The 72,089-nt window shown below is 38.8% G+C and overlaps 3 protein-coding genes across 5 annotated transcripts in view; 1 reads left to right on the top strand and 2 right to left on the bottom strand.

Annotated features, from left to right (window-relative positions):
• Positions 1 to 26,868: 26,868 nt before the first annotated feature.
• On the top strand, positions 26,869 to 54,042 carry LOC111223082 (myocyte-specific enhancer factor 2D homolog). 3 transcript variants are annotated; one of them, XM_022747104.1, is made up of 13 exons: positions 26,869 to 27,040; positions 35,127 to 35,515; positions 37,808 to 38,011; positions 38,816 to 38,953; positions 39,848 to 40,064; positions 41,155 to 41,211; positions 41,947 to 42,128; positions 43,661 to 43,690; positions 45,888 to 46,017; positions 46,220 to 46,451; positions 47,307 to 47,375; positions 48,699 to 48,749; positions 49,255 to 54,042. In XM_022747104.1, exons 2-13 carry the CDS (start codon positions 35,462 to 35,464, stop codon positions 49,736 to 49,738), a joined length of 1,848 nt encoding a protein of 615 aa, XP_022602825.1. In that variant the 5' UTR covers positions 26,869 to 27,040; positions 35,127 to 35,461; the 3' UTR covers positions 49,739 to 54,042. The 3 variants fall into 3 exon arrangements, with proteins under 3 accessions (XP_022602825.1, XP_022602827.1, XP_022602826.1); XM_022747106.1 differs by lacking the exon at positions 48,699 to 48,749; XM_022747105.1 differs by lacking the exon at positions 43,661 to 43,690.
• A 1,896-nt stretch (positions 54,043 to 55,938) lies between these two features.
• Positions 55,939 to 63,227, bottom strand: LOC111223084 (transmembrane protein 79-like). The gene is made up of 5 exons (XM_022747108.1): positions 63,117 to 63,227; positions 60,976 to 61,789; positions 59,158 to 59,352; positions 58,829 to 59,051; positions 55,939 to 57,002 (listed from the first exon to the last, which is right to left on the bottom strand). The coding sequence occupies exons 2-5, from the start codon at positions 61,679 to 61,681 to the stop codon at positions 56,807 to 56,809; spliced, it is 1,320 nt and encodes a 439-aa protein (XP_022602829.1). The 5' UTR covers positions 61,682 to 61,789; positions 63,117 to 63,227; the 3' UTR covers positions 55,939 to 56,806.
• Positions 63,228 to 64,950: 1,723 nt separating this feature from the next.
• Positions 64,951 to 72,089, bottom strand: part of LOC111223083 (origin recognition complex subunit 4-like) — an 8,232-nt gene continuing 1,093 nt past the window's right edge. The window contains exon 2 of the mRNA XM_022747107.1: positions 64,951 to 68,877. Coding sequence (XP_022602828.1) covers positions 67,340 to 68,824 — 1,485 coding nt within the window. The 5' untranslated portion in view covers positions 68,825 to 68,877 and the 3' untranslated portion in view covers positions 64,951 to 67,339. The remainder of the gene's footprint in view (positions 68,878 to 72,089) is intronic.

Raw genomic sequence — 72,089 nt, forward strand, 5'->3', positions numbered from 1 at the left:
CTTCTCTAAAGACAAGACTCTTCTCAGACATGACAGCCTTTCAGAACCAAATGATTGTTGTCAAAATTGATGGAGATACAAGGGATTCATTCAGTAGCAGCAAAACAAGATGAGAGGTAATGGTATTTTTTTAGATTATCAAAGTGTTGTTTCCAGTTAAATCTTAAATTTTAGATGTCACAATTCATGAGTCAGTGAAAGTTAATGACAATGTGTCAAATTTCTCATACGGCAACACATTTTCTTTTAAAAGCCAAATAGAGAGTGTACTGCACATGCGAGAAAACCGACTGGGTGATAACAAGTGGAGATTTATGAAGACCACAGTGTTGCTAATTATGGCTCCTTGTGGATGTCAGGGAGCATGTAGGTGTTTTTTTTTCTTTCTCCCACATCATCAAACAAAGCTGTCTGCACATGCATGCGTGGATGCTCCACATGCAGAAATCATGCCAGTCGTGCGTTCAAATTGTAGCTCTTTGGAATTAAAACCCTTAGAATAATCTAATTAATGTCGCAGAAATAACGCAATCGAAACAGTTTTCTGAACGTCTTGGAAATCCACAAAATGGTCGATCGTCAGCGTCTGCAGTGTGACGACGGGCACAACGAAAGCGATGCAGGAACCGCAGCTGCCCTTAAAAATGCCAGCTTGTCGGCACTCAAAAGCCACTGGCTTCACGGTTTCCTCCTATCTCATCCCTTCCTGCATGTCTCTTGGGGCGATCTCTGCAATTAACACACTGGCAGTAATTAACACTGTCTTGAGGCAACCAATGGCGCGGAAAGGATCGGGGCCAACGTGAAGTGGGGGAAGGTGCAGCGCTGGCTATCCACGTTCCCCTTTTTCAGCTGCCATTTTGTGCCAGTCTTAACACCTAAGATGGTGGCAGGACTGTGACTTGCCGAGTGGGAGAGGAGGACAAACTGGCAAGGGAGGGGTCGGAGAAGAGGAGGATTATGGGATTGAGGAGGGAGTCTCTTATTTTCATTCTTCTAGTCGGTGCATTGCTGAACGGTTACCAAGACAGGGGAAAGAGAGGCGGAGAGATGGAAAGAGGCATGATCGTCAGATTGCTGCCCTATATGCACCACACATAGAGGAGGAACTCTCCCACACATGAACACAAAAAGACCCACATACGCTCAAATACACACTGACATGTTTATACAGTGTGGGTGCAAAACACAACACCCTGTGATGGTCTGTTTGTGTAAAAAAAAAAAAATAATAAAAAAATTGTAATTTACATGTGCTTAATATACGCTGCACACATATGAACCCACACATGTGCCCATGGATAAACACACACACACACACACACACACACACACACACACACACACACACACACACAAACAACCAACACAGCCGTTCTCATGGTATGGTCTGCCCCTGAGCATGCAAATGACATTCATTATGCAAATGCATACAAATCAGAACCAACCATCTGAGAATCCAAGCTGGGAAAAAAAGAAAAGAATAAAATTAGATGAATGAGGGGGAAAGCATAGAAAGGAAAGAAGAAGCATGTGCGTTGAGAAAGTACAGTGTCACTTTTAGGTGCAGAAAGCACGTGTGTACACGTGTGGTCAACAATAAATAGCTTATAACTTGCTTCTTGCTTTAGACACAGATATCAGAAATATAAAGATATTAGAAATATAAGAAGCTGCATAGATAGTAGTAATAAAGTAATATATACAGATATTAATGAATCAGTCAATTCAGTAAAAAAAAAATCGTCCAGCCATATCTACATTCACTGATGTCGAGGTTTTTCCGGATGAATACACAATGTGCCACAGTTCTTTGTTAGCGTCCTGTTCATGCGATCTTAGATTAAAAGGTTTGAGAAGACGTTTTGAGGTTCATTTTTAAAGATTTTTAGTTGTATCAACATAGTTATACTAAAGATCGGAGATGGGATGACACGCTATTACTCACAGCCTCGCTGTGCCCCACTGATGCCACACTTTTGCCTTGTTTGAGACCATTGAGTTCTTTAGTAGGAAAGGCAGAAAATCAACTGCAGAAGAGCATCAACTGGAGTGGAGATGCTCCAAATGATGGCAAAGGGCTGCTAATTGCCTCTCGAGGTGTTCTTTGTTTTGTTTCACCTCTCTCACCACCACTGCCTCTGTAGGAGTTGCTCTCTAAAACCCCAGAAGAGCTGCATGACATTATCGGCCTTCATTAAACGCAGCATCCAAACTCTGAAACCCGCCAAGAATAGAGGAGGTGGTCGTCTGTTTTTGCTTTGTGTAAAAAGAAGCCGAACACTGATGAGTCTGGATATCTCAGCTGGACATTAATTTATGTATTCATGTTCAAAAAATACATGCAAAATATGTGAAATAGCCTGAATGTATAGGGCTCGAGCTCCATGTCTCAACCTCGTGTTGTTCACACCTCATCTAACAGCTACAACAAAAACAGATTTCCCTCCTAAAAAAGAGAGAAAAATGGTAAAACCAAAATTTTGCCAATTATCTGGCATCGCAGAAATGGCAAAAGAAAAGAAAACAGACTAATTAGAAACAGATTGAGGCCAAATTCTTACCCAAATTAAAATTTAATTAAACAAAGTAATTCATGTGTGTATGTGTGTACGTGTGTATGTGTGTATGTATGTGTGTGTGTGTGTGTGTGTGTGTGTGTGATGTGGTGTGTGAGTGAGAGAGAGACTGATAAAGAGAGGCTTACAGTATGAGTAAAGTAAAAGGTGAAAGTCTATCTGAAAATCAAAATGGTGCTTTATTTAAGAACAGGGAACAGAGACATTTATTTTATCGTCTTTTTTAAGCCCTTTGAAACAGTGGCTTATGTTAGAAATTTGCTTCATTCTTCACTGATTTGTACTGGACAAATATTTCAGATGAAGACTTTGTGAATGTTCTGACTGGAAACCTGATTTGGTTTGATTTGTGATCAGTCGGAGAGGCCTCTAAATTAAAAAACACAGACAAAGTGTGACCAGGTGCCATAAATATTTGACACACACTGAGTAAACCTCTTCTACTGAGTGTAAAATACTATAGTACATGGAAATAATTTCACTTCTCTTCCTATAGATGTATGGTCATAAGAAAGTGGGGAAAATTTTGCCAATTACAGAATCTGTTATGTATGTTTTTTATATTAAACACTCTGAAATGTCTAAACTGGGCAGCACAGTTTGGTGTAATCTGGTACAATGAGCAGATTAAAACCCCTGAGAACTAAGTTGAAAATCAGGCTTGTCCTTGTGTGTGTGTGTGTGTGTGTGTGTGTGTGTGTGTGTGTGTGTGTGTGTGTGTGTGTGTGTGGTGTTGTGTGTGTGTCTCAGCTGTTTGGGTTCAAGTAAAAGTCAGAAATGCTTGAACTTGGCACCTTAACCAAGCCCTATGAAAAGACATCAGTCCTGCATGGTCAGTCACTACCGAGACTTAAAGACTTAACTCACAGATTAAAAAAGAAAAAAAAAAAAGAAAGATTCAAAGTCAGTGTGAAATGAATTTTCATACCTTTGCACTTTTTAAATTTGTAGCTGAATGTTTGGACACAATAGGAAAGGATTAATTCCGAACTAATAAACCAATGCAGTCAATAACAGAGGACGAAGGGGTGAAGATTTACTGTTGGTTGGCATTTTTCTTGTTGAACAACAAGATGTGAAACATACATTTTGGATATGAAAATGCCAGATTGTTTTGCTCCAGCCGGAGTAGGTGTACATACTTATTAACAGCTTTGTCTGTCTTTTTCATTTCAGTGTCACCTTAACTGCATATTTGGGACAGACAAAAACGTGAGTGTTAAACTAATCTTTTCCCTCCCTGTCAACCCCTTCAGTGACGTGTGTGCTATACCAGTGACTTGAAATGAAATACTCACACATACACACACACACACACACACACGTTACGCAATCATGCTGTCAAGCCAGCCCACTGTACAAAAATCATCACGGAAACAGAGCCTAGATGCCACCTTCACTGTTACTGTGGTTTGTATGAACAACAAGCAGATTTGATGTATTTTGTGCTTTCTGTAATTATAATTCAGATATTGATTGTCTCTGTTACCTTCAATGCATATTAGCTCATCTGTGAGAGAAACAACACCCTCGTCCCCTCCCCTTAAAACTGCCCCTTATGTAACACGGCATCATACCTTCACGTCATCGGTTAATAGCATCCGTCGTCCGAGTCACTTCCTCTCTGCTGGTTCTTTTTGTGTCTTTTTTAATGTCGTTTACTTCATCCATGCAGGCGTGTAATGGGATTCTTGTTACTTTCGGTTATCTAGCTTTATGAAGAATGTACGTCACTCATACAGCTAGATAACCAAAGATAACAGACAACCCCTCAGGCCTGCGAACGCAGCTCCCTGCCACCAACACACAAACAACCTCTGATACACCTGTGAGGACAAACAATGACAGGAAATGCTTAAAGAGCTAATTCAACAAAACAAAGCTGATTTACTGTATCTACTGTTTTTCACATAATCCAGAGGTGGAAATAATGTATTATAATAGTCATATATCTGGAGTGTTAATGCGGATGATTTATCACATGGTCTTACAGACGCCTCAGTGAAATGAGATGAAAAACAAGCATGACTAAAGATTCACAGGGGATACTGCTGGGAAAACACATTTTCCAAGCTATTAAGTGTTTTTATATGACTGAAATGTGAATGGGCTCTTACAAGAATTCAAAACAAAGCATTACAGCCGACTATCCAGTGAACGAAAGACAACGACAGTAAAGATTTTTATGAGGGCATCAGACACTGGACAAGAAATAGCACTGATGGGAATAATTTACACAAATATTCCTGTAAAGAAAAAATAATAGCAGAATGTAAAAGGGAAATCCTGAGAAAATAACACATGCACTCATTTTACAGTAGATAAATACTCAATTACTATATAAAGGTATCTAAGGACATCCAAGAACCTTTAAAGTCCTATCTGGAATTATTGTAACTGTACAGCAAGCCAGATACATTCATGTGTATAATTCTTACACTTGCACATTTTTGCAATATCCTCTGTCCCTTCACACTTAATATTACAGCTCTGTTTTTCATCCCTATTATTCGGATATTATTAACATAAACTCTCACATCTTTAAAATATTCACTGTTCACATACTGTTTGAAAGCAGTGAAAAATATCTCATATCCAGCATTCTAGTTTAAAAAAAGCTAGTGTATTAGAAGATGTGTAACTTACAGAGGCTTTACAACAGACTCTTATTCTCACCTAACTGCAAAAAAACTGATTGAATTAGAAATGTATAAAATAAATCAATAAATTTGTGGCATTTATTGTGGTTGATTAATTTAATTTACATTATGAGCCACCCCGACATTTATTACATGTAAGAACTTTTAGTTTATTTTGTCTTAAGTAGGCTACTCTGTCCACATAGGCCTATTTTTATACATAAGAATATGTTCAGACATAATTCCCATAATACACAATTATGTGAAAAGAATGAAATGCTTAGACACTTAGCCAGATGCATCATTGTGTGTCTCATTCTTAAATGATATGTAAATATATTTTTATATTTATATAAGCTATATAAAAAAGCTTTCCTCCATTTTTTGCATAAACTGCTGAGAGTGACGTCACAGGCATCGCTGGCTTTCAATTACTGCATTAGCAGCTAAATGTAATAACTAATTAACACACACGCACACACACACGTCTCAAACATGCCAGAGTGGAGAGGGTGTTATTTCTTGCAACATCGTGAAAACAGGCCACTGCTTCTGTCCACATAGAGTCAGTAAAACACACAGCGGGCGAAGTTGTTGCTGCAGGTTGTTTGCAGAAAAGCGTTTAAAAACGCCGAAAATAGGCCCACAGATAAAGATACTATAGCCTGCATATAATTGCATGTTTTACATTTTATTTTTACAACTGCTCTCTGGAAGGCTCTCCCGTGAAGCACACAAGGGTGAATTATTCGCAGGCTCTGGATTTTTGCCAACAAACATCCATTAGTGGAGATCACTTTGCTGTTGTGCGTTTGCAGGCCGTGACACACTCGTTTTAACACGAGCTCACAGCTGTAATGTTCATATTTTACATCCACTGACGACTTCAGTGGCCATACAGCCAGCATTTCGCATTTGTTAATGTATTTATTACCAGTTCTACATATAGTTTTAAACTAATCGCCTTTTAACGTTTTTAATGAAAAGATGAACTGTTTTTCTTATCTGTGTGTTTGTCTGTTGATCTCGGTGTCGAGCAGCTGCATACAGTAACACTAAATGAAGTTGAATTATGTGCCCACAGAATTTTGCCTCTTAAAGTGTGTGTGTTTTTTAAAAAGTTTTTAAAATCCTACATTTCGACTTTTCATTTTGAATTGCAAGAAAATGTGTCTGTAGCTGCTACAATGGACAAAATAATAGTTCCGTAAAATCGATAAATTGCAATGGAGTTCGCTTTATATTATGACTGTGTATAGTTCTCTCTCTAAACTTCATAATAATTATATCATTGCAACAGTTTATTTTTGTTGTTTGCTTTGTGTTAATCGGATCTCTGCCAGGTGCTCATTTTAGATTTTCACAAAGCATTCGTCAGTTAAAGCAGCTTTAACACTGATCATCGCTGACTGTAAATGAGATGAGACGACTTGTCCGAAATACTTTAAATATATATATATATATATATATATAGTCAGGTGCTCATTTTAGATTTTCACAAAGCATTCGTCAGTTAAAGCAGCTTTAACACTGATCATCGCTGACTGTAAATGAGATGAGACGACTTGTCCGAAATACTTTAAATATATATATATATATATATAGTTTTAATTTATACAGGATATCTGGTGCATTTCCCTGATGCAGGTATGTAGAGAGCCGTAAAGCACAGAAAGCGGTGACACAGAATGGAGGCGCTATTAAAAAACCTATAGTCTAATATAATACATTAAAATGATAAACAAAGACATCATTCACGTCCAAACTGACTATAGGTAGGCTACCACTGTCCCTCATGCCCTGTAGGGAAATTACAGTGAAGTTTTTGTTCGAGGTAACTTGGCAGCAGTACAGTGAGAAATGTTCTACTTTAATAGATTGTCAGGACCATAAAAGGCTGCTGTAAATGCTGCAAAATTTAAGCGGAACAGCGTTTAGGCGTTCACAAAAAGGATCCCGAAAGGATTTAAAAATGATTTCCAGGAGTAATCAATTAGTTCCACACAGCGTGCTGGTCGCTTGATTTTGTGTGTGTGTGTGTGTGTGTGTGTGTGTGTGTGTGTGTGTGTGTGTGTGTGTGTGAGAGAGAGAGAAAGATGTTGTAGTATATGGATGTTCCTAATTTTGTTGAGGTGCTGTGAGAGCTGCAATCCAGTTTAAGCCACACACATCAGTGTCGATACTAATTCATGAATCTGTGACAACCCAAAAGTGAGATCATTGATATTCACCTGGTTGTTGGATGAAGTCTCGATCTTCATATCTGGTGCTTTTGGGTGTAAGGTCCTAGGGGGAAAAAATGAAAAAAAAAATGACTTGGGTAGACCCATAACAAAAATTTACTAGATTTAAAATGAGTCTGAAATAGTAGCACATGAACTCCGCATTTCATCTACGAGAATGAAATCTCTCCTCCCTCTCTCTGGAAACTCCCTGGAAAACACCCTACCTGGGAAATCTGCCCACTAGGTCACTGATAGCCCCAATCTAGTCCAGTTTGCGTTGGTCAGCAGGGTCGTTCAGTCGCAGTTTTGCACCTGCAGCTTCACTGACTCTGCACCAGTGAGGCTCCAGAGGTGCTGCTGCAGACTCACAGCGGTCCCTTTTCAAATTACAGCATCTTATTGACTAGTGCCTCACAGCGCAGTCTCAGCTGTCTTAACGTGTCTTCTAACTTTCCACATGTAATCATCCCCGTCTCTCACTCATGGTTTTAGGGGAATTTAATGGATGAGATTAATTCACAGTGGGGTAGTTTGCTTTTTTTTTTTCTTTTTTTTTTTTTCAACCTGGATTCACCTGTTAAGACTCAGGAATTGCTGAGTGCGGGGTCATTTCCCCTTCATATAATGTTGAGCCTTTCATGGCTTTTTGAGGTAGGACTCGACTAATTCGCGCTGTGTATCATGCGACCTGGAACCCTTACCCTGAGTTATATTGATCAGGGCTTCAGTGATGACGCAAAATACAAAAAGTAGTCCATTACGTGAGTGAAATCTTTGCTTCTGCATCAGTTTTATTATAGAGAAAGTCCAAAAATAGCTTATGGTGAATAACCTGTAAAACTTCTCTAGGGCTTTCCTACTGACAGCTACAGCATGGCGCAGCAATCATGATACCTTGACTGTAATTATAAACTCAATATTATGAATTAATAATTATAACAGAAATAAAGAAATATGCACACATGAGATGGAGGTCTGATTCCCTCTCTTACAGATTAAACTGGCCTTATGTAAGAGCCCCCCGTGCAGAGCGCTATGCTGGCACCATACTGTATAATCCCAGGAAGCCGTGTTAGAGCCGTACGCTGCTGGGTTCATGTAGAGTAATCACCTTTGCTTTTTTTTTTTTTTTCATGCTTTCCCCCCTGCTTAGCCTTTTCAGCGCGTAATCTGTTGACAGCGAACAGGCCCAACACAACACAACACTGTGCAGTGAAAGGTTGCAACGCCCGAGGCCACTTTGACACCAGCACCACCACCACCACCACCAAAGGCCGGCGTCAGATACCCTGTGCAGCATTGTAATCACAGTTCATAAAACCGACAATGAGACGCCTTGTAGAAGAAGAGGCAGTGTATATTAATATCCCTCCAGTTTGTGAACTAAACTCGTGGTACTGGTGCAACATGAACTTATGTAATACTTGGAACAACAGAGCATATGACTGATCCGGGGTCAGCACCCCAGAAAAAGATTAAAATTCAAAATTGAATTCCACATTGCTTTATTGGCATCCAAGAAAGCAAAGCTACATTGCAAAAGCCGTAGCCTATTTAAAGTAAAGAATCCCCGCTCATTAGTGTGGTATTTTCTAGGAGTCATCTATTTGTAAAATGTAGGTTAAATGGCCTGAGGGACTAGAGAGAGAGAGAGACACAGAGAGAGAGAGAGAAGGGGGAGATAAAGGGATTTAACAGGAAAAAAGTAGATCCCTATTCTTCGTATGATGTTGTTCTCAACATTAATATCAATAAAGCTGATTGTAAACTAATCAAAGGGCCTTGTGGGAGACTCGAGATCACCTGTGACCAACCAATGACAAGTTAAAGGGAAGGCCACTGAAGTACACAGTGAATCTGGTGACTGGCTTCACACCATCATGGTCAGATTTCAACAAACTCCCTTGAACACACGTCTAGTGGCAAACAAAAGTGGTTGCAGCCACAAGTGAAACTAAGCGTCTGTGCTGCTGCTGCTGCTGTCCACAGATGATGTTGAGCCTTTTATCTGAGATGCTGCTGCTGCTGCTTCGCACCATTCATGCGTCTTTAGCTGGTCAGAAAACAGAGCAAGGCTCATTGGAATAAGACGTAGATTTAGTCTGAAAACAACGACTCGGCCTCTAAATGCTCACTTATTTCACAATAGGGTTAAACACACAATACAGCATGTTATAGCCTAAACGCGCCCAAGCTCGCCATAAACCCTCTCATGCGCCGCTCCTGCAGGTTTTTGTCTAAACTCAGACTCCTTTGAAACAAAATCACTCATAATAAAAAAAAATAAAAAAAACACGTTTCTTACGGTTTCCTCCTCAGATGCAGCAGGGCGGGTTGCACCGGGGTTGGATGAGCTCCTGGTAACCAGCAGTCCCTCCGGACGTGCAGCATGCTGGGAGCCAAATGAGCGCGTTCATGAGCGGCGTATTGAGCTTTGTGGCGACGGCGCATCGTGACGTCTCACCGGCCCCGTCCATTTTTTTAATCTAACGGCTCCTCTTGTTTTTTTTGTTTTTTCTCCTCGCATATCGTCACATGGCTGTCCTCCACCTCCACAGCCCCGATCCTCCCCTCACCAAGCAGGGGAGTTGGGGCTGTCCGCCCGGATGGCTACATCTCCACCACCGTTGTCTCCAAATGGTTTAACATCTCATTTGTCCAAAATCATATACGCCGTCCAAGTCCCACCCCTTCGTGAGTCAGTGAGGTAACACTGTTCCCACCCTCTGAGATTTTTGATATTATGCAAGACGGCCGATGTAATTATAATATGGACCTATGGCAGCGCCTCTCACGCCCCCCAACAGACACATGCAGAAGTGCATGGTGGCACCATCACTCATCCATCACCAAACATCGTTCTAATTTCAATAGGGGCTTTCAGTCAGTCTGTGTTTCAACATGCATGACTGTATCACGCTGGTTGAATGTTATCCCTGAAATATCTTCATAGGCTGTCCTTCCAAGATGTGGATAATTGCTAAGATTCTAATAAAGAGATGTTATAGGCCTATTTAAATTATATCACTGTATTTATAATACTCCAAGGAGCACAGCATCTTTGTGTTTATGGTTCTAAAGTACAAATATTGTTTATGTACCTACCACAGGCTACTCCTGGGATATTTGAGCCTATAATTTTTACTGTCATATCTGTAGGCCTTATGTATGTTGTATAGTTGACTATATATAGGCCCATGGGGGCACTTATTCAGTGCTATAGAGCAGCCTACACCATAACAGAGGGACATTCCCTATCATTTTCATGGTTAAATTTTGAAAGTCAGGTATTTGAATTTGGCTTCTTACCCAGTATTAAACTATCTCAAAGATGTTGGTGTCTGCAGCTAAAACTTGTAGAGACAGACTTGAGAGGCGCTCCGGCTTGACTAATTATCATGATAATCACACCAGAAATCCTTTGAATGCACTGAAAGACGAATCCTCTCAAACGTTATTGTGTAGGGTCTCAGTCTGTCTGTATGCACAGCCTAGACGTGCTCATCATTTGCATTAAATAAAGTTAACTCAGTCATGTTGATCTGTCTAGACCACATCAATGTCTGGAAATGCCTTCACACGCAGGCCACACTGTTGCATGTCTTTTGCCCACACACTGCAAGAATATATAAATGGCCAGCAGTTAGGCTTAGTCTGTCTATAGTAGGCATTTTATAATAAGACATCTTTTATAAAGATGTAAATTGTAACTAATGGTTGTATGAATCGTTAATAGATAACTTACTAATGTTTTATAAACCATTAATAAGAATACATTTTGGGCTGCTGTGAAAAATTGACTGGCTGGACCATTTACCTTCCAGAAAAGGATTGGCCCAAATCCATTTACTAATAATTTATGAAGTATTTATTAATGGATGACCTACATTAAAGCAGCATTTAATTAAGTACAACAATATAAAAGTAGCTACTCCATTACAAATAAAAGTCCTGCACTCAAAATCGGACATCAAGTACCAGAAGTATTATCAGCAAAGTGTAATTTAAGTATCAAAAGTAAAAATACTCATTATGCAGAGGAGTGGCCCTTGTCAGTGTGCATGGATATATATCATTACATATTATTCAACATTTTAATGCTGTGGAGAACGGGCACATTTTAACAAATTATATATATATTTGGGTAGTTTAATCTGTAACAATGCATGATATTTTGTAAATAGGCCAAAGGATCTTATGTAGAAATCTTTCCTCATGCAGAAAAGTTCCACCACCGCACTCATGCAAGGGATATTTCACAAACTGGCAACCCAAAATTTGTTCTTATTGATGGTATAAAACTGATCTATAAACGTTTAGTAACTAATTTCATCATCATTAATAAAGCCATTAGTTACAAGCCATTAGTTATAAGCCTTTATAAATGAGGTCTTGTTAGAAAGTGTTACCATGATGTTTAAAAGTTCTAAAAAATAATTTCACCCTTTTTCATTGTAGGACTTAATAGCCCACCAGTAAATTCTTGAATGAAGAAATATTCCTTTAATCTGTTTTTAAGGTGTTGTGGCACATCTTGACACAAGTTACCTTCATCAGAATCAAGTGGAATCTAATGTGAGTTTGCATTTGACACATTTATCACTCGTGTAAAGAACATTGAGAATTTGAAGTTTCCACACTGCGACTCAAGGACTGCTGGACAACTCCCTATGCTGTACGCATGGCAGCCAGCTCCAGACACGTTTACTGAGCTGTGAGGAGATAACTCAAGTTCATTACCAACAGAGACCCTCCACCACCAAGCTTCACAGCACACACAGACATGTTCACAGTGAGACTTTCACATACCTCGTTGCCAGGAAACTGCTAGGCCATTACACTAGAGTCTGAAAAGTGGACAACAAATTCCTGACTTTGATTTAAGCTACTTTAAGCCATTAGAAGTCATTATTATTCCAGTGTATGAAGGCTGTATAGTATACATTCTATAGTTAGCTAAATATTCAGTAGGCCTAAAGATTTAAACTGCTGCAACAGTCTGCAGACCAGGGCATCCTTAACCAACCAAATGTAAATTTAACCTACACTTAAAGTCAAGTCCTAAATCCCATGTTAGTCTGGTGGGCTACCCTATAGGGAGGATATCTCTCTGCTGCAACCTAAGGAGGTTCAAAGCTACATGGAGCCTACATAGATAAAAGTAGATCCTCATTTGGACAGACGTCATTTTCTGTTCAGGGGATCAAGATGTGAAACTTCTTACACATAGAACTCAAAATGGATCATCAATGGGATCATTTTAGGATCAGATTGAAACAATTGTTAAAGAGGATTCATTCTTGTAGTCATTAATGCTCCGATCATTGTCAATTTATGGAACTTTTATTGTATCATTGTTGGTAATGCTTTCTGATTGTGAATTGTTTGTCATGTGCTGTTTCGTATGTATTTTATTGTTGAGATTGATGTATTATAAAGGCCCAGCAAGGGACAGGCATTGCAAACTAGCTAAGGCCATAAATGCTGTGGTATATGGCACTGGTCCATGCCTATAGAATATACAGTATATAAGCTACAGTGTACAGTAAGTTAGAGAGTTTCCATCATGTAGTCAAGTGGGAGAAGATGAATCCAGATGCTTATCTTTGCTAAAAAGTAATACCACAGTCAAAATACTCCTTAATATAGAAGTCATGCTTTTTGTTTTTGGGGAAGTGTTAGGTAGGCCTATCTGAAAAATGTAGCTTGGCCTATTTAAGTAAAAGTGGTCATTATGCAGGCCTGTGGCATCCTGTGAGTGTGATAGGCCATTTGGATTTATGTAATGCATTAGCTCATGTGGAAGCAGCATTTACTATTGATCAAGATGGAGCTCATAGGTATATTACTAGTTCAGTCTGTGAGAACACAAATTTCTTTTTCTGAGTATGTAATATATTTATCATCAGAGTAACTAGGCCTAACTTAAGTTTGGATTAAAAGGTACAGTATTTACCTCTGGAAATGTAGTGGAGTGTGAAGTGCCATACGTTGGAAATACTCAAGTAAAGAACAGGTTTACTTCAAGTACAACACTCAGTCAAATGTAGTTGATTTCCGTCGCGGCCAAACAGCTACCAGCTGATAAACTGCACGACAGTTTTGTTAACTTTCTCTTGATAGCATCACTCAGACGTTGAGGAGAGAATTCATGGTTGAATCGTCGTCTTTAGCGACCTCCATGAAGAGCAGCCCGGTGTGCGCCAACGTCTGTTTAAAATATTGTGACTGATTGTCCCAAACTAGTTCAGTGTGGGTGACTTTGTGACACAGACATTTAGAGGTGGTTTTACCGTAGATTATTAGTTTGGTAACGACAGCTGAATCCTTGTGTCGCCGTGGAGTTTATTGGTGGCAAACGTGCTAACAGCCAGCTGCCCTGATACTTATTGTAACGCGTTACACAGGCCGTGAGAAGCAGACAGTCTTTTGGCTGGTGGGTCACAGTCAGTCTCAGACCTTTACGACAGCAGTAAACCACCCTCGGCATCACCCCATTGTTTTACTGCTGCCAGCCCAGACACCATATAGCGCTTCACTGAACAGAGAGGCGGCGTACGCAGCGACGAAACCAGGTTTTACGCACGCTGACTAGCAATGTACCAGTACAGCTGATATGTACAAAGCCTCACCTGTTATCACTGTAAATATGAGTTGTTGTAATTCTTTTAGCTGCCCACAAGGATTCAGAGTGTGTGCCCATGATGCATGCATGCACTCAGACCTGGCACCCTCTCACCCCCATGTCGCGCCAATATTCAAATTGGGATCCTCTGATTTGAATAAGAGCTTAATGAGACATGGTGGTGTATAATAAATGAAAGTGGGGCTACCTCGTGAGAATGAAGGCATGCTGCAGAATTACTGGAGTTATTTCAGAAAATGAGCAAATCGGTTTTTGTTTTTGTTTTTTAAATCAAAGGGTTTTTGCACGATTTTTGGAAAAAAAAAGAAAAGCGTTTTCTGCAAGCCAAATGTAAAAAGATAAATATACTAGAAATAGGCTATATGGAAGTATGTGAGATTAGTTAGTAACTTGCTGAAACTTGCAACCTTAACAGCACCAACTGGTTGATTTGATGTGCACAAGATAAATCCAGCATTTAAAAAAAAAAAAAAAATCATTTTTAGTGTAAATGGAGTTGGGATTTCATTGCTGGTAGATCAGGATGAAGATCCCAGATATAGCCCAGTATCATCTTCTGAGAGAACTGCACAAAATCAATTGGTGCTTTATCAAGAAGACCACAAGCAAGCTCTCATCATGGGGTGTTGTCATGTGAAATATGCCACAGAGCATTTATATAATGTCCTTGTGCTGCAGCACCGTTTAGTCAAGTGAACATATGATCACTCTTGTAAGCAAGAAAGTGGAGGAGTGGCTCTTGAGTTTGAAATTTTACTGGGATGTCAAGCCTGACACCTGACTTCATTTATTTTTTTTATTTTTTTGTATTCAAATGAAATTTTAAATTCTGCTTATTGTTGGGGCTTCTAGAAATGTCAGCACCAATACGGTGTATTGTGCAGCCTCTCTTTCCACGTCCCAGTGATATGATGAACTCAAGGTTTTATTTTTTCACTGATTTCGTATTTAAGGGAAGAGTAATGCATTTTCACAAGTAATGACTGTGTCAGCTGTCCTGCATCCCAGTAGCTGTGCAGATGTCCAAGTCCAACCAGAGGCTGTAAATGTTTGGATTTATTTGTCTTTGCACACGCGTGTGTTTTTCAAGTAGCTGAATCAAAACGAGTCCTTGTCTCCTCTGCCAGTGAAATTTAAAGCATATCGGTATGGACAGTGAAACAGATTTTGCTTGCTGTAATCATTCCTCCTGTTTACACTGGCCGTTAAGAGATCCCTCCCTAATGTGTTTAACTGATGGGGCACAAAACTCAGCGTTCAGGAGGAATGATTGCAGCAAGAAAAAGAGTTTTATTGACACACACAGGACAAAGCAGACCCAGGCCAGTATCGTCACAGTGTTGGTCCGAGCTGATCCTGTGGTTGACATGGATGCCCCAGAGATTATAGGAAGTCCATGACTAGACAGAAAGATGGATAGATGGATAGGCCTAATATATAAAATTTAATCATCATCTATATAGTTCAAGCATGATTTATCTTCAATATAAGACATGATCTTGATTGTGATTTCAATTCACATATTAACCAAATTAAATAAAAGCAGGAAATGATGTCAGAGTTTTAGTCTGTTATAGATCCATCCAATCTCATATTCTTAGCATTTAAGGCAATAGTGTTAGGATTTGAACCTGCAGGTTATGAAAACGTTTACACTTTGAAACAGACCAGTAGGACTTTCAGCTCAACACACTTCTCCTCTACAAGAAAGACAGGAAAAAAATTGATATTTCATAGCCAGGAAGATTTTTGATTTGAAGAAAAAAAGATTTCTGTTATTATTGATTTGTATTTTGTGTCAATACTTGTGAATGTTTTTTAGCAAATACAACTGCCCTATATATTTTTTAATCAAAGTGTTTTTATTCTTAATTTAGTAAATCTGAAAATACAATGGAAATAATATTTCTTACTCTTACTCAGTCTGGGAATTGTCAAACATGCAGTTTTTTCAGCTTTGCCTTTATGACAACAAATTGAACAAATACAGATATCAACGCAGCAAAGTAACATTTGATGATGGAAAGTGTGTTGGTCAGGAAGGGTAATTGATGGGTGACTAAGTAGAATAAAAAATTAGGTTTTTCAAGCAGTCTGTCTTTCTGCGCAGAGGATTTGAAACAGACCACTTTATGGACACAAACTTATCAGGATAACGGAGTGACACGCATTTTAATTGGTGAGGTTATCTCAGCATTTGAACTTTCAAAAATCGCCCCGAACAAAGATAAATATGACAAATAAGTCGCTGTTATTAACAGGCGACATATGAATTTTTCGCATGCATTAAAGCACATGGAAGCAGCACATGAATGAACTTCACTGAATTCACTTAGTATTTAACAGAAGATCACGATCAAACTAATCTTGACTTGCAGCATGGAAAAAAATCTTCAAATTAAAATTTGGGGTTTTTCTGAAACGACGAATTTCTGAATTAATTGTCCTACTTTTATTTTTGATTTTATTTGGATTATTTTGCTCATCATCGGACATTCATGAAGTCACAACAGAAAAGGCCCAAAACTCAAAATAACATTTTTAATCTGCATCTATATCGCACCACTGTCAAAAACCGCGTCCTTTCGTTGAAATCTTTTTTTCTGTATGGACTGTGAATTGTATGATTATAGCTAGTTAATACTCTAACTAGCATCTGCTCAGTGGTTTGGCTGAATAAAAGTTAGAAACTTATGTTTGTGGCGTAAATTGTTTAGGACGCTCAACAGACTCAGTGAGATGCTTCCAGTCAAACTGCTCATTTTGTTTTGCAGTTTTTGTTGAAAGGAGAAAAAACAACAAACCATTTTTTTTTTTTAAATGTTTTGAGCAGTTGCAGACTGTAAAAATGAATGTTCCGATTATGATCTTGTGCACAAGATGCCATCGGGTATTAGGATCATATTCAAAGCCTCACAAATTAAAACGGAACTAAAAACAAACGGATTCGATCATGACTTAGAATTTCAGCCCTACATTTAAAACATAATTAGTCTAACAGGCACTGTCAGGACTATGGAGAAGGCCACAGATGAGAAGAACACTCCCCAATAATTTCCACCTTGTATAATTCAAATCCACCTGGAGCATGCTGTAAAACAAATCTAAGCTCTGCGAATCTTACATTTTCTATGCAGATTTTCGTGTACAGTAGCCTATATTCTGGGTGGAACCATAACAGCCTACAGGTTGTATCAGTAGAGTTAGTTATTTCATAGCAAATCAAACAGGTCTGAGGACCGGCTGTCACATTGGTAGCGGTGTACTGATCTCTCACAGCTCTCTGCCAGAGAATGTGATGTGTTTACTCAATATCTGGTGGTTTAATGCGCATTTACTGACCGAACACTAATAAAAAAAAAAAAAGGATGTCAGTGAGATATTTGGCCTCATGGTTGCATTAGGGAAGCACCTGGCGAGTAGTTCCTAAATCAGTTAGATGAAATCAGGCCCCGAAAAAGCAGACCATCACAGTCATATGCATTTTTCTCTATTCTACTGATGCCATCGTGTGGACATTTTGTGCATTACACCCAGAGCACCGTGGATTATTGAACTCTAACTATCTGCTGCCTCACATGGCCAAACAGTGTACAGTCAGGGCTTCTTTGATCAGCTCCCGATATACACGCACCAATAACAATAATCAGATCAGATCATTTGCCCTGACAGATAGGGTTATTATGTGTTTATGATAAGGGCTGAGGAAGTGCTGACATTATGTAATCACAAAAAATTACATATTACAAATATTAAAATTACAAAACTATATTTCCAGAAAATATATATGAAGTAATATATATACATATATATATATATATATATATAATATAATAATGTTTTTTTGGTGACCTGTTTTTAAGTTGGGTTAGGGTTGAAATGGAGGAATTTAGATACAACCTCAGTAATTCCTCAAGATGTCGTGACCGCCACCAACCGAAGATGCAGAACACCAGTGCCTCATCTCTTTTCATTATCTGCAAATCCATCACCACCAATTTATGGAAGTTAGCCATGACTGTCTGCATTTATATCCAAGCTGTGCGACAGCTTTTACAGGAGGGTGTTTGTAAACCTTTGAAACAAACACTTCCTAGAGACTACAGTCAAAATTACAGCTCTCTTCCTAAACCTTCTCTCCTGTTCTTATTCAGAGAACAACATCATGTGGTATATTTGTGGCAATATTTGAAAACACATTCAGTTTAAATGTGGTAGATGTATGATTTTATTATGTTATATTGTGTCTATATTATACTGTAAACATTACATCTGCCATGTAATCTTTTCTAATGTTTCAAAGCCTTCTGTGCATAGCCACACCATTTAAAAAAGAAGTCTAATTAAGAATATTTAGTCTAAAAATACCTTACAAAATTAGCCTTTAAGAAGGACATGTGTGTTTTTGTAGAATGTAAACTACTCCTCAAGTTGTTAAAACACCCAAATTCCCAAAAGCATGACAGATACATTATCAGCTTTGTCCACAGACATGGATGGAGAATATTAAATTAAATTATTTACTAATAAGTCAAGAATTCTGTCACTGTTTGTAATCTGAAGCCCCCTGTCCAAATAACAGCCATTCAGAACAAAGACTTAGTAATAAGTTCTTGATCTTGATGTAAACAGGAAGCATTGAGTGTTTAGTAGCAAGGATCTGTAATCAGGCTTTTAAAACTGACAAAGCCCTCAGTGATAATTTTTTCATTCTTAAATATGGAAGAGGAAACATAATGATCAAAAGAGTGAAGAAATGTTCCTCTTAAGTTTTAGTCTAGAGTTGATTTTGCTCGTGAAGTTGTTGTACTGTCTGTTCTGCCGGTGGGGTTAGCTGAGATTTAGTGCTTGCAGTTCACACAAAGTTCCAGCAAAGAGGTCAGTGAGGTCAGACCGACCTGATCACGCTCACAAACATTTTGTTACTTTTTTTTATGTTCCTTCAGCTTTTTCTTGCCCTCAGGTTAGAGGTCATGGTCAGGCCCGGAACAGCTGGCGGCAAGTCAGTGTTTTACTAGTGGACCTAGGAGTAGACTCTTCTTCACACATTTACAGATGAGTAGTGCAGCTTCTTCAGAGACTCTTACAAATCATCTGCCTGTTTCAATTGTCTTGGTATTTCATGCTGTTACATACTAATACAGCTCCTCAAGAAAACATAAAAAAAATCTTTGTTTGCAGTTCACATCTGATTCACACAACGGGGAGATAATAGCTGATCATTACAGGGGCTAAAATCCTGAAACTAATGTTCTGTAATTGTGATTTATCACATAACAGGCCAACTCTTGATGATCGTATTGGATCATATCTTCCTCCAGCGGTTGTATGACAGGACATTCCCACAGTGCGTGGAGCAGCTGGCAACACATCTTACTTTGTGTCAGGCACATCTGATATATTTTAATGGGTGTAGAGTAGAACTTTATAAAGGATACCTTTTCACTTACTTTTCTTATATTCATCCCATTATTTGATATACAATAACACCCCAGCTTCACAGTTCAAATAAAATGTCCTTACATTTCTTAGGACACTGTTTTGTAGACATCAACATTCACTGTCTTTAACAGGCAGGTGTTTTTGGAAATGCAGAGAGGAAAATATTAATTCCTCTTTTCAGAGGGTTTCTTTTTCGCCTTACAATGTAGTTACACAGCTTTTAAGTTACCTCAAAGCATCTTTGATATTCATATTACATTTCATATACATCTCACTGACCAAGACAATGAGACATGTAATTCATCTTTGTGAAGACCTACAAATCTGTCTTTCCATTCTCACACATAACCCAAATGTTTAGTAAATTTCCTACTACTTTAACTATGATAAATGAAAATTCTGGAATAATGTAGGTGAAAACAGCTTTTTTATTTTTTTAAATAAAAAGTCGCAGGTCTGCTCTTGTGGAAAAAAATAAGATCGTAAATCTGCAAATTTTAGTATGTTTTGTTCACAGCAGAACAAACACACAACATTATTTATCAAACATATTGTTTTGGTGGAGGCAGGCTGTCAAACCGATGCTATGGCAGTATGTCATGTAGAGAGCTTGAAGGTATGAATGTAAATTATGTTTTTATGCATGTGAAATAACATGGAGGTGTAGAAATTACTAAAGAAAAATATGCAAGTGTCTTATTGTGTGAATATTCCACACCATGCGTTAAAAGGAAAAAGGAACCATTTTGTTACTTGTTCTCTTGTAAGTGATTTTGTTTTATTTGTGGTCCATGTTATTTGGTCCCGATTCATAGGTTTCTTTCTGTGACTGAGCCAAACACTGCTGCTTTATCTGTGAAATTGTAAGTCTGCATATTTATGTGCACATTTATCAGTGAAAATACATTTATGCACAACACAAACACCCTGGAGTAATATAATGAAGGCAGAGTGAGGGAGCACAATGCTCACAGTTACCTAATGGTGTCATTTGTCTGAGCCTCATTCCAACATACACAGACCAAAAGGAAATTTGAAATGTGCACTGCATGGTGTCAAAATGTCTACCTCTGAGAATATCTTCATGTAAAACTGGTTTCTTGGCTTTAATCATAACATCACAGATTCTTTTTGTTCATTAGGTATGAATAAATGATCACAACATGTACAGTATTTTATAACACTGACTTTAGTAAGGGTCCATAAGTAATGACTTACACGTGAAATGAAAGGTTCATGTTGGACCAGTTCTACAGCAGTGCTAGCTGCTCTATGAGGCTGTATTTAGGCACAGCATGGCTTTGCTTTAAATGCTGAATACATTTTGACCTGGTGATGGTGGATGCGTTAAACGGAAAGTGAAGGTATCACCAAAGCTGTTATAATAACCCCAGGAGGTTCTGAATATTGGTGCTAAATTTCATGTCAATCCATCCAATAGTTGTTGAGGTATTTCAGTCTGGGCCAAAGTGGTTGAGCACCTGACAGACCGTCAGTCCCCGCTCAAGGTCCGCTTTATAGTTTTTTCCAGAACTTTGAACCATATGAGCCAGTCTTCATCAGCGAGTTCGAGTTAGTGGATTCGTGACTGAGATGGATGGCATGCAAACTCAGTGTTTCATTCACAGTATACTCATGTAATAATTAAAACATTATATTTTCACATTTTTCACAAGTCATATGCCTGTGATAAGTTGTCACAAGTTGGCATGTGATGGCAATGTCAGCTGGTCTCACTTCGGCTCAGACTGAAATATCTCAACAACTATTGGATTGATTGTGATTAACTTTTGTACAGACTTCCATGTAAACCAGAAGATGAATTCTAATGACTTAGCTCATCTCCTGATTTTTCCTCAAGCCCCACCATGAGGTTCACATGCCTCAAAAAGTAATATATGGATTGCCACATATTTTGACACGGAGGTCCATGTCAGTGCATAAATTCTAAAGAATTTGGTGATCCCCTGACATTTAATGAGGCAACATCTCAACAACTGCAACATGGATTGGTTCAAAAATTTGGTGCACACATGCATGGTCTTCAGAGGATGAATCCCAAAGACTTTGGTGATCCCCTGACTTTTGTGTTGTCATGTTCCAGCATGTAGGTTGACATTTTTGGTTTTAGTAAAATGTTTCGACAACAACTGGATGGATTGCCGTGACATTTTTTTCCAGACATGTACCTCTCCTTAAAGATGAATTCTAATAACTTTACTAACCCTTTTTTGTTAAGCGTTATTATTAGGTAAAAATTTCAATTTGTTAAGTTCTTTGGTTTATGGCAGGATACGTCAAAAACTAATGACATTCCCGTCAGCACAAACTGTTGTTTGTGTTTACAACTAATTAGCAAATATTAGCATGCTAATATGCTAAACTGAGATAGTGAAAATTATAAAAATTATACCTGCTAAGCATCAGCGTATTAGCATTGTCACTGTTAGTATGCTGATGTTAGCATTTAGCTCAAAGCACCACTGTGACAGCCTCACAGAGCAGCTAGCATGGCTGTAAACTCTTCAGAAAATGAAGACTTTAACCTATTTATCATTACAGAAATTTAATCTTGAATCACCAGAGCTAGAAAACACCCTCAAACACCCTCACTCTCATAAGAATGACAAGTAGTCACTACTGTAAAATGAGATCATAAAAAAGTAACATGATGGCAGAGTGGAGTGCATGTGGGAGGCAGCGTGGAGTGTGTGTGGGCAGCAGAGTGGGGTAGACCGGCACGGAGAGCACTTTGGTTTGTTTTTGTCATTACCACGGTGAGAGTAAAGCACATCTCCAGGCATGCAGATGGGATACGATGACCCCTCAGGTCTGGTCGCTCAGTCAGAAGGATGGAAACGCACTTTGTCAAACAATAGCCTTGCTTGTTATGCTGCCCTTTGTTCAGGTTGCACATGTGAACAGTGTGACTTGATGACTGTGTTTAATCATGGATAGAGTTTGAATTTATTTTAAACTGTACCGTTTATGCTGGATAATTTTCATTAACTGGTAGTATTATAAAGGCTGATTTGACTTTGGGATGGCCGATATGACGATACACTGTGAAACAAATTACGTAGTTGTAGCTGTCTCTTTTATATCTTTGGCTGTATTAAACAAACGTGGGAAATTTTGCAAAGTTGAGCAGGAGTGATATATGACAAAATTATATTATTTTGGTGTCATTGTAGTCATCTTGATTTGTTAGGTATTAGCCAAAAACAGCCCCCCCCCCGCCCCCCTCTGATTATTGCATCCATAATAAGTTTCTCAATTGATTTTACATTAAATACACTTTAACACGATACATATCGAGATCACATTATACAAATAAATATACTGTGATAAAGGGTTTTCTGTACATCTTGCTCACTGCTAGTGTGATTACATGAGTTTATGATCAATGTCAAATATGAAAATAATTAAGCCAATATAATTAAATCCAGTACAATGATAACCTCATACATGTTGCCTGTATGGGTCATCTATTGTTTGATGTCTGGTTTTCCAACATAACTTCTTTTTTTTTCCAAATTAACAGCAAATCATGGACAAGAATCACAACAACCACATATTGGATTTTACTCAATAAGTGAACTGGATATTTGTTTAAATTGTATGGAGATTATTATGTGTTTGAGTTACCTCTCTGTTTCACTGCTGAACATATCCAAATCATTTGGAATCAGAGTCACCGCTCATAGATACAGTTTCTACAATTTAACTAGTTTCATAACATTGAATTCATGTGGTGTATACACTTTCATCCATAGTGACTGGGTGAGGGTGAGTGAGGGTGTCAAGCTCAAGGACACTCCAACAGAGGGAACTTTGCAGTTCTTCACCAATAGATCTGCAGCCACCACATTAAATAGTTCAAGCAGTTTAACTCTAAAGCTTTCTTCAGCTGGTGTTTTTAAAAGATGCCCACTCTGTTCACTTAAGAAGTTTGAGGCCAAATCTTTCTTGACTTGCTTCAGCTGATAGTTTCCTTGTTTGCTGCCTGATCTATCTGCCCTCTGGGCCCTGCATTTCATTTCTAATGTCTGCTTCTGGACACTATTATGCTGCAGAAGTTGAGTTTATACTTACTGCTGGACTTCATCCAAACAGCCTCTATGAACTTGTCAAAACTTACAGGTCATCACATTATTTCTGCAATCCTTAACTGCTTTTCTTGGAGACATTGAGGTCCCTTCAACTTGGCTTCTTCCATCCATCCACAAGAGCAGGTCTGATTCTTATTATCCTCTGCTGCTTAACAGTTCTACCTAACTGTTCTTCTGTTTCATAGTGATGTCCGTCTGGCTGTTGTGAGATCCGTCTATGACTCATCTTTATACCTATTTGTAGTTTATGGGTTTGAATCCAACAAATCAAGCCAGCCTTTGATACTGTGTTTCTAATCCAAGATGTCCCTTATGAGGCATTTTTCCAAGATGTCATGTGTTTTATCTCTGTCAGCCTCTCTATTCCCAGTAGTCCCCATCACTGGGTCTGATACAGCATATGTTCCTAAACTAGGACACAAGTCTGCCTAGAAACTCAGGGGAAAGAAGAATAATGTGAGCAGCACGTTACTAGAAGTGCAATGTTTTTAAACTCCCTGGAGACTCAGCACACACCATGCCATCTCAGTTACAGGATGATCTGTGCCCACTGGTTTCTAACTGATGGCATACTGTATAGTAGTCATGACTGAGTTAACATATTTGTAAGCCCCAGGGCAAAAATTTGCAAATGGACTTCTACTGACCTCCCTTAAACTACTGCCCTCTGCACTGTGAGCTGTCTGTGCCCTGTCACCTCTACGTTCCTATTGAGTACAGAGCAGATACCATACAGAAGCAGCGTCACAGTCCAGTATCTTTAGGAATTATGTTCATATTGTATGTCCAGTGCCAAAATTAAGTGCTACTGCAGGAAGTAGTGTGGCCTTTATGATAGCAAGGTGAAGAGGAGTAAGGGTGTAGAGAGTGGGAGAGGTGGATGTATCTGTGAACACATCAGCCTGATATCTGCTTCCTATCACAGTTCTGCAATTAATGTTCTGCTTTTTATTAACCGTAATCATGATCTTTCACTAACAGTGACTCTACTGTAGTTGCAATGCACAGATATTGCAAAAAGTAATTGAATGTAATCTGGGGTTTTGCAGAACTGTCCAATATTGACTTGTTATCTGGCAATAGGGTTGCGGCTTCAGCATACATAGAGAGACCAACCACTGCTATATGTGGGAATATTTCTATCCAGCCCAAGTTTTCTGTGTCAGTTACTCTCTGGTAAGTTAATTGAGTGCCACTGTACCATCTGAGTACCATGTGAGCATAATATAAAGTCAAAGATAAAATAAAGCTGTCAGAGTTAGGACTTATGGAGAAAAAGTAAAGGTATTCTGCTTTTTGTGAAAATGATGGAAATTCACCAACAAATTTGCAGTTTAAATGACCAAAAACTAATTGTGACACAGTAAACCTGGGCCAGTTGCCTGAGTTTCTCAGTTGGTAATTCAGCCTTGCCAACTACCCATGGTACCACGATGACTATGGTCCAAATAAAAGAATATATTACATCCCTTGTTGTCAGGATACTAATATATCTACTAAATTATGGATATCACACTGTATCAGTGTTTTCAAATGCAGTCATTTGAAGTTGTCATTTTTAAAAAAGCTCAGGGAGGAAACAGCAATAAATTGATAAAAATAGTACTTGGTTTCTCTTCACCAAGCCTGCCACATTGAGAAAAACACCTTTAAAGTACCTGTCAGCGTTTCTCATTGAAAAGAATGGGATGGATACAGCTGCTGGAAAACTAACAAGCTTCAGTTGCTTGCTGCCTGTAGAACCCATTTGAATGAAATTTGGCAATATAATAAGACGTTTCTTGGCTGACTAAAACGCTATGCAAATGATATTTAGTATTTTATCACGAACTGCCTGTTTAGTTTGATCAAAAACAAGATGTTTAAAGTCAGCTTTCACTTGATGTGAATGTGCCACATACAGTAAAAGGACAGCACAGATTAAATAGAGTACAGTGATATAATACACTGCATGGCACGTACACCTCTATATATTTTGAATTTAAATCAGAATCGGCTTCATTGACCCAGTGTGTTGACATGCACAAGGATTTGAAGATACAAATGCAGACATGCATCTTAATAAATATAATCAAACTTAAACATGTACTATTGCAGGCAAGAGCTGGACAACAAACCTTGTAGTGTATGTATATAGGCTGCTATATGTATTCTACACACAGGGTTATGATACAAGTTTTGCAAGAGTTCATAGCAGTGCGAAGAATGTTGTAATAATTATTCAAGGCTAGATAAGTGGGTAACTACCCTGCAAGGGGGCCAAAAGGCTATTGTACTATACTGATCCAGCAATTTCACCTGATCTTGTTGCCCTGTCTTGAAGGGCCCTGTGTCAAAATTGAGTTTAAATACTTTGAGTATATTAATTGGTATTTTTTTACATGCTGCATAAGTAAATGTGTGTGTAATCAAAATATTGTAAACTCACTTGGGAAGAGGCTGGGGTGGGTTGGTTGAAATAGGAACCCGTGGGTCATTTTACCCAGGGCCCTCTAGTGGGTTAATCCAGGTCTGTAATTATTGTATGGGATTATAAATTAGTCTGCAAGCAGAAGTGGTTTTAAATTGAGACTTTACGTATGAAGAACTGACAACAATACATACTAGTGCAAAATGTGTGTTGCTCTTTAAAATACTGTGCGCAGTATATGATTGTTCTGCAGTTCATTTGACACATTTTTTAGACCTGGCATAGCTAATTTAATAGTCCATGTGTCCCTATATTTATACTACATCTGCAAATTTTCACCAGGCGACTGCTCATGATGCCTTAACGTCTGATGGCGTGACAAAAGACGGTCTAGGATATCAATTTAGACGATGAACGAGGCTCAGCGTTCAACATTTCTGTCTCTGACAACACTTCACAGGCTCTAACGAACGGTAACTCGCCGCTTGCAGGGCTATGGTGATTACAGACGTGAAAACCAAATGGCCTAGCGGGCTCTCTTATGGAAAGCAGGCAGGGCACAGTGGGGCTACAGTGACATTTTCCCCACATGCAAAATCATGCAAAAGGTAAATACTGAGGCGGAGGGATACAAACACTATTGCAGAACATGGCCGTCACCTCCGTCATGTCCTCTCTCGCAGACCAGCCCACTTCGGTGACACTGCGCTCTGATTGGACGACGGGTTCGCACGTCAGCTTCTTATTGGATTTCCGACGGGTCAATCACGGGCTAATGTCAATGACGTTGATCGTACACTGGGTACACTGTATCGCCTGGGTGGACAGTATAGTTACTTCTACATTAAATGGAATAAAATGCCGAAGATTCATGTAAATAGAGACGTCGCTTCAGCGTAATTAATTAATGCTTCTTAATTAAGACAAGTCACCTCTGGAGCGGGTGGTGGCAGGCCTATTTTCGATTTTTATCAGCAATATTTCAGGGTAAGTGGAGTGATACATTTCCTTCCTGCGTCTTTTTTCATCGCACAGGAGCAGACCTGCTTGCTTTATTATTTAAATGTAGCAAAGTAATAAGCAACAGCGTACTGATTTTATATTGTAAAGAAGAACATAGTTTATTTGGATACAAAATATCCATTATGCGATTTAAAGTAGTCCGTGCTCCAGCTCGCATAGCCGAGTTGTATGGAGAGTGTAAGGAAGGTAATGGCTGTCCGTCGGACTCGTAACTAGAAAATTGTGAAATGGCCTTTTCAAGTAGCTCATCTTATGCTCTGTACATCAACCCCATTTATGGTGTCTTAAAGGACTCCCTCACTTTTGGTAAATTGAGGGCACACGATCTTCCAACCTGTCAAATTAGACCCTGCAGGGTACCTGTCTGCCGTCAGTGGGCCTACTCTGTCTCTAGACTCCATCTGTCATAATGTGTATAAGGATAGCTATGAGTCCTGTTCCGACTTTGTTAGAAACAATGTCATTTTAACCTCACGTGGACTCCACATACCAGATCTAACATGGTCAGTAGTATATAATGACATTAAGAAGAAAAATGACTAACTGCACATGTGAGAGAGCTATTGTTCAAAGCTGTTCATCCAGCTGCATTTTTCCGTCTCACTCTTAATAAGAGCCTGAAGAAAAATTATATTCTCCTGCACTGGTTTTAAGTTTGTGTGTGTGTGTGTGTGTGTGTGTGTGTGTGTGTGTGTGTGTGTGTGTGTGTGTGTGTGTGTGTGTGAGTGAGAGAGAGAGTGTGGTGACTTAATGAGATTTTGGTGTTGAAGTAGCTTATATTTTGTACAAAAGACACACAATTAGGCAATAGGTAAAGGGCATTTGCATGTTACAGTAAGTATTCTTAAACATATACCCTAACAGCAATCCCAGTCAGACTCAGTCAAATTAGGACACTGATTATGGTTTAGCATGGAGTTGCATGAATTCAGTGGCTGGCTTGTGCATTGGAAATTAGCAGCCATGTTTTCTGTGCCATCCCAGGGTAGATACCAAAGCTACTGGGCTTAGAAGTAGGCCAGTTTGACGGAGTGATCCACCACTGAGTGCCATCCTACATACAGATGGATTCATGTCAACATCTGTAGGTAGTGGAGTAGCTCAGTTTTCTGCCACCAGCATGGTTATTGTAAATGTGTAACATGTGTACTGGATTTAGTATAAAATTGTTGTTTTTAAAGGTTTAAAGATAACTCCTGCACGTCCTGAAATGACACCTTGTTGTTTGAAATGCAGAAGCCCTATTTTTCTGCTGGCCTCACAGCAGATTAACATATTGACTGCCTTAAACCTTCCTATCATCAACAAAACTGTTTTATTAAAAGTCCTAAAATAACAGTGTTAAAGCTTGCAGCTCCTATGGCTAGGACTTTGACCTGACAAGGCTGCAAGTGGTTGTCAAGATGAACGAAATAATACAGCGTTTTTCTCAAAGTCTACAGCAACAATTCCTTAAGACAGCATTGGGATCTTCAATTGTTTGCATCAATTGCAGCATGGGAATTTTCATCTTTGGATTTTGGACTGATTTGCAGGTTTAAAAAAGGAACTTGAAGATGTCACCTTGGACTCTGGGAAACCATACTGGATATTTTTCACAGTATTCTGGCATTTAATTGATAAAATGGTTGAGAAAATAATCAGCATATTAACTGATAACTAATTAACTAACTAACTGATAGTGAGCTGTACTATTTTGTAATGCTGGTAGGCGACATACTGTAAATATATTAATCTATATTAATCTTTTTAATCTTTTGCTGTCAGGTGTAAGACTAATGCAAAGTCACAAGACGACGTGAGTGCAACTCAATCCTGTCCATCTTTTGGGGGCAGTGATTGAGCCATTAAGGCCACCCTAAAGCCCTGTCTCGGAGCTGTGGATGGGCAAACCCCACTGCAAGTCATGTTTGAGGCTCCAACCATTATTTATCTCAGGGCTTTGGCACATTTCATTGGCTAGTGCATAATCCTCTAAAGGTCAGTGCCACTAATTACACTACTCCAAAACGAACAGATGCCTACCCTGAGCTTGATTGCGCTCTCCTTTGTCAGAAGAATATTCAAAAGTTGCATAACCATCACTTGGATAATTCGAATAACATGCGTGGTTTATTTTTATTTTTTTTACCAGAGTGACCAAATGCCTGCCCTCTTAAGATAATAAGGCAAACCGGGCCCAACCAAAAGTCATTCATTGCCACCATTGTACTCTTCTATCTAATGTCTTTGATTGCGTCTTTAGATTGACTTGTAAGCTGTCTTTTCCGCTTCTCTTGGTCTCCTGTTTGTCACAGAGCAAGTTTGGTTTGGTTGGATGCAGGGCTCAGTTTTAGCCAAGCGGCGACCTCATTATCTTGGCGTCCAATCAGTCCTCCGGCCAGCTCCTAATTGAGCCATCAGCGCCTTAAGGGGGAAGAGGAGGGATGAACGTGTCAATTACAGTAATGAGGGGACAGCCATGCAGAGGGCAGACACGGAGAGGGAGGCTAGACAGAAGCCTTGCAGTGTACCCCCATTCTGGTCAAGTCAAGCCTAATCAAAGAAAATATTGTAGCCTGACAGTGGCAAAGTTAGTAGAGTCAGTAAGGAAGAGCATTTTTTAATCATTTCGCCCCCAGGCAATGGGAGATTTCTACATGTCTTGTTGTGATAATTGTTTAGAGTTGGTTCCTAACAGTTACACCTAATGAATGGTCTATGATGATGCCCAGCACTGCTGTGAATACAGATTTAATGTAGGAAAAGCTCCATCTTGGAACAGCACAAACTACACTATGGAGTATCGTGTTAGTTTTGCAGCCTATCCAAATGAATTGTTAATGTATATATAACGTTGTTTAACAATGGCCATCATTATAGGGTTGCAAACACTTTCAAGGTCTTTTTATCATTTTCGCCATCACAGATTGTTTACTGGCTGTGGCCCACATTAGCAAAGAACTCTAAAGCAGTGATTCCCAACCTGATGTACATGGACGTGTGTAGAGGTACTTGTACCCCAGGGAGAGGTTCTGCAGTTACTAGGAGTTTCCTGGAAAAATTGTGAAATAGCTAATATGACAGCTAGTCATTTAATCAATTAGCTGATCAACAGGGATTAATCAGCAAATATTTTAATAATTAATAATGGTTTAAGGTAATTGGCAAAAATGCCAAATTCCAGCTTCTCAAGGAGGACTTGGTGCTTTCTCCATTTTATAACATTATATAATCAATATCTGTCGGTCTTGGAGTTGGCTTGGGAAACTGATACACACTTTTTTGACATTACATGGATCAAATGATTCATTGTTTAGTTGGGAAAATAAATGGCGAATTAATCGTTAATCAGAATAATTATTAGTTGCAGCCTTAAATAAAAGCTATGATACAGTGCTGAAGCAATTAGTAGATTAAATAATTACTCAATCAGTAGCAAATTAGTCACCAACCGTGATTTCATTTACATTCATTTAGCAGATGCTTTTGTCCAAAGTGGTGCAAAAATGAGATACTGAGGTTATGATATTTGATTGGTTGCTAAAGTCAATTAACAAGCAAAAATTTCAAAGACTCAATGGTTCCAGCTTCTCAGCTTTGCTTCTTTGTTTATGTTACTGTAAATTGTATAAATTTTGGTTTTGGACTGTTGGTTAGACAAAACAAGAACCCAAAGATAATGCAGTTAGTAATAAATATAACAAATAACCAATCCTGCTATTTGAGGAGCTGGAACTTGAGAATGTTTTGGATCTTTTGTTGTTTTTCCTTGAAAAATAACTGACTAAGGAGCATTCAATTATTTGAAATATTTGCTGATAGTTTTTTTGCTAATCAAGTAATCGACCAATTGTTTCATCTCAAGCTGTAGCCCCTATTGTCACAATAACGCTCCAGCAACAATAGGCAGACTTCACAGGAAATACCTCAATTTCCAACCAACTTTCACAGCTTTACCATCAAATGTTGCAATTAAGGGTTTGTGAAAAATGGGGATGCACCAATCCAAATTTTTCTCTCTAAATACTGTTTGATACCTCGGTTCAACTTGATACAGAGTAACGATAACATTGCAGTCTTTTTCTCAAAATTAAAATATCTATACCTCACTATATATAAATCATTTTTATGTAAGGTAACATGAGGCGCTAAAAACTGTGTTGGCTGACCACTGTGACTGAATGAATGTAACCGATAGAAAAAACACTGGATTTTTATATAGACCTTGACAAAGACACTTTATTATAGCCAACACCCAGTCTGTTTAATAATTGGTGTATTGGTGCCAATGCTGTTTCAAATCAGTGCATCTCTAGTGAAAACTAGTTTGCAAGCTGGTAGAAAAGTCAGAGTGAATAGCTAAAAGTAATGGATAAACGGTTGAAAAACCCAAAACTGCTGCCTCTTCAAGTGTAAACTTGACCAAACATACTGGAAAAAAGACCAACTCTGTACATTGAATGTCTTGTATGAATTCATATGTGCAACCACAAATCCATGCCAGCCACTGTTGTCTCTGTGGTGAATTACTATTGAACAATTGGAGAGCCATCCCATATTTTGAAGGGGTACTTGAGTGCCTCTGATAGACCTGTTGGTTTACACAGGCAAAAGTGGTTCGGAACCACTGTTATAAAGCACCTAGTGTTATTGTTATTATTATAACTTGATCAACAACCATGATAAGCTGCAATATTTTTGGAGTTTCTACCTGCTGCTGTTGATGTAATACATGGCACTGATAAGTGACATTGAGATTTTTAGAGTTGAACCTAATATGCTGGATATTATTACAAGTTTTGATTAATTCTCAGGCTGGCCACTCTCTGAAGTGTTGAAATGTGGTTTAGTGGTTTGTGGAGGCCCCATGTGCACTCCAGTGGCGTTTTCATTTTTTCCGTCTGGCCTAACAACAATCCCACAGGAAAGCATGGACGTGGAGGGTCATGACTGGAGGGAAAACTTAACACAATTGCCACAGGGCTGTGTCAGTGTGTAGGAAAGGGCATGGGGTTTTTAGGGAAGGCAGTGTATCTAATAGATGTAGATATGTTTTGTATTAAGAGAGTTGAAGATGTAGAAAAAGTGAAATGATTGCAGTAGTTCTCACTACAGCAGTGGGACTGGATTAAATTTTTGCTTTGGGATCCATTCACAGGCACTGTCATTTTTACGTCCAGAGGTATAGAGGCTCCTACAAACAAGTTCCTATTCATCTCCCTCACTTAAGGACATTAAACATACACATACCAAACAACTGAATTAAATCACTACTAATAATGTCAAGCACGAAACTGAATAAAAGGGTTTTATCCCTTTGTACAGAATGCAGTTAAATACACTTAAAAATGCACTCGCCAAAGACCAGTTAATAATAGTGGGAACCAACATTTAGGCCTGCAACTAACAATCATAAGACAGTTTTGAATAATGACCGTCAGAATCCAAGGTGATGCCTTGTTTTGTCCAAACACAGAGATAGTCAACTCGCAATGAAAGCAAACTGAGAAAAGCTACTAACTGTCACACAGGAGATGCTCCAACCAGAGAAATGGTTGAATGGTTGATTTAAAAAAAAAAAAAAAAAAACTAAAATGATTAATTCATCCTTAAAATAGTTGTTAATCATCAGTGATTAGGGAGTGCTTGATTTAAACCAAAAGCATCAGCAGTGCACTTGACTTTATTTAATAAACTGTTGAAGCTAAAACATGATTAATATATGATTAATTGTACAGTCCTGCTGCAAAATAAATTTATAGTCGTATATTTAATTAGATAAGTATGCAGGAATTAACAAATATTTTCACTCCAATAGTCCAGACAGTGTAACATGATCACAGGAGTGACCAGTTTCCACAGTTTCAAATGTATCTCCAGCTCACGCAGAGGTGACAGACTTCTCAAGGCTTTCTTATTCATAATTTCTTCATTATTTTCATTTATAACTCATGACTCTCAGACCTTCATACAAATGGTGAGAGGGATTTCAACATATGGCCAGAATAAAGAATACAAGACAGTGACGCATAAAGACGGCAAACCGACCTACAACACAGTTACAAAGCCTATAGTCATTAATATGCCCCCTCTGACGCTGAGCAACTTGGATTGTTATGAGTGAAATAAACATTGTGATCATATCCCTCAATTAGCATCAAGGTATTCAGTTAAACATGTTTTTGATATTTGTTTTGTCACTTTTGAATAACTTGAATTCAGGACCAAAATCCATGCAGGTTTGAGAGCATTGTAGATCAGCATCGCCTTGTGCTTTTGCCACCGAACCTGTTATGATTTCTGTTAAAGGTCCTCAGCTGCCCACACTGAGTCCTGTTCCCTAATGTCCTTTTCACGGAGAGCTCCTCTGATGTTTTCCTTTAAATAAAATCATCAAAATCATTGATTAAATCAGTGTTGAAGCATTACATTTGTGGGAAACATGCAGATTTTTTTCTTATACACATTTTTATGACTCACAACTTTAAAGTCTTAGCTCCATGTAGGGCTGCAATGAATTAGTGTTAGCTTTGATTAATCCATCAATCTACGTAATTTAAATTATAAAATGTTAGATGACAAATGTTTATCACAAGTTACTCAAAGGGATCTGTTGAAATATCTTATTTTGTATGTTACGTAGTAAATTTGCTTCATTAAGCAGAGGTGAAATGATGCATGTTGGGCTTTTTGGTGTAAACTAGTGTCCATAGCATGTACACTAAGGTTTGCGTGCCATTGTAGGAAATGTATAGTACTTTTACATATCACTTAACATTTACACTTTGGGAACTTGACAGGTTTATTGTTGGAAAGTAGTGTAAGGACATAGCTAGAAAGAAGTTAGAAAATCCTCACATTTAAAAAGTGATTTTTTTTCGTCATGATTTGATCAATGCCTTCAGTTCATTGGCAAAATAGTCATTGATATATACTTTTTGGATCAATAAATTGACTCGTTATTTCAGCTGTAGTTCCTGATTTCTATGTTTAGGTGTGTATATCTGCATCTTGTGTTGTTGATCCATAGGAATAACACAAATAGCACAGTGAACTTGTGCAAGATACAATTCTAACTTCTCCTAACAGTGCACTGTGAAGGCCAAATCTCATTCTCAAATCTCAAAGTGTCAAGATCAAGTGAAAAATCTGTTTAATTGAGTGCCCCTCGACGAGCTTGCTGTTTGTTGATGGTGAGGCTTAGAATGAACTAAATCTCTGGTGCCATGCTGGTGCGTAAACTGAGTCTTTTTACTGCATTTGACCTCCTAAAAATGTTCATGTCCTGCAATGGACCTTGGACACTGGAAGAATTTAACCTGTGATTCTGGTATAGAGTGTTGCCTGGATAGATAACTTAATTGTCTGTGCCCCCCTGCCCCCATAATCAGTTAGTATTGTTGTCTTCATTGTTCTCACGTTAAGTTGACTGAACTGTACAGATTACATTGTGTTTTTGCCTCCGCGCTGGCGACAGCCATGGTCGGATGTTTTCAGGTTGTCGGTCTGTACATCCATCTCTTGAAAGCAATACCTCAGGAACGCCTTGAGGGAATTTCTTTAAATTTGGCGCAAACATTCACTTGAACTCAAGGATGAACTGATTAGAATTTGGTGGTCAAAGTTCAAAGGTCAAGGTCACCGTGACCTCACACCTGTCCCAGTCTTGTTAACATGATACATCAGGAATGCCTGGAGGGAATTTAATTTTAGCTGGCACAGATGTTCACTTGGACTCAAGTATGAACTGATTTTGGTAATCAAAGGTCAAATTCAAGGTCATTGTGACCTCACAAAACATGTTTTTGGCCATAACTGAAGAATTCATGAACTAATTATGACAAAATATAAATATTATGAGTCTGGACAGACAGATGTAAACTGCAACTTGACTGGTTGGCAGTCAAGAGGTTGAAATTGTAGCTTTCTGTTATTATTCTCACATAACAAGAATATGATTATCTATTAATTTATGAATGTGTGATCCCCATCCTCAGATGTTATCGATTTAGTTCCCTCTCACATCTAGTCTTGTTTTGATTTTTGTGTCTCTCTTTGTCTTATACAGGAGAGAATTGTTGTCCTCCTCGCTGCAGCAGCTGCAAACAAGTTTGTCACTTTTTTCCCTGTTGGACAAACAATGAACTGAGGACCTCCTCAACCTCACACATCTCTGCAGCCTTCACTCTTCACTCGCTGCTCATCGGTAAAAGGAGTCGACCACGTTGCCTCAGCACACCTGGGCAGAGAAATGCGTGTGTGCGCGTATCCTCTGATGCATGACTGTGTGAGTGTTTTTGGGCTGAAGTAACCGGTAGTAGTCTGCATTTCGTCTCTCAACCTCAGAGAGGCTATTCTCTACTTGAGTGACTACGACGTTTGTCTCCACAACTGCAAAGCATCATGGGAAGGAAAAAGATTCAGATCCAACGGATCACCGACGAAAGGAACAAGCAGGTGAGTCTTAGTTTATCTTTTATCAAATTTTTTCTTTGATGGCTCAGTATTATGCAGTGTTTTAAAGTATGTCAGCAGCACTGAGTCCATCCAAGGATGGTAAATTGTGGTCCATCAGTTGGTTAAATACTCTTTAAAACCAAAATAATCCTAAATAGGTGATTTTATATTCTCATGATTCCATTTGCTGAAAATGGTGTGTGAGGAGTGGGGACTCCCTAGCCCTGCCCCCCTGCTCGTGTGTGCAGAACACACCTGCCTGAATATATCAGCAATTGCCAGTTGTTTGACTCACCTCTGCCTTGTCTGCACTTTCTTTGTCTTGGTTAGTGGTAGGATGTTAACATCGCAATTCAGTAGCTGTTCTGAAGCTTTATCACATGATCTTCCTCAGCAGATGGAGTTTGTGGAATTGTAGAGTTCAAATTTTACTTTCTTTTCTTGTCTATGTTAGCATAAAGGTAGAGATTATTGTTTTGTATGGCAATTGGTATCTGTTCGAAAAGCAACATATTTCCTTATTGCTGAAATTTGGATTAAAAGTATATAAAATACAGTGTGTTTCCATGGTAAGATGACTTGTGTTTCAAGTGAAATTATCTGCTCAGTCTACATATGTGTCACTGTCCCATTCAGATATCCATATTTTCAGCAGTGAGGTCTCACATACTGTAACACAGGCTGTCCTCAAGAATTTGCCTTTTCCGGTTTCGTTTTTTGTTTCCTTTCTCATTATAAATCTTCACTGCATGAGGCTGCGACCCAACTTCACAGTAGGGAGAGTGTTGGATTGGTGATAAGATGAGTCTGGGTTCTGCCCAGACACTTGGTATCACTGCTGAAAGGTTTGGTTTCATCACATTTGCCTCATGGTCTCAGTCCCCTACGTTTTTTTTTTTTTTTTTTAACCAAACACACTGTCATGTGTCAGTTTTTCCACAAGTGGCTTTCTTTCAGCACCTCTGCCATACAGCCCAGATTTGTAAAAGCTGCATCGATTGTTGCTCTGTTGGATATATCCACAGTCACAGCTGTGAGCTGTTCAGCTCCTTCATGGTGGCTTTTCTCTCCCCCTGACCAAGATTCTTTTTGTTTGCTTGCTTGGGTCTGATGAGTAGTCCCACAAAAATGTTAATTTGGTATTTTTAGTTTTTTTCCCCTGGTATCACTGTTTTTGTGAACCATCAAGGAATGTTTTTTCAAGTTTTAATTCCAATTCCTCCTCCTCACAGCTCTGACCTTAAACCTCACAGACGGATCCTGGACCCTTTTGTACAGTAAATACTGTATTTGTTCCAATTTAAATCAGTAAATTGATCACAAGTGAACTCCAGTCAAATTGTTGTGACATTGAGAATTTACTCAAAATATCTCAAGGGATTCATATCCAGAACTTTAAGAGCAAAGTATCAACAAATAATAAACGGGTGAGATAATATACTGCCCTGTTCATCAGGAGAATCAAGGGTGCAAACAAAACAAAACCAAACAAGACAAAAAAAAAGGAAAAAAAGAAAACAAATGGGTGGAGAACTGCAAGAATAAATATATAGAGTAAGACAGAACTTGCAGACAACAGAAATACAACATAGCAGGGAAGCTCATGGATTAAATAGTTAGGTTTCATTAAGCAATGTCAAAAATGGCTTCCACACCTTCTGGAAACAATTTTATGGGTATCATAGAAAATTATCAGTGATTGCTTATCGATTAAAAGCCAGAGTCTGAGTTTGAAGAAAATTACATAACTGTAGTGCTAATAGTTCATAAAAGGTGCATAAAAATAAGGATGCATCATTTATTGATGCTGACTCCAGTGTGTTTTAGTGACTGTTGTGACAGCACCAAGAAAAACAAAACACCATTTGCATACTATTTGTTGGATATGTTACTTGATGTGTCTGCCAGTAATATGACTACAAATATTTTCTTAATTATTCAAGATTATTCATAGGTCATCAGCGCTTTCTTCTCCAGAATTGTGTATTTCATTTTGATTTGTAAGAGTAGACGCCTTTGTGTGTGGATTACAGGCTTATGAATGTGTGATCCCCATCTAAGAATTATGCAAAGGAAAAATATGTAGGATCCTCTGCTCTAGTTTTTTTCTGTTAACCCTGAAAAAGAAACTCATGACCAGAGAATTTCTGACCTTCACTGAGTTTTCTCTTAATTTTAAAAAAGGGTGTGTGGCAATACTACAGTATTAGCCTTAACAAATTATTTAACTCCAGTCTACTACTGCTACCAAAATTCACATACTTTTTTTCCCCACCCCATGCTTTCCCTCAGGTGACATTCACAAAGCGAAAGTTTGGCTTGATGAAGAAAGCCTATGAGCTGAGTGTATTGTGTGACTGCGAGATTGCTCTGATCATCTTCAACCACGCGAACAAGCTGTTCCAGTATGCCAGCACTGACATGGACAAGGTCTTGCTCAAATACACAGAGTACAACGAGCCTCATGAGAGCCGGACCAATGCAGATATCATTGAGGTAAATCCATCAAATCAGCAGTTTTTTGGTGCCTTTTGTTTTTTATTTCAGAGAGACTGAACCCTAAAACAGGATTAAGATGCCAATCAGTATTCATGGACATTAACAGCTTAATTTAACTGGAAACAGAATGAGCTTGATAATACGGTTTTACTCCATCCAATATAGTAAAAATAGAGCCATGTGCTGCACAGGTGACTGGACTAGGTGTTTCACCAGGGAGATATCAAAAGGTTTTTGTGTTTTTTGGTGGAAGAATAAAAGGTTTGACTTTTTGAAATGTGCACTTGACAGTTGCATGTAGTCATACTGCAGAAGTACTTGCCACAAGTATAATTTGAATGTGAATTCAGGTAATCCTACCATGTAGCTGTAATCCAAACAGCTGTGTGAATGAATTGAATTTAGTAAAATTTTAGAAGTACAAAAAGGTAATGCCATCATGATATCTTAAATAAAAATACAGTCTTAAGTGTCTGAAACTTTGATCATAGCTACTATAAATTATCAGCAAATGATGACGGATTTTCTCACAACTAAAGGATAAGGTAAGTCAGTGATGAGGGTGCATGTGCGCAATGTGTAGAGTGTGAAAAAGATGTTGGATCGATGAACACAAAACCACAAATGCACTGGGAAGCCGAGAAAGTGGCCCGGCTCAGAAAAAGAAAAGTCTAACTGTGTGGGAGCACTAGACATTGTCCTGTTTATATTGTGTATATTCTGAAAATATAATTTCCCTGCAATTTGACTGACTGATTTTACACTACTCTGACTCATTTATTTTCTTTTTAACTTTCTTAGACTTTGAGAAAGAAAGGCTTCAACGGTTGTGACAGTCCAGAGCCGGATGGTGAAGACTCCATTGACCAAAGTCCCCTGAATGATGAGAAGTACCGTAAGACCACAGAGGACCTGGATGTTCTCTTCAAACGCTATGGAGTAAGTCAGCTAACCTGCATTTGGCCCTTAATTTTCCCATATTTCATACAGAGCATGTCATAATTACTGTTCAGTTCTGCTTCTCTTGACTGTGGACATTTTGGTCGAACATTTGTCTGTTATTATTGTCTGTTTGGCCTGAGTGTGTCTATAGGAAACAGCGACTGATGTGAAGTTCCCCTTATTGGTTGTTTCACACATTTTTTTTCACTGGGTCCTTTGCAGAAGGCCATAAACTTTCACTCATCATAAGATAACACTTTTCTTCATTCTGGCCCTTTAGTATTGTTTTGTTCTTTAGTTTTATGACTATATGATGACGATGCTCCCCTGTATCTTTAAGTTAAATCAAACTGAACCAGGGGAATTAAAATTATTGCTGAGTTTTATGTCTTGAATTTTTTTTAACTAAGGGTAAAAAAAAAGGTGAAGAGAAGATACTGCTAAGACAACGTGGTTAGAGAAAGTTATGAGGATATGGTGGTCCAATAGGTGTGGGCTTAACTGTCCATTTTACTGAGCTACTGAGCAATAAAATATATTCAGAAATTTGGTCTATAAATATTCAGTTTTGCTTTATTCTCACTTCTCTCATGATGAAGTTTTCAGCCCCAGCAGGCAGCTGTTTAGTGATAAACAGCTCTAAAGTCTTCTGTATACTACCATCTCTGCAACAAATGGCAGATGGACACAGTTGGAGACTAGCTGGTAAACACACTGGAGTATTTAACAAATCAGGAGGCGGTGGAGACCAAAAGCAGAGCTAAAGGACAGTGAATATTGGACTAATGTTTTTGAGGTGGCCAGACACACGTCTCATAATGATTGATAATGTTTCTGCTGGATGTGTCAATAAGCAGCTGTTTTCACAGCTTCTCACTTTCCATTTTGCAGCAGCCAACAGCTCCGCCCCAGACGTTCTCCATGCCAGTCACAGTCCAGGCGTCCAATCAAAGCACACTGCAATTCAGTAACCCTGGCAACGCACTGGTAACTACCTCCTATGTAACATCATCGTCGCTCACGGATACCCACCTCCTGTCACCACAGCAACCAGCTCTTCAGAGAAATACGGTGTCTCCTGGGTTGCCACAGCGACCAGCCAGCGCAGGTGAGCGAGTGGTATTCTGCTGAGTGTGGCGAGACTGAAGTCGTCTCTAGACTAACAAATATCACCAGAATAGGTCACCTACAGTAAATCATTGTTGGCAAAGCTTCAAGACAAAAATTTCACCCTTTAGTTGAGTCAGTTTTTTGCTATTACACTATCAGCTCTTCCTTAAAATCTCGTGTTTACCTCCTCAAGAATAACTATTAATATATTGTTATTCACTGTTGTTAGATAATCCAGTAGAAACTGGATGTATCTATCTCCTTATCATTTCTTGTAATGAGCTGCTTAATTCCTCAGGGAGTAGTGCACATTCCTTCACACTGAACTAATCTAATGTGTGTGACATTTGCTACAACTACTCCTACTTAGATTATTTTATTAACTTTTGTATTGCCTTTTAATTATTAGTTTATAGCTTTATAAAACAAATATTAAGCATGACACATCTGGAGTCAGTAACTGAAGAGATTCTTTTTGCGGGTTATTCCCAATTCAAAGGTGAATATTATGTGCAGTGAAACACAGGGTGGCATACTCTTGAAGTTGTGCTAAAAAGTGCTATGTGCAATAAAGAATAATAATTGGAACAAGAGTAAAACTAATAATTAGAAAAAGAAATATAAAGGATAAAAATGAGATGAGATCAGAAAATAAGGTATTTATAATGCTCTAATGTATGTGGCCTGTTGTGTACTGTAGTTGGCCTGGGCACTTTTTCTTTTTGTATAAAAGTAGAAAATGTATATTCACGTTTTTGAGGATTCACATTTGACAATTTGTGGTAAACATTTAAAATTTGTTTAGATTGAAAGTTCGTATTTATTCACATTCACCAACACATCCATGGGTAGCTTTTGATCTAATCATAAAATAGTCTTTTTAGAGCTACATGTACAGTATGTTGTATGTGGCCACAATTTTCACTATTTCATTGCTTCCTTATTTGTCAGATTTTACCACAAATAATAGAAATATGTATACTATATTTCATTAAATGTGAAAGCCGCTAGTGTCTTATTGGTTCTTAAGTAGTTGTGGAGGCTGAACAGAAATAATCCTTTCTATTTATTTAATCTTTAATCAATAGGTGCTCTTCTTGGAGGCGACCTGAATAATTCAAATGGAGGATGCCCAAGTCCAGTCTGTGAGTACTATTTTATTTGTCCAAAACCTGAGCTTTATTCTTTAGTTATTTCTTCTTCTGTTATCTGGTCTGTATTCATACTAAATCTTTTCTAAGGTTCCTCCTCTCCTCCTCTGCACCATCTGTGATTGTGCCTTGGAGGAATCAGGGGATGCCACCAGTAACATCAACAGACATGCATGGGATTCCCAGCACATCCCTTTGGACATGTAGTCAGATTTATAGATCATTATTTAGAATTATGGCACATGTCAGTTTCTTTTCTCAACAGAAATTCCTGTTAGTTCTTTCTTTTAAATGTTTGCATTGGAAAATGTTTCTGTATACTGTATTCTGTATAATTTTCATCTGATATTTAGAGTAAAAATTAAACATCTTTTGGCTCCAAAATTTGCTGAAATGTAGATATTTCAATGAAGAGATTGCATAAGATTTTAGAAGAAGTATTAATATAAATCTGTCACTAACACAAAAAGGTTTGAACATCATCTATTTACGTCTCATTAGATGAGAATTTTATTGTCCATGACATGATGTTGGCTTTTCAGAGACTTTTATTCTGTCGACACTGGCATGCCTTTTAAATTAGACACTCTCAGAATAGAAGAGAAACCTTTAGAGGATTATTTTAACACAACTTTGAGTGCGCACACAGCGTCCGTACCCCGCTGTCTGCATTCACCTGTTTGATTTTCCTATTGATTTCTGTCCATTCGCACCTCTGTCTCCCCGCAGCTAATGGATACACCAGTGCCAGGGCCTCCCCAGGCCTCCTCACCGTTTCCAACGGCAACAGTCTGGGGAAAGTAGTTCCGGCCAAGTCTCCACCCCCACCTCCCAGCCCCCAGATGGTCAACAGCCGCAAGCCAGACCTCCGAGTCATCACCTCACAGGGCGGAAAGAGCCTCATGCAGATGGTGAGCTTAACCAAGCCGAACTTGTGCTGTCTCTGGGTACTTTTATTTAACATTTTGATCCTTGAAAGAATGACACTTTATAGGGCATAACTGTTAGGTGAGATTTTTAAAAACTAAGGATAACAAAGCGAAGAAAGACTTGAACCTGAAACTTAGAAGATTTGATCAGGGACACGACGAGATAAGAAATTATTTTAATTTTGTCTCAGAACAAAAACAAAGGGAATTTATGTTGATGTATCAAATGAAATTCAAGAATTATACTTGAGGTGAACATTGCGTTAGAAGCTGTTTGCCACCATTTCTTTTGTTTTTAGTAGACATGGGGGCAGAGATTTGTGCTTAACACTTATGGTCCAACATTTAATTGTTTACTCTGGCAAAGTTCATAAAGTCTTAAATGATTCAACCAACTCCCACTGACATACTGAAGAGATTTCTCACAACTGAACATTTTCATACCTCTTTGAACTAAAGACACACCCATTTTTACTTGTAGCCGCTGTTTGACAGAGTATGCTATCCACCAACAATTGTAGGTCATGAAAACATTATTTCAGTCTAGATTGAAAGTTCATTCCTGACCTTGGAGACAGTAGTTGCCAAAAACAGTGTCAATGGAGCTTTTATGATTTCACACAATCTTCCTTAGCAGATGAGTTTGTCTTGTTGTCGTAGAATTGTACATCTTCACATTAATGCTGCTTTAATCAATATTTTTAGATTTAGATAGATTGATTTAGTACTTACATCAAGCCAAGGTCTCCTACTGCATTGAAACTTTAGTGTTGCCCTTACTTGTAAGCCTGCCAAAAGAGTAAATGTACATTTTTATTCTTACATTGGATCAAATGACTACATGAGAATATGAAAGATGTGACTCTTCATAATGATCATACAGGAAATTATTGTTTAGCATAAAGGGCCAGATATTTCCTCAGTTGTTGGTGGAATGCAAAAAAATATCTAGGAGAGTGAATATTTGACTTACATTCACCAGGTGACCAGAAACATGACTCCAAATGAATGTTAATGTGGTTCCATGTGTGTTTGATGTACAAATAGGCACTGTTGTGTTTACAGCTTATTGCTGTTCCCCCAAGGGGCTTAAAAAACAGTTATATTCCAAGTTTATGGTCATCTCTTTTGCTTTAAAATTGGGACCTAAAGTTCATTCTTGCTCTTTGAAACATTAGAAATCTGCTGAGGAAGATTGTGTGATAAGATTAAAAGCTCCAGAACAGCTATCAGGAGACTGTTGTGTCAACTATTCGTTTTTGGTTGATCTATGACGACTGTAAGCAAGCAGAGTGATGGTACTGTACCCCCTCTGACTTTAGGTCGCACACAATAAGCCTACACTAAATGATTTCATTGTAAACTTTGCTAAACAAACCAGTAACATCAGTGAAGTATCTGCCCATCTGCAGTAAGTAGTTTTATTATTGTTTTCCTACTTTTAATGACTCTGTTCACTTTAAGTTACAAACCTGAATCAGAGTTGTAACCCTCTCCGTTACCACCCTTTGCAGACAGAGGATGAGCTGGAATTGGTAAACGAGGTGATTTTCCTCACGTCAGTCACTCGCATGAGTCGATGGCTATCGACTGTCCGCACATTATTAGCATGGTTACAATACTGTACGAGAGTTTGTCATTGTTTCGGTCTTGCTCCACTGACATTTCTTGGGATGGTCTTCAGTTTGTGGTTCCCACCTGACTGCATGTCGTTCAGGGCTCATGGTTGTTTTGTTTGAGCATTTTATGTCAGGATCATGATCTTCTCAGTGAAAGTCTAGAAAAGTCTGTGTAATATAGAATCTATAAAGTGTAAAGTCTATGTTATGAGTAATCAGCAGAATTGTCCTTGAGTGAGCCCGTCAGTTTTCAACAAGACCCATGTACTTCATCATATGATAACACTTTAAGCATGGGTGTCTTTTCACTTGGCATTGTAGTCAGAAGCGCTAGAGAGCATGTTTCCTGTTCACTGACACTCACACCAACTCTCATTCCCACCTTTCACCAAAATCATCAATTAGAGATGTTTTTAAAAACTAACTGGCATTACATTAAAGGCATTTTACTCTGTTGTTCCCCAGTTACGTCTTTATATGTAGCTCCGAAGCTTTCACAACAAAAAGTGCTTAATTTTCTATTACATTTTATTTGTTTATTTGTAAGTGCTTAAATAAAAAGTTGCTCAATCAGTTTGTGCCTTGTGATAATAGTAACAACTATTATGATAATTAATTTCAGTAATTTTTCAAGCGAAAAAAAAAGATTGAGAATGGGTTTAAGTTTCAGCCCTATAAACCTGGTCCTTGTTTTAAAATAGCATCCATAATGCAGAAAAACATTTACACCCAAAATTATGAAAAATTATACTGAAATTAAATAGAAATTTAAGTACAACTTAGTGATTGGGAAAGCTTGTTATCCTGCAAGATCTCATTTTAATTTAAGCTGAATTTACTCAGAGGGAGGGATGGTGGTCGCTGCTTTCTGCTGCTGGTGCCAATTGTCATTTCCCTCTTTTACAAGTCTCCTCAAACTTGACAGGCAAGAATCTCATTTTCCACAGGATAGTGATTGATTTTCATCACCCTTACCCCACCGCCCGTCCTCACTTCTTCACAAAGGCAGTTAATTGAATCTGGCCCTTCTCTCCGGTCTATCTCCTTTCTCTTTCTCTCTCTCTGTAAATTCAGTGTTATAGTCATCAGTCGCACAATATAGAAGAGTAATTCCAGACCAGAATTATTGCATCTTTGGCCTTTTTATATGCAGACCTTTTGTTTTTTTTTCTGTTTTATCTGTGATATAATTCAGCGAAACCAGGCTCTGGAGCGCTGTGCTTCTTCAGAGATTTGTGTCTTTCAGCACAGGTACATAATAATAAAACCTCATGGTAGCAGTTTCACAGATCTAGCGGCATCTCTGCTGCACCTGTGTTGGAGGAACACTGAATATTTTTTTCATCTAAATGTCTGACATAATGTACAAACAGTGAGCAGGCAGCAGGTTTGAACCCCATTAGCCTTCTCTGAGAGTGAATGATAGAAACATAAGAAGTATATCTTACCATTGTGGAGTGCAGCCAAGTGGCATACTGTAAGGCTTTTAGTGACATCCACTGGAGAAACATGAGATTAACGGCACATTCAATTAAAAGTTAAACAAGATCTTGGTCACAACAGTTGCAGAAAAACTTCCAGTGCTTACAATATTACCTTTTCAAAATGCATTTTCTGACATTTTGTTGACCAATTTATCGATTAATCAAGAAAGTAATAGGCAGGGGTGCCAATAATTTTGTCTAGGACTGAAGGGAAGGAGATAAATTCAAATTAAAATAAAAATCTGCGTTTAGGCCTCTTATAGGGAATTTTAGCACACTGTAAAACATAATTCCAACATTGTAAGCTTAACATAAAAGACCAATAAACCAATGCTAATATGCAAGGGTTGAAAAAACTGCCTTTAATGTAATATACATCTACAGCATTTATGGCTCACTCAAAAAAAGGAAACTGTTTTTGATGCATGTCATCAAGAACCTTCTGATAGTAAATCCATTCAACTCTGAGATTTACTTGACTCAGTACGTCATTATGAAATCAACCATAAGCACATTGTCATTCCCAGCATGTCGGAATTTACACTGTTGAAATAAGTCTTAGCTTCAGCTTTAGGTAACATGTGAAAGTTGTTTCTTTGTCTCTGCTGGGACTAACATGTCGTCATCCTCTCTGGCAGAACGCCCAGCGGCTCGCGGCTGGAGCCCAGGTGGCACAAACGCTCACAACACCAGTGGTCTCTGTAGCCACACCGAGCCTCCTGGCACAGGGGCTGCCCTTCTCTGCCATGCCCACAGCGTACAACACAGGTGAACTACACATTCTGTATGAGCTCAGGGAGTGAAAGTATGCTTTAATAGTAAATGGAGGAAATATATGATTTTACATCGATCATTCAGTGAAGACAGAACAGAGTCAAATCTGACAGTGTTGAAAATATCCCTTATGTAATAAACCAGGGGAAATAGGAGTTTTGTTGTGGTGACTCTTCTCTCATTTGTCCTCTCTCAGAATACCAGCTGACCAGTGCAGACATTACTGCTTTACATGCTCTGGCATCACCTGGTGGCTTGTTGCCAACCAGTGTGTCCACATGGACACAGCAGCAGGCTGTTTCCCAGCAACCGCAGCAACAGCAACAACAGCAGCAACAGCAGCAAACACAGCAGCAGCAGCAGCAGCAGCAGCAGCAACAACAGCAGCAGCAGCAGCAACTTAATCTTGCATCACTCAGCAACTTGGTGTAAGTCCTTTCTTTATTTTCTCATCTGCGCTGCGTCTCTCTTCAGACCTGGTTTCCAAAAAGATTTTGTCATCGCTCACATCCAGCGCTGGGGATAATGTTGGTGGCATGATGCAGATAGTTCTGGTTGACAACCTGGCGTATTAGCTTTCAGTCTACTGATAACGTTCTTAATGCTCAAATACTTTACTACTGACCCAGCTTGCATGATATCCATACCATGACCGTATATGCAAGCAATTCACATTCCTTTTTTAGTGAATTGGTCTCACCAGCATCTCACCATCTCAGCGTCTTCATAACATCAATCTGAACACAGTTTTTCTGGAGTAGACAAACATCAGCAGGATGAAATGATGTGCGGTGTTTGGAGGGAGGAAGAGAGATTATTGTCTTGAACAAAAAGCTGAGTAATTCTACAAACAAATATATAAGTAATGTTTCATACAGTAAACTAGTCCCAGCTCTAATATAATACTGATTTGACACACATCTACATTCACACATGCCTGCTGTTTTATGTCTTTGCAGGTTCAGCAGTAAGGACTTCACAAACATCCATGTTATTTTATCTCCAAGTCCAAATTACTTTTCTGTGAAGAAGTGAAAACAGATACAGAACCTCCATTTGAGTTTAGTGCAGTTTTGATAACTTCTAGAAACAAGATTCAAAAGCAGTGTCAGGTAAATGGCACTATATTCATTGGAGACCAAGTACTATATTAGAGTACTTAGTAGAACCTGTTGTTTAAGCAGTGCTGTATCAGTGTGACAGAACGCTGCTGGTTTTCAGGTTGGGTTTTTGGTGGCATGAACACCAGATCCTTGAAGTGTGTTCTCTCCTCTTGTCCACAGCATGTGGGGCGTGGACAAACAGAGCAGCGAGCTGTCTAGCCAGGTGTCCAGTCTGGCTGCCAATCTGAGGTGAACAGCCACTACTAGTGTCTGCGTGTGTGAAATGTCATGACCTTGTCTGTAGGGGGGGGGGGGTTTGTAGTCCATATTGTATTTGAAAGGCCTCTGTCTGAAACCATACATACGGTATATGTTGCCATAAATGCAGTTGTACATTTATTTTATTAACTCAAACAACTGGTCTGAAAATACATTTTCTGAACCTTTAACATTTAAAAAATATGCAGGTTCTTACACTTACTTACTATGTATTTGCTTTTAAGTCTCAGATCACAATCAAAATGCAGTTCTGCATCTTTGTAAATGTGGCCACTTTATAGTTATTAAATTAGGCTTTTTACGAATTAGCTTTTTGTCATAGGCGTTTACTTGTTTCTATTTAACTTTAGGATTGAGGACAAATTGTAATGGTCATTTTTATGTAACTTTGGATACAAGTAGAGTCGTGAGGTAGTTTACTGCGTCTGCACCAATTCATGGTGACAAAACCTTAATATGAGGAAAACTGAATGTTATTATGCTATTATTATTATTATTGCTAGCAAAGTAACTGCTCTCTAGAAACTATATATCCATCAATCGCTACTATACAATGTATTTTTAGATTATTTTTATACGTAAATGCAGTAAAGATATTTAATAATGGGTTTGTGCATCAAACCATTCAATTATAACATTGTAATGCTGCAGCAATGGTTACCTGTATGCAGAGTTTTAAGAATATTGCCATTTTGAATCTATTTGTTTAGACAAATTACTTTAAGTCACCTGCTTTGAGATATCAAAATGCAAATTGTTATTTTCTTCCCTCATATTTTAAGCTGCAGCCCTGTAACATGCACAAATACAGTGGCCTCTAAGGACCAAACACACGCAAGAGCAAAAGCCCAGAAAAGCAAAACTACAAACATAAAGAGTAATGCACTCTAAATTAGAAACAGTGTAAATATCAAAACACAAACCACATCATTTGTATGCTCATATTATTTAAAAAAAAAAACTTCCTTAAGGGCCACCATACACACAATTTAATAAGGCAAAATTATAAAGAATCTGACTGTCATGATAGACATGTTTATTCTTGTGTAAATGCTTCATGCTCTGTGTTTTTAGATCAGAAAACAAGATTTTCACATCTGGATTTTTACTTGAACAGGGATAAAAATTCAGCAGATTAGGCTCTTTGTGTTTCTGATGCTAAAACATTATTAACATTATTGCTGTTGTTGAAGAAACCTTGCTCGCAATAATGTTTCACACTTTTCTCCACACATGCCTTCTAATCCACCTCTTCCCTTTTGATTTGGGCTCCAACATTTTTTCTCCCCACAGTGTTGGCTCTCCGTCCAACCTGCTCTTGGGTAGAGATGAGTGGTTGGGCCGGTACTGTATCACACTTCCTTTTTCCTGTGTGTCTGTGCGCTTTTGGCTGGCTTCCCCTAAGCATGTCTGGTGCTGTCTGCAGTCAAACAGGAAAGAGACGTAGTTCCGGTTTCCGCCATGTTCTCTAACCCGAGCTTATTTTCTGTTTATCATTTGTAGTTTCTTCACATCATGGCTGACTCACTGCGAACCACCTTGTCACACAAATCATTTCATGCTTCCTGGGCTGTTCTGTTGATCTTTTGGGAGCAGTGGGGGTGTTACTTCTGCTTTGAAAAGGCTCAGAACTGATTGGACTGTTGAATAATCGAGTGTGGCTTTTCCCTGTTGGTGCTGTGCCTTGTAATGTTGGTTTTTGTCTCGACGCAAGTGGCCTTCCAGCTTCTTATACGCCTTTGTCAAGTGGTTAATCATTTATGTTTTTTTTTCCCTTGCCTTTCCTCTTTGTTCTGTCCTTTATCTTCCAATTTCTTCCTCTCTCTGTCGTCCGTGACCTTGTTCTCAGGCCGGTGACCCATATACCTCAAGGTGCCATGCTGACCGTCAACACAAACTCCAGCATAAGCATCAAGTCGGAGCCCGTCTCACCCGGCCGGGATCGCAGCACCCCTTGCCCTCCTCCTTCCTCCACCACACCGTCCTCAACCTCAGGAGGAGCTATCCTGACTGCTCCGCCGCAATACCCTGGCTCCCTGCTGTGCCTGGAACCCCCAACCGGCCGCTCGCCTGCAGACAGCGTAAGCAGCAATGCCAGCTCCTTTGAAGGCAGCGATCGTGATGACACCGGCGCAGCTGGCGGCGGCGGTGGCAGCGGAGGTGCAGGTGGAGGCGGCGGTGGGGGCAGCAGCACGGCTGGCACTACAGGTCCTGCCAGCCGGTCCGTGCCACCTGACTTCAGCCCCTCGGCCGAGCTCCTCAGGGCGTCCAACGAACCAGAGCAGGAGGGAGGAAACATTAAGCGCATGAGATTGGACACCTGGGTCACATAGAGGCACCAGCACCACCTCTCTGCACCCTCTGTGAAGTTACGGTGACACTTAAAACACCCACAACACACACCCCCCACTCATCCTTAAACACCCACTGCCCCAACCCCACTGCCATGTGACACTATCATCACACATCTGCCTCTTTCCAAAATTATACAACTCAGCTGCGTCACCCAGAATCATGAGGCTTTGCCAAAAAAACCCATAAAAAAATAAAAATAAAAATCCTTCGGGGATCACGCTCTGAGTGAGGGGAGGATGGATTAGTGCTCAGCTGGATATTTAGGCCCCTTCAATAGAGGGACAGTAGATTTTTAAAGCCTTCTTGCTTGAATGGACTCCCGTATAGTAATTTCTTTTGGTAGAAATGAGGTGTTCAACCTTTTTGCAATCTGAGGAAACCATAAAAACATTTCTCTTTCACATGGTTTCTGCATCACCTTCATGTATTTACATCGAGCTCTGCTACATTGTTCACAATGTTATTGGTGGCTTGTCAACATTTATGGGACTTCTGTCATTGACTCGCCACTTCCTGCTCTTTGAAATCTATTTGGATTGTGTGCTGTCCATTCTTCCATAAGTCACTTCCAAACTGCACTATTGGAAATAACTTTATCTGGACACGTTTGAGGACTGAGCATCCATCTGGCACTGAGCAAACAGACTCAAACAAGGTCTTCTAGGTAAGGATACTTCACCACGAATGAATATTTCCGCTGCCAGAGCTACCAACCTCGTCCACCCAGGCAGGCTCGAGCCCTCAGGTGGCAACTCTGCGGCTGTGGAGTCGAGCACCTTGCCAGAGTGCCAATATCAACCTCTCTTTAGGAAAAACAAAATGCCAAATGCCTCTCGCACGCGGTGAAGGGACGCTGACGAATGATTACTCACGGAAAACGACGCGAACTAGAAACTGTCGATACTCTTCAGGCTTTGAATTCGTCGTCACTCTCTCCTCAGACTGGGTGCTCCTCCCGTCCTCTCACCTCATCTCCTCTGCAACTTGGATGGAAATCGTTGCACCAGAAATCCAGCCAGTCACTCAGCTTATTACCAGGAGTAGATGCCATCCAGTTAAAAACATAGTATGAGTTTTTTGAGCCTCTGGTGGCTTTTTTGGGGTAGGGAAGTATTTGGTTCTTTCAGTCAAAGTGTTCTTTATCTGTTGGTATTTTAAAAATCTGTTTTGAAGGTCCGTTAGTCGTCCAGAAGTAGGAATTCTGACTTTGTATAAAAATCACTCCTTATACAAAAGCTTTGATGTCCTCTTTAGCTCTCTCTAGCTCTCCTTAGCTCTTTGCTGTGTTTCAAAAAGTGAAAGGAAAAAGACATTTTCTATATTTCTACCGCTTCAGTTGGCGACAAAGTACAATAGCTTTTCAGCTTCAACGACGTGTATGTACATATGAATATATTTGCATAGACTTTGCTAGGTATCCCTAAAAACAAGCAATGTGTTGATTCTCAGTGGATCTGTTTGCATATATGAGTGTGAATTTGATATGTTTTGAGCTACGGTGCAGGGGTTTCGCCACACTAGGTAGTGCTGGTGGATCGGACTTGTTTCAGTAAACCTATTTTATGCTAGTGTTGATGGTGTGTGCACTTTCTGTCTCTCACTCACAGAGGCCTGCCTGGTTGTGGTGTCATCATATTCTCCTACCGCACATTTTTTAAACCCACGATCAAAGTAAAAGTAAAAACGTCCACCTTATCTTGAAGTCATTATTAGGACACTGCCATTCACTTATAGTGTACTTAAAGAGATAATACACATATTTTACGCATATTTTGATTGACAGAATCATGTTAAATCTTCTCCACAGTACGCAGACACAGATTATGCCTTTTTCACTTTCAAAGTAAGTCAACGAATTGGCTACCAAGTGCTGTGTTTGTTGTTTAATTGTATATTTTCTAGTGCAAATTAGATTTGTCTGAACCATTTCAAGTTTGTGTATGAGTGTGTGTACACAGGTTGTTTATGCCTACAAGTAGAAAGTCTCTAATAATTGCTAGACTTTTTTTTTTTTTTTTTCCCCTCAAGTTGATGCTCTAAGACTTGTGTGTCAGCTGCTGTTTGACTGTTGATTATCTACATAAGCAATCCTACACTTTTAAGTCAGTGTCGGCTGCTTTATGAAATGATGCCGTTTGGTGCGATTAGTTGCAGCCCGCAGTAAAAAGTGTGAAACTGATGTTTGACACGGACGCTGTGGGCGGTGCCCGGAAAAAAACATCACCGTGCTGTGTGACCTTTTCACATGAACACACGTTCATGCCAGTGTTTTTGATGTTTTCCGTGATCAGGTCATTTTTCCGTCCCTCATTTGACAGCATGGCGGGTAGCTTTTTACACTAATTTCAGGTTATTAGTGTTTTCTTCTTTCAAATCAGCACTGGAAAACTATTTAACCAACGCTTTCAATAGACCCATGTTGGAGAAAATTCGCCTCATAAATTGTTAAACGGATAGTTTTGGGAAACTCACTTTCTTCCCAGAGTTTGATGAGAAGATTTATACCTTTCATATGTGTGCAGTTAATTTGAAGCTGCAGCCAGCAGATAGTTATCCCAGCAGGAAACGAGTAAAAGGCTCTTTCCAGTGGTAAAGAACCCAGCTATCAGCCCCTCTGAAGCTCACCTCTAATGCTGTGTTCACGTTATATCGCTAAGATGGTAATTACTAACAATCAAGTTGGAGTTAGAAGCCAAGCCAAGCCATCTAAATTAAACACAAATTGTAAGTGAATTTCCAAAATTTAGCAAATTAAGATTTGAACTAAAGTGTATTTCCATCCATTACTGTTGTACAAATATAAGGAGTTGGGCTAGTGGAAATAAACAGCTAGTGGCAATAAATTTAGGCTATTTAAATGATACAGCAACAAGATTAAGAGCAGGGTTTTATCCATCTTGTAATGTATGAACTCTCTTCAACTTTCCATTCAGCAGACATTGTGTGAACGCAGCATAAAGAAGACAAAGTTACAGCGGCTGGCCAAGAGGTAGTAATACCACAAATTCAGTCATTTTTATATTTCAATTTTTGTACCGATCAAACAAGCGATACAGTGTGGGGTTTTTTTTTTTTAGCTTTAGAACGTGCTCGTAGGCAGAGTTTGATAATAGTGGACAAAGCCAGACTAACTTTCTCACCGAGATAACCACCTGCTGGCTGTAGCTTCATATTCAAATGGGCAGACACAAGGATGGTAACAATCATCTCATCTAACTCTCAGCAATAAAGTGAATAAGTATGTGTCTCAAAATCTCAAACTATTCCTTTAACTGATGAGTGGTACCAGCCCTCAGACAGCCAATGATCTCCTCTTGTACTACGCAGTCATTTCAACTTTTACAAAAATTAATATCCATGGAAACCGTTTGTGGGCGCTGATGGTTGACTGAAATGTGACACCACACCGATTGGCTTTGGCATCCTGCCTCTGGCAGGTTTGTTCATGTACAAAAAAGGTTTTCTGTCCAATCTAGCAGTGTAGTCACATGACAATCTATATGAGAAATTAAAACCTGCACCCTGTTACTTGTTGTGTACAATGTTTTTTAGAATCTCACTATTTTTGGATTAATTTGTGCTGGTGACAGTTCCATTGTCTATTATTATAATGATATTATTATGGAGCTTTTATTTTATTGCTATTTTGTGTAGGATAGCCAACTGTTTTTATTTTCTCTCTATTACTTTACCTTCCTTATCATAAACATATAGTACTGGTTTCCTTTTTTGAAAAAACTTGCTGAAAATTGCACGATCAGTTATTGTGGTATTAGCAAATGCAATGAAGGAAATACCAGTTAAATGCTGCAATTTTAATTAAGATATAGAATATATTTATAAAAACGGGCAACTAAACTGAAATTAGTAATTCATGAAATTTGAAAAATGTAAATGCATGGGATACAGGTAACAACAAAAGTTATGTTACATACAGTAATGATAAAGGACATGCATCACAAATGAGTTTTAAAACAACTCAGAATAATGTAGCATATGAAATACTAAAGATGAAATTTATAGCTAATATATTGTGTTGAGCTAGTTTGCTTTGGGTTTTTATTGTAAAGAAAATATTTCTTTGGTTGTTTTTTGAGAATGATATACAATTTGTGTATATTTTCATATACAAAGTATGCACTGATATGTTATTGAAATTCTATACCGCTTTTACAAAAAAGTGTTTGTTGTACCAAAGTATCCAAGTCCCTTGAAACCTTATCCTTTTTGCGTATGTTTTACCGTATTTTATATATTAAATAGACAAATTGAGTGAAATGAACTTGAATTTGTGGTTTGTTTTCTTAACTGACATAAAAATGAAACAGAAGAACCACTGACTGTTTACTGTGTAACAGAACAAAAGAGCCTCTAAAATATTTTATAAAGAATATAAATCTCCAATCAGGAACATTTGACGTCGGTAAAGTCTTTAAGAAAATCCAAAAATGTAATTTAGTCCGTTCCTGTGGTGCATTTAAGTGTTTTTCCTCTTTCAGGTTTTTCTCTCCGTCCTTGGCTCATTGTCACAGTTACAAACACGTGTGATGAAGCTTCATTTCACACCTTCAGCGATAACTTAACGGCTAAATTTAGCTGATCTCTCATGATCTCCCGTGAAGTAAGCAGCAACTGAACTCAAGTGAATCAACAACATCTGATACACCAACATTAAAAAATAAATAATAGTAATAATAATATTCTTAATTAAAAATGTATATGATAATAACAAAACTATTGTTAAATCGAATTTAACTACAATACTAAAAATGTACTCGGTTACATTCAACCTTTGAGCCTTGGTAAACATTTAAAAGTGATACATGTATTAAGGACAGTGGCCATGAGTGCAAATCACAGTTTTGAGAAGTTGCCTTTTTTAAAATTTAGCATTTTTGGTTCTGTTTTATTTAGTGAAATATTGTGTTTTCTATATTGTGTTCTGCACCTTTGGGCCACCGTAATACAGATTTTTAAAGCTTATTACTAATAAATTAAATATTCAAATTTTGATTTTAGGTAGATGTGATTTAGAGTGAAAGCCAATGTGTTGAAAAGTTATTTTTCAGGATAATTTTCTGTTGCTTTTATAGATTTGGGATGTTCCTTCAGCTCTTCACTAAAATAAAGCATTTCCATTTATTTCACAGTGTGCTCAGAATTATACTTCTGTCGGTCGTTGGCACAGTTGGAGAATGTTTTTTTTGGTATCAGCTCCATATCATTTTCTAATCTGAGTGAAGTAAGTTCAGTGGAATGTCTGCGCAGGTCCTAACAGATCTCTCAGTCATAAGTTCGATATCAAGCCCACAGTTACACAGGACCAAAGCAGGGAAACTGAACAACTGAGACATAACTCACAGAATATCAGCCACTGAACTGTGTGTACAGATTAAACTGAGACTCTTTGCTTAACAGTGGCCACAATTACATACAAGTTGTTAATTATTAATGTCAATGTCAGTGAACTAACTCAGTAATGTCCATTACACAGCAACATATCAGATGATTGCTAACGTTATAACGAAATTATAATCCTGATTAATGACATTTTTCATGTGCCATTTTCTTCAGTACTAGTACCACGCCTTCCCCTCAGTCAGGTGGATCTGAATCATATTTTGTAATGAAGCTTTATTTTACTCATTCAACTCATCCCAACTATTGATCATATTTACTTTAAATGCACATTCATTCATATAATGAGGATCCTTCAACAAGCTGAAAAGAGACTATCCAAAAATAGCCCAACAACTTATGTTGCTACAAACAAAGAAAAGCCTTCGATCAGTAAAACAAAGATGCATTTAACAGTTTCTGTTATAAATATATAGTTTAAAGATTAGTACCACCTGTGTCCTAACAAAATAAAATTAAAGAATTCATAAAACAACTTCAATATTTACTTTTGATATCCAGCTCTTTAGATTGAGTTCCTATAACTGATAGTTTTCAGGTTTCACATGTTTATTTTTGCATGTCCGTATTTTCCTGCATCACATCCAAACACTGGATGCCTCAAACTGAAACTGGATTGCATCAGCTCAAGACAAGAGGGAGTTAAGAGGCCGTTTAAAGTTTTGTAATGGAAGAAATATGGTACAAAATAAGTAAACACACACTGTTCAGGCCACATCTCTCTCTCTCTCAAGAATTTGCATGTAAACTTCCTTTGTAATTACAATGTGAATATTGTTATATATTCGCCTTAAAAAAAAACAAACAAAAAAAAAACAAAACATACAGAGTCTACAATCTGAGCTTCAAATTCACTCCCAGCCTGGTTCATATCAATAATTTCTTTGTGGACAGAGATATTATCTTACACAGAAGTTGTAATCCTTAAGATTTTCATGAAAACAAACCCCATTTTGATCCCATTTGTGGTCAGGATTTTTACAGCAATTTCCAATTTTTTAGTTCATAAGCACAAGTGAGTCACAGGAAACGTATGTCTATAATCCAGCATAATTTTATCTTTCTGATAAGTGTTCACTCTCTTTGCACTGTTCCAGATCAAGTATTAAGTCGCTGCTTTCCTACTGCTGCTTCAAATTAAAAGCATTCAACTAGCAAAACACGGGGTGGCTTTTATTGTGAAGTCGCAGGAAACAAAAACAACGTGTTAATCAAAAATCCAACTACAAAACACGATGACAGTCATTTTTCCCGCAGTTATTTGTCGGCAGCAGTTTTTAATTAAATCAGACGGTTTAGATCTGATCAGTTTAGATTATCTGACGTCTTTGTTAAAACATGAGTTTGTTTCGCTGCTCTGTAAACTGATACACCTGTTCCTCTTCTGCTGTGTTTCTGACAACCCTATTCAAGGAGTGTTTGCTGCAGTATTAAATCGCATTTGCTGTTACCATCAGTAACCACAGGTGTCACCAAACCAGGACTGAAATCTTAAGGATCGCAACTTTAAAAAAAGACACCAAAAAGACTGGTGCAGGTTTTCTGTCTGAGTGTTATTTAGTCATGTTGTTTCAGGTGTTTGCAGTTGTTTGTCTCTTAGCACCTCACCGTCTTATGGACATCGGCCTTTAACCCCACCAACGCTGACTGGGAGGAGGAGGAGCGGTCGTGGGTGGTTCCACTTCAAAAACCGCCCCTTGTCCGACTGACGAGCAGACGTAGTAGAAGTTGGCGCCCAGCATGACCAGTATGGGGAAGAAGGAGAAGCCGAAGCCGAGGCCTCTGATGCTGCTGCCCAGAGAGAGGCAGAGCCAGTAGATCAGCCTGCAGCACAGAAATTGACATAAATACGAAGCAGATGAGATGGATGTGCTCAGACTTCTCCCCGTTTGGTTTACATTTATAATCTTGATTTGGATAAATAATGACTGAAGATCTGATCAGCACCCACATCAGCCCGCACTCCCACTCACACCTTTCAGCAGGAACATTAGACAGCTTAGCTCCTTTGTGCCTTTCCACAGTTTTTGCATCGAGCGCTTGATGACTCAAAGCTGGATTAATGATCCTGATAGATGTTTCTTTTTTTTACTTGCTCTAATTTTTCCATCATGTATTTGAGTCTGTCTGAGAATAATATTTTCAGAGTCCACAGTAGTCCCAATTGAAAGTTGATGCTGAAATGTAAAAAGGCATCAAGAGTCTGGTTTGTGTAACAAGATTAGAGCTTTGATGCTTTGTTGTGATTCAATAGCTCACTGGTTTCATGACCTTATCACATTTTCTGTATGGAAAGAACTGCAGACCTGATAAAGGATATTCATTCTGACTTTTGACAACACACAAATTTTTAAATACAAAATCACAAATACTGTGATGCCTTCATCCCAGTGCTATCATCTTTTCTTCATTCTCTTGCTTTTCAATCTGTATCAGATGATTTTGGAGCTCAAGTAAACCCTATGATCCCCAAAACAGACTACTAAAAACACCTTCAATTATGTGGTACTATAGTGTAGCTGCAGCTCAATGTATTGTTAGTGATGTTCAATGTTTTTCCTTAATGTACACTCCTGCCTTAATGCAAAACTGTCAAACAAAAAAAAGTGTGGTCTGTGAACTTCAGACTTGCACAATAGTGAATAAATTCACTGGACTTGAAACCCTATAAGTGATCAGACAGGTTTAAAACAAATCTCCAGTTTAACCTGTTTTATGTGGAGGCCAAAAGGGTGAGGTGGCGGCATCTTAAAAAAAAACCAAAACAAAAAAACACCTTTGATCAATACAACAGATCAAAGTTGCAGCAGGAAGTAGCTCTGCAAAATCCAATGGACAACCAACAGACAGTATGTGGGAGTGAAAATGCAGGTGAATGCTTATCTTATTACGTAATCCGGCTGTTAAAATATGGTTGATGGAGATTTTTTTTTTTTTAAATCTTTTCTGATCACTCATGGTTTCACTGTGCACTTTGTGTTGTAAAGCATTTGTGCATTTCAGGCATGCTGAGTAACAGCTACAGGGTGTCCAAAAAGCCAAATCTTAGTTTTACGGTCCTTTACCATTTGGAAAGGAAATGTGTGTAGACAGAATAATCATGAGCTCTCTGCACAAAACAAAACTGTGTTGGTCACCGGAAGTGATTTGTCTTTTTGTAAGTAAAGACATTTATTAGTTCTGGGCTCATTTAAATGAGCCAGTAATGATTTCACTGCGAGTTAGACAGCTATTAAACAATCCGCAGACACACAGCTCATTTCCTTCACACATTTCATTCATACCTTTGGGGCCAGAGCTCAGCCAAATACAACACCAACAGTCATTATTCTCAGTCGAGCCACATAACCTCTGAATTTGAATTTGTTTAAAACTTCGGTTTATGACCAAATATCTGTAAAACTGATGACACTTTCATCAGCCTCAGACATATGTTGTGTTTAGTGCTAATTACCAAACGCCATCATGCTAACAGGCTAACCTTTGATCGTGAACACGATAAACATTATACCCATTTAACATCTTTCGTCCCTGCGCTACATATTGTATATTATATTTCAGTTATCGCAGGTTTGGACTCATCGTCCTCCTCATTCATCCCTGATTTGGACCCTGAACATCAAACTACGTGTGACAGACAAAACCCTTACCTGCCAAAAACAAACATGATGGTGAGCAGCGGCACCAGTTTGACCAGCTCCTGGCTGATGTAGGTTGCCATGACAGCGAGCTGCAGGAAGTAGAAGAGGAAGAGGGCCAGTGATTCGTTCACGTAGTGCCAGTGCACGGCGACCTCTCTGTGCACCAGTTGACTCTGATAGAGCGGCTTCAGCGCACTGTAACGCAGTCGGGCCACGCCCTGCACCACCACACCTACAGAGAGACGAGCGTCATCGTTACCTGTGTGGCTTTGTTTGCAGCTTATAGTGTTTTGCTCGGTGCATGATAAACTTAACACAAAGACATACTGAGGTCTTACCGAGCAGGATGGGGATGATGGCGAAGAAGGAGCAGCGTAGTGTGTACACCACCCTGAGGGGAGCGCTCTCCAGCAGCGGTGAGTCAAAGGGAAGGAGTCTGTAACCTCCCCACACCAGGAGAGGGAAGAGGAGCCCTGCAGCTGCCGTCGCCAGAGCCAGCCTCAGTTTTGCACCACACAGATGCTCATACAGGTCTGAGGAAGGAGCGAACAGAGATTATTTTAACACAAATAATTATTCTATGTTTTTATACTAAATGTGGAAAATCTGTATCTGTAACTGTCTTCACGGGGACAGGAAGGTGACAGCGAGACTGAGAGGATGAGACTCGCTGCTCGATTCATCTCAAGACATGTAATTATATCTGATTAAGGAGAAAAGAGATCATTACGCTGTGCCATTAGTCTGAGAGCAGGTACTTACTGAGTGAAAATGTGCTGCAGAAAACACTTTAACCTGGCTGGATTACAACAAACACAGCAGTGTCACAGAAACTCTCCCAGCTAAAAATCTACTTAAAAAATGTGAACAGCACCTGGCTGCATATACTACATGACGTAAAATCCACAGCACAGCGAGCTCTGGTTTTCCCTCAGCTTCTAAATCAAATCAATTATGTATTCTCTATTCTTCTCAGAAAGAAAAACAATGGATTCAGGCTAATTTAGGATCACAATGACAAAGTACTTTGTGAGAATCTTTCTTAATGATAATCTTAATTAATCTCGCCTTAATTTTATTCAATAGCTGTTGTTGAAGCTGCTGAAAGATATTTGGGAAGGCAATCACTAAATAGTTAGTCAGGAAGGATTAGGGGATTAAGAAGTCCGATGTTAGCGTTGGGGTTCGGGTCCTGGTAGCCCAGGGATCTAAGGCGCTGATCCTGAACCGTAACATCCCCGGTCTGACTCAACTGGAAACATTTGTCATTCGCTACCTCTCATTTCCTGCCATTGCTCTATTGTCTCACCAACAAAGGCTTAAAATACCTTTAAAATACTTGACCTTCTTCACAGCACACATATGACTTGTCATAGTAGGGAAAGCACAAGTGTCACTAACAAAATTAACAATGACTCTATTCTATTCAAGTGTGTCAGGAAGTCACGACGATGTGACAGCGAGGCCACATGAACAACACCAGGACCCTGAAACTGAAGCAGCTAAATGGAACTCAGCCATCAACATGTCAAAATGTCTTTTACTGTGCGGCTGCTGGACGAGGACGTTCTTCTCTTTATTCTAAGAAGCTCCGACAGCTGAGATTTAAGATTCATCTGCCCAACAGCACTGAAATCATGAGCCACATCGACAGAAATCAAACCTCGATGACAAACAACAAAAAAACAAACAAACAAACAAACAAAAAAACAAACAAACAAGGATGTAGTGAATTTGAAAACATGAATTTGGTCAGTTCTTTCAGATGACACTTAGGTCTGGGAATCTGCTGATGACTGAACTCAGTTTTAACCTAGCAAGTTCAAGTTCTAGCAAAAACCTCAAAGAACAAATCATTTTTCATTGGTTAAGCCATCTATCCATTTTATGCTGATTATGGAGGTCCAGGTCGCTTTAGTTGAGTAATTATATTCCTATGAGTTATTGTTATATACAGTTAGGACAGCTAGATGACAAAAATGCAATATAAATGTCATCAGATTCAAGTATTTAATAAGAAATTGTACACCTTATTGTCCCTTGTGGTTTTCCATCATTCTTTGTTCTATGTGTTATCATTTAAGCATTGAAAAGTCTTAAATTTAACTTAGACTCCCTGAGAATAAACATGGGCCCGGTTTGCGTCATATACTCACAGAACTTGTCGTCCTGCTCCGTCCACTCTGGGTAGAACTGCAATGCTGAGTCGGACTCCACCTGCGGCTCCTTCTCAGTGTCCTTCTCTATGAAGAGCCGGCTCTCCTCAGGAAGCTCTTTGCTGGACGGACGCACGATCGTGACTTGTGGAGTGAAACCCAGAGCAGTTTTCTCCGAGATCCAATTCGACTCTCCATCTTCAACATCCTCCTCTTCCTCTTCGTCATCTGCCAGTGAGCTGTCCCCTTTATGGTCTCGCTGCACCTCGATCTCATCATCCCTCCACCTCTCTCCCTCGGGCATGCTCTCCCTCCACCTGTCTTTGCTCTTTCTGTCGCTCTCTGTCTGACTCTCGGACAGGTCTTGGCTTCCTCCGCTGATCCCTGTGTCCCTCTCTTCAGACTCTGAACAGACGTCATCGTCGTCCGTCTGAGGCCTCTTCTCTTTGTCTCCAGGCCATGGTAACGTGCTTGGCTCCAGTAGAGCAGAGCTGGTCATTTCCTCGTTCTCTTCTTGATTTTCCTTCTCTTTCAACACCTTTTCTTCATCTTCATCTTCATCATCTGTAATCTTGTTTCTTTCCTCAACACTGTTACTCTCTTGTGGCTTTTTACTTCCAGCTATTTCTGGCTCTGCAGTTGGTCCATCAGGTGAAAGTGCCACATCTTCAATTAATTCTGACACTAAACCACCGGGGCCAGACATTTTTAAATCCAGTTGTCTCTCTTTTCAGTCAATAGCTGTGGCGATGTGAAGAGTCCCCCTGTTAACAAAGCTTCTTCCAGCTTCTAAAAGTCATGCTCGTTGTTTTCCCTGTGAGAAAAAAAAAACGTTACAATGTTAAATACAGTATTCTGCCCCTAGGCGTCATAAAAAAATGAATCAAAGTTCACTGTTTATCATGGGTGTGTTGTATTTTATGGCCTGTCCTGCCCTCACACAGACCAGCAGAGTGTATGAAGCAAGTTCAGCTTTGTGCAGCAGCCCAGTTGTGTTTGAGTGTGTCAGAAAATCAGATTCCACTTAAAAGGTTGCTGTAAATATATTATACGTGTGACCATAATTAAGTATTAAATGGTGAAGATAGGACTCCCAAACATCAAAATAAGTACCAAAAAAAAAAAAAGAAGCAAATCCAGTGATTGATTAATTGTCTGATCTATACAATGTCATAAAACCGTGAAAAATGCCCATCACAGGTTCCCAGAGTGCATTGCGACATCTTTAAATTCCTTTCTTCAAGTTCAAAACCCAAAGAGATTCAATTTACCATCACATAAAAATCTAATTTGAGAAGTGTGGCAAACCCACCTCACCCAAACTTTGAGATACCTGTAAGATTATTCTAACTGGCCAATTATTAACAGAAAACACTGATACATTTCAGCTGTAAAGTCAATAACAAGCTGTACAAACATGTCCGCATTCCTTTTCTCTTGTCAGCTACAGAAAAACTACTACAGCCGCTAAAATATCTTTAAAAATTAGGTTCATTATAATTAAGTTGTTGAGACTGTACGATGAAGGTGTATTTATGTAATGACAAAGATTCTTCTTTTCCAATGACTGAAATCTAAATATATATATATATAGCTGTAGGCCTAATCCCCCCAAAAAAGACATATTTAACCACAGTTTGATTCTCGTTTCAGTCCAGTTGCAGAGTCTAGTTACAGGGGAGATTTGTCCCAACAGGATTGCAACCAACTTAAAATACCTGCAAGAAATATAACGCATTTCCTTCTCAGTGTCTGCTTTATATAACTTTCATTTTCTTGCTTCTCTGTTTAAATCCCAAATTATTGCCACACTGTGCATTACAAACAGTGAACATCTTCAGTGAGAGCTGCTGCTAAGAAAACACTTTCAGCTTCTTACAGACTGAGTTGTTGCCACACTTCACTGTTTTCGCTTTTAAGGCTTTTGTTTACCATGTGGCCCAAAGATTACTGTGACGAGAGAAGGGCTAACACAGCTTTTTCAAATCTTGTAGCTAATTAGGCCTGGTGGTGCAAAGCAGTGAGGAAAGTAGTTTCCGGGTGGAGCTAAAACTTGTTTAGCGACTCTGTAGTCTATTTACGTCCAAGTCTTGTCATATTTTAACAGAAACAAAATATTGAGCGTTTGACGGTTGACGTACCTGTTTTTAATTCGGTCACATCGCAGAAACAATCCGTAACTTTTCCTTTTAAGAAGCAAGCTCACTGGTTCACCTGCTCCTTACTGGTGAAGTCAGAAGTTACCTGGCTGGTGTGACCAGGTGCGCAATCCACTCTTAAACAAGAGATGTGAAAACAGTGAAGAGGCATCACTCTGCTTCTATTTCCACATACCAAAAACGTCACCCTCAAAGACCACCTTTTGTTTGAATCTGACGTCACTCCCTCTTGTAGTTCCTTAATCCCAACGATCCCGACATCTCGTCTCTCTTTTCAAGACCGAAGAAGCACCAGGAAGTTTTTTTTTTTTTTTTTAAATTAACTTTGTGCTCTCAAATTGGTAATTCATTCTATAGATTCAAAAAATTGTGTTCAAATTAATAATTTGTGGTCTTGATTTAGTAATCCATGCTCTCTAGCCTATTTAATAATTTATCAGAATTTGTGCTCTCCAACTGGTAATTTTTGGTTTCTATTTAATAATCGGTGCTCAAATTAGTAATTCATGCTCTCAATTTAATAATTCGTGCTTGAACTAATAATTTGTGCTTCCAATAATTCATGACCTCTTTTAAAATCTGTGCTCTTGAATTTGTAATTTGTGCTTTCCTATTTAATAAAACAGGCTATCATATTAGTCAGCTATTTCAGGGTCTCCATTTCATGATTTGTTCTCTCAAATGACTAATTTCTGTTCTCTAGATAAGAATCTGTGGTCTCAAATTAGTATTTTGTGCTTTCCATTAAATAATTTGTGCTTTCGATTTAATGATCCCTGCTATCAAATTAGTAATTCATGGTCTCTACATAAGAATCCATGCTCAAATTAGTATTATGTGCTCTCAGTTTAATTTGTGTTTGAATCAATCATTTGTGCTGTCCGTTTCATAATTCATGCTATCTATTTAAGAATCTGTGCTCTTGAATTTGAAATTTGACTAGATGAAATAAACGGCCCTCAAATAATTAGTTTGTGCTTTCCATTTAATAATTTGTGCTCTCAACTTACTAATACATGCTATCAAATTTGTAATTAATGCTTTCCATTTAATCATTTGTTTTCTAAAATTTGTCATTTGTGCTCTCAAATTAGTAATCTATCTTCTGGAGTTATTATTTGTGCTGTCAAACTGGTAATTAATGTTCTCAATTTAATAATTCACTCTTTATCCTAATGTCAGAGTCTAAACAACTTACATGTAAAAACTACACTCATGCCATCACGAGCAGACATTTCATTTTTCCATGTGTGGACCTTTATCTTGGTCTGTTTGATTAACTAACAGGAATTTACATACCATGACAGTAAGTTATTCCCTGCGCAGTTGAGAATGCATTGTCTGAGTAAAATTTCTGTGCAGTACTTACAGACTACACAGTGAAGTTCTATAGAGATATACAATAAAAAACTGCACTAACATCATTTTTAATACTAACTAATCAAAATGCAATTCTCCTTTGTTTTAAATGTTTAATAAACAATACTAACACTCCCTGAAAGCTATTTTACAGAGAGCACTACTGTTTTTTTATTTTATTTCAGAACCTGAATAGTACTGGTTATACAGTTAGTAGTGATTCATTTGTCAAAACACATACAACCTTTGATTCAGCTTGACTGAGGTGCATAGTGCATCAATGACGTCATCAAAAAGGAATGGTAGGGCTGGAGCAGCTACACACAAACACTATAATAAACAGCTAATTACTGCTGTTGGAGTTGCCTGGATTAAGTTAAATAGTAGGGTAGAATAAAAATAAACAGGAATTGAAGGAATTCAGTCACATCTGATCCGAACATCACACTACCATGTGAAAAATAAAACGGCAAGATCAACATTTTATTTCAAGACCATACTCGCCATAAATTATTAGCTTCTTGTTAAAACACACAAAATCCAAATATGTCCACTTAAAATGATTTGACTTCACAAAGCCATTTCAAATTTCAATGTGATTTTTCAAAACCTTAAGCCTCTATTTCCATCCTCATCTCACATTGTTTTACATATGATAACTGGACACACACAGAAGCAGTTTGGCATTTAGAAACGTCAATTGTTTGACCCAACCGTTAAGATGTTAATATCAGTAATGATGTGATGTACAAGTCATGTCACACAAGTTTTTACACAAATGCTCAAAAACAGGTAAATTAATGTTTGTGAAATCAATCCAATCACTTGAATTTAATTTCATGACAGTCCCAAATTATTAAAAAACAGAAAAGATTTCACAGCTGCACGTAAACAGCATAAAGGCTGAAATAATGACTGCAACTCAACAGCAGCTGAAACAAAAAAAGAGTAGATGCTACAAGTGGAGGAGGAAATCTTCAAGGCGACTATGAGCGACGGGAAGGCGTTTGATACAGAGCTTTTCGTCAAATCCAGTAATGCATGAAACGATCTATGCGGTACAACTCATTGATCTAAATTAATTGAGACTGATGGTACATTCATAGCTTTGACAATTAAGGCAAAAACAAATATGGCGATATGATAAACTCTGAAATGGCATTGAGAAAAATAATGACATCATTTAGACATATTTTGCAAAACCCCAAAACTCTCCCCACAGATACTCAATAGAGAGCCGAAGTAATGCTTCACAATAATTTGAATGACATAAATAACTAAAATTCCAGTCTTATCAACAGTACTTTCCTGGTGAATGGGAAAGTGGTCTTTTTTTGGACTTTTGTATCTGCATGGTTCTAATATCGCTGGTGTCAGTTTTTCTGATTTAAGCTGCCCTTAACAAGTTCCAATAAGCCATAGTGCATCATGGCCTAAACCTGCTTCAACTTGTTTTGGCCACTTTGGCGCAGCGGAAACAATTTGAGAGCACATCATTGAAATATAATCACCTTTTAAGTTGATATTGGTGAAGTATTTACTTGTCCAGCAGCTACAGATTAACATTATCATTCATTTGGAGTAATGTTTATGACCACCAGGTGAATGCAAGTCCCATATTCACTTTTTGCTCTGTTTTTGGTCTCTACCAACTCCTGAGGGAAATATCTTGCTCTTTAGCTGCTAAATGCTGCATTATGTTCAGCAGCTAGTCACTGACTGTGTCTTTTTGCTGTTTGGTGCAGAGCAGGCTGTGTGCTGTGGCTTTTTTGCTAAAAACAACTGAAAACTCTATGAGAGCGTAGACGGTGAGGAAATTTAAGGACTGGACAGAACTGGACTAGAACATGAGCTGAAACTCACTATAAAGCTCTTTTAAAGCCAAAGGGAGCTGCAGATCCAGGTGATAATTCTCTGTGGGTTAAGCATGGTTAAGTAACTGCTTTCACATTGTCATTTCACACGCTATTATTATAAAAAATATTCATTATAGCCCCTTTAATGAAACGGTGAAATAAAAAAAATAAAAAACTTCCTCCAAGTTCTAATCCTGTCAGTGAATTTTTTAATTTATCTCTTGTGACATGCCAAATACAGGTTAGCGATAATAAATATAGTTTTTAGGATCTATATGTCAATATTCCTCTCCTCTCTGTTCCTATAAAACTGTAAAAATATTTTAAAATCAAGGGGACATACATTTAAAAAAAAGGAGGTGTTTGGACATCAGTTGGCAAATATCACATATCGCTCTATACTGATATGCCAGTTTATCTTAGAATATGGAAAGTAAACCCAAGGAAAAGATTTAATTTTTCTAGAAAGACAGATGAAGCTAAATAGACAGTTACAGAAGCTAGTGGAAAGGAAGTTATAGCACAGATCTGATGCCAGGACTTCGGCTCTCTATGTTTTCACTGTTAGTGTTTTTTTTTCCTTTTCTTCTTTTTTCTCCTCTCTCCAACAGTTGTTTGGACTTCTTCTCCTACAAGTCATTCCCCAACAACTGTTTTACTTGCACATTTAAAGTGACAAACACTAGATCTGAAAGCTCAATGAAAACTGGAACAATCAGTCTATAATAATAAACTCTACATGCCAGTTCAAGTAAAAGGTTATTAGTAGTACTGCTTACTCAAATGACAGAAATAGTTTTCTTTTAAAAATAATCAAGCACAATAAAACAAGATGAACAAGTTAGTTAGAAAAACCGAGGAGCTGCTGAATATCTAGCCTACTCAACTGACAAAATGTTAAAAACGTGTGTTTTCATTGACAAAGATTGTATTCTATGTTTTCAACAGCAACTACTACAGCAACTTTTTTGGTCACACCGGGATCGTTTATCAAGCCTGGTTACCAACTCCCAAGCTTGCATCCTGTTCAATCAACGTTTCTTTAGTATCATCGGCGGTGGGTATCGTCTGCGCATCATGCTCCACCTCCTCTTCTGCTGGCTCTCCTTCAAATTCCACCTCAACCACAGATGACTCACTCTTTACTTTTGAATGGTTTGGGATTGCGCTGTCGAGCTGTGTTTCACTACTGGCTTTATTTTTGTTGACAGAACCTTTAGGGCGGCCTCTTTTCCGTGGTGTGACATCTCCACTTTCTGCAGCACTTGGGGGGCGGCCTCTTTTTCTTGGGGGTCCATCATTGGGGTTGCGAGGTGAGGATGGAGTGGTAGGCCAATTCTTGCGTAAGTGTGCGCCTCTCTTAGAATCAGACTTGCGAGGCCGACCAGGCCTTCTGTGAGGGGCTGGTGGAGCTCCCTCTGGGGGATCAACACGTGGGTATTTCCTTGGCCGTCCAAGCGGCTTCCATACTTTCGGCTTCTTTTTCCGATCCTCAGGTGCTGGCAGAGGATACTTCCTTGGCCTTCCCCTTTTGGCTGGCTGTTTTGGTCGAGCAGGCTTCTCTTTTGGGGGTGAGACATGTACTCTCCGAGGCCGGCTTGCTGTGCCGTACTGTACCAACTTAAATGCAGGGCGCATCTTGTTTAAAGAACCTTTGGGCCGACCTCTTCCCCTCTTACCATGCTGGGAGCCATCTGTGAGCAGTTTTTGTTTTTTTTTCTTCTGTTCAAAACTTTTTCTTGGCCTTCCCCTCCCTCTCCGAGGCATGTTTGAGATGCCATTTGATGTATCTTGTGTCAACGTCTCACTGGTATTTGCCTCCACCTTTCTGAGCCAACCGCTCTCCCTTTTTGGCGGGCTTCCATCAGTTTCTGCTTCCCCCTCACTGCTCACCTCTTCCTCCAGTCTGGGTTTCTTATTAAGAGAGCCCTTTGGTCGACCTCTTCTACTGGGTTTTACAGACCTACCCTCATCTTCTTCACCACTTGATAAACTTTCTGATTTGCGCTTTGTGGATCCTTTTGGACGACCCCTTCCCATTTTAGGAGTATTAGAGCCACCGTTTGGCAAATCTTCAGCAGCAACCTTCTCTGGGGTACTGACAGACTTTTTTGGCCTGCCTCTTTTTTTAGGAGAAATGTCTGTCACAGGATTGCCTTCATTACTGGCCTCTTTCTTAGACCCTTTTGGCCTCCCTTTACCCCTATGAGTTTGCACAGAATTATCAGAATGGACATCTCCTGACCCGTCCTGCACTGTGTGTTTTGGACGCCCTCTTCCTCTCTGGGGCTGTGTGGACCCACCATTGGAAATGCCTGAAACCAGCTCCATTAAGTTAACGTCTGTTACGCAAACCTTCAGCTTTTTTGAACCTTGTGGTCGCCCCCTTCCTCTTTTAATTGGACTGTTGCTGGACATATCTACACTAGACTCCCCCTCATTGCTCACACCATCTCCTTGTTCTGTCTCAGCCATCCTTATTTCTTCTTCCGTACCTCTGCCTTCTGCTTGGACTGTTAGGTTTGGACCTGTAAATTGGACATTGAAAACCACAATTAGTATTTACTTAATAATAAGTGTACATTCAAGTATTTAATATCGATTACATTAGTGTAAATGTGATCAAACAGGACTTTGATTTTTACACAATTCTGTTTGTTTTTTTCACATGAATCCCAAAATATGAACAGAACAATCATAAATGCAATCAAACAATGAAAACTGTTTCTTGTTTAACTACAGCTACAACAATTAAGTTGATTTGAACCAAACTTATCAACAACTAGTTTGATAAATTGATTAATCATTAGTCATTTTTCAAGAAAAAATGCAAAACAGTTGATGTTTTGGGGGTTCTGAAATGTTTGAATTAGCTGCTTTTATTTGCTTCACATAATATTAAATTCAATATTTTGGGGGTTTTGGACAGTTGTTCTGACAAGAAATTTGATGACATCACCTTAAAACCAAAAACTCCTGAAATATTAAAAATTTTAGATAGATATAAAATAGATGTTATTTTAACGAGAAAGTAAAATCATAATAAAGTGATAAATGGGAACATATATAGTCTTGCAAAAACAAGCACATTTTCTTAATATAACAATAAATAATTTCATGTTTAATTTCTACTATATTGGAAATAAGGTTGAAATAAAAAAGCAGGGATCGACTGACCGATTATCGGTGGTAAAATTCTGCATTTTCCAATTATCTGTATTGTTATTTTCTTTAACCAAAAACCAATCATTTGTATTAATTTAAAAATGGCTCTGATGCAGCCGCCTGTCTCTGGTCTCTAGTCAGCATTCTATGGTCTGAAGAAATATCCCGCCCACTGCACCATCTGATTGGTTAGACATCATGGGTAATAGCCTATCACACTGAAGGCTGTTGTGTACACAGGCGGACACAGACCAGAGCTGCTCCGGTTCACAAGTGGAACTGTGTGTCGAAGGCAAGACAGCAAACATCGCTGAACTTGCAATAAACATCACAGTCCTCTACACTGAAGTTACAACAACACCACACTCTGATGAACAAGTTCATCTGTGGATCCAAGACACACAGGGAAAGGGAAAGAAAGAGAGAGAGAGAGAGAGTGAGAGAGTGAGAGAGAGAGAGAGAGAGAGAGAGAGACAGAGAGAAAGAGACACTAGCGCTTACTGCTAAGCTAAAGTAACTAGCTGATCTGAATAGCATGTGAACAATTGCTGAATTAGTGAAAGTCGCTAAAAGGAACACAGAGCTGTGAGTGCTGGAGCAGACCTACAGTTAAAATGTACAGGAGGTAGTTAGACACTGTGATTAGAGAAAAGGAAGAATTACCTGTGATAAAATAGAGTAGCAATAAACACTACTAGTATAAGAAACTCCTGCAACTGGAGATGAGACACTACACTGACTGCGGCACGTCAGCACGTGAATGGCAACTAACTACTGTTACTGAAAAGACACTTTTACTACACTAGAAATAAAAATGTTCTCAGATTAAAGTACAAAGTAAGTCAGTTAAAAAGTACTCTGAGTAAACATGTTACATTTTAAAAGGGGGAAGGGAAAAAAATTGGTAATAATAATAATAATAATAATAATAATAATAATATGATAGAACTATTAAAGAACATCTTTAGGCTGCCACATGAATCAGTTCTCAGGTGAGGACAGCACCAAAATCAACCAATTAATTCCAGTCAGGCACTTTGCAGCCTGTCCATACAACTAATAATTAAAGCTGCAAGCAGCGTTGAGCAGGTCCTTGCATTCTTGTGGACAGCGGGGGCGCTGGCAGGAGGCCGGTCACTGCCGCCCTGCATCATCACGAACACGCGACACCGCACTCACAAGCAAGATTTCCCACATGGACCGTATGGCGGAGGAGAAGATGTGTTGCATGAAAGATGCACCAAACATGCATTATCTTGCTGTCCATCAAGTGCATGGAAATCTCATGTACATCAAATGATTGTCTCTCCAGGATTATTTCCTGTATCCAGTAGTTGGCACTATGTGTATAACTTTATATTTCCATGCAGATGTCTTCAGTGTGGAACAGTCATCAAATTTGTGAAGTTCGGGGCAGATTGGGCAAGGTGTACTATAGTTCTAATAACTTCCCGTTTATTGGCGAAGCATCACAACTCCCCACGCCGGCACTCACAACTACTCATAATTTTCACACTGAATCATACAAAGGTTGTGATGCATTTTCTGACCAAGATTGGAGAACATTGGCCAAAATATATAGGAGTTACAATGACTTCCTGTCCGTTCAACAACGCGGCGTTCAACAACTGTGAAATAGAATACACATGCCTACCAATTTTCATCCATCTAGGTGAATCCTACTGCAGGGGCTACTGTGAAACATGACATTCCTCTGTCATGGCGAAGCCACGAAATTTGCCATGCGCCCGCAATTTTGCAATTTAAGATCACAAAGGTCTTAAGATGGTATGCACAAAATGTGGAGCTGATCTGATTAAAACTCCAGGAGGAGTTCAAATTAAACCAAAAGTGCACACTAAATTCAAAATGGCAGACTTTCAGTTGAATTTAGCTTATGGGTCAAGAGGCTTTTTTGTAGATCTCAACAAGGTAGACATGCCTACCAAGTTTCATACATCTAGGTCAAACGTGCGGCAGGAAATCCTTTACTATATGTAGGATCATCCCATCGAATTTCATGAACATCCGAGGACCTCGATGTTGACATGGCCCTACGTTCGGGGGCACTATGGAGCCTGCTGGACACGCCCTATCCCAATCACTATTGAACTTTGCATTTTGTAACAGTCTGGAGGTGTGTGCCAATTTTCATGAGTTTTTGAGAATGTCAAGGCCCTCAAATCAAATATTCCATCAGAAAAATAATAATCTCTACAGAAACAATAGGTGTTGGGCCTTAATTACTAATATACACTAAGTTGTCAGTTTTTTAGGAACATCTAGCTAAAACTGATGTAGTCTAATACAACAGTCTGGCAGTATATCTTTCTTCATGAAGGTTATAATGTTCAGTTTGTAATAAAATTGTTTCAGACAGTTGTCGATTCAACCTTATTATCATTATGGAGGATGTAGTGTGTGTAGCTTTATTACATTATACAGAAGTGTTTTTGTTATTTAGCTTACTTTCCATTATATGAATAGGGTGGACAACATAATATATACAGTAGTTTTGTGTTGGCATATCGGTTCCAAATATTGGTTATTGGTCTCCTTGATTACCGATAACTGC

Source organism: Seriola dumerili, unplaced genomic scaffold (assembly GCF_002260705.1).
Source record: "Seriola dumerili isolate Sdu_G_001 unplaced genomic scaffold, Sdu_1.0 BDQW01000110.1, whole genome shotgun sequence".
Taxonomy (NCBI): Eukaryota; Metazoa; Chordata; class Actinopteri; order Carangiformes; family Carangidae; genus Seriola; species Seriola dumerili.

Bases quoted from the DNA above. Each gene is read 5' to 3' on its own strand.
- LOC111223082 (XM_022747104.1), top strand. From the start codon at position 35,462: ATGGGAAGGAAAAAGATTCAGATCCAACGGATCACCGACGAAAGGAAC. The intron at 38,954-39,847 runs GTAAGTCAGCTA...TCCATTTTGCAG, and splicing joins TTCTCTTCAAACGCTATGGA to CAGCCAACAGCTCCGCCCCA. The intron at 42,129-43,660 runs GTGAGCTTAACC...CACCCTTTGCAG, and splicing joins GAAAGAGCCTCATGCAGATG to ACAGAGGATGAGCTGGAATT.
- LOC111223084 (XM_022747108.1), bottom strand. From the start codon at position 61,681: ATGTCTGGCCCCGGTGGTTTAGTGTCAGAATTAATTGAAGATGTGGCA. The intron at 59,052-59,157 runs GTAAGACCTCAG...GTCTCTCTGTAG, and splicing joins CATCATCCCCATCCTGCTCG to GTGTGGTGGTGCAGGGCGTG. The intron at 57,003-58,828 runs GTAAGGGTTTTG...TCTGTGCTGCAG, and splicing joins ATCATGTTTGTTTTTGGCAG to GCTGATCTACTGGCTCTGCC.